Here is a 60,948-nt window from a genome sequence, read left to right as displayed (position 1 = left end):
TAACCACAATTGACGTTACACCGACATTACGCCCGCATAGGCTGTTTTTCCAAACCAGTTTACAGACCTGGCGTGGCTCTGTGGTAGAATACCTCATTGCCACGCAGAATGCTTGGGTTCGATTCCTGCTGGGATCCTAATTCTTATTCTTACCATTCGTCTCGTCAACGCTGCCGATGTCGGTTTTTGTTGACGCTCTCTCATTTATATTACAAATGTCTGTTCTCGCCGATCTTGGGTAGATATAAACTGTCAATCACATGTGGCGCATACCCGTACACCGCGGCCCGTGGTAAACGGGTATGTGCCACACGTGTCTGGAGGAAAGGTTTGCAGACGTGCGCAACAGGGGTTTTCACGTTATTCAAGTCACAACCCGACAGTCATATTCGTCAAATCCTCTTACCGTCCCATGCCAAGTTTGGTCTACACAAAGTTAAGGAGGCGATCATGAGAGCACCCAGGCGTAAGATAGATAGATAGATAGATAGATAGATAGATAGATAAAGGCTCAAGTGCCACAGGTTCGCTTAGAAAAAACATTTATTTTACGACATGAAAGCTGCTGGACTATAACACTATAGCTTCACGTATCTGCGAATAAGAATATTCGAGAGACGATCAAATAACGTCAAGGAGCAACGCATATAGGGCGCAATCATCTTTTTTCTTTATCGCGATTTCTAATTTACAAACAATCAATAGCGTCATTAATAAGGCGCAGTCAGCGGGTGACGTAGGACTTGACCACCAAGTTCTGCGAAGGTCCCGTTGTCTGGAGAGGAAAGAAGAGACGATAGTGCGTTGTTCAAAAATAAGAATAGGAAGAACTGATTATGAAAGCGCACTAAGTTACCGTAAGTAGCATGGCGTGGAAAGTATGCAGCATTCATCGTCACATTATGGGTTCAAGTCATCCCGGATTTCTTAAATGGTTAAGGGCCATGCCTCCCCCCACTAGTGCGCCCCCTGTGCGCATGTTTATATCACTAACTATTAAAAAGGTTCCATTTATGTATCCCCCCGCACATCACTCAATAAGCAGCACGCGGTGGCATGGCGCCTCCTACGAACCAACATGTATCCAACACCGGTGATGTATAATCGCTATTATCCAGAACAATATTTGGTCAAATGCAAACTTTTCCAAGAAAAGGGGAGGGGGCTAAATCATATTATTTGGGCCTGCCCACAAGCGCCCCGACAGGGCCGAAAAGTTCAGTATGGGAGGCAATGGGAGATTGTGCTGCTCAACCCGACCCCTGAGGATCAACTCATGGCCGTCCAGCAGGCCGAAGACACCGCCAGATCTCAAGGGCTTCTGGCTGCCATCTAGGCTCTCTCTAGGCGCTTCTGGCTGCCATCTAGGCTGCCATCTAATCTGCTGGCAACCAAAATAAATGGTATTCCTTTTCTCCTCTCTCTCTGCACGTTTACCTAACCGTGTTTGGAGCCACTACTAAGAGATCGATATGCGTGCCGTTTACCGGGTCAGTCGAGCAGCTTGATGAGCAGCAGTACGAGCTTGAGCCTGCCCATCGGCGCGTACGGACCATCCACGTTGAACTCAGTGGCCTGATTTGCCAACGCCGGCACCGACGGGAAACATCGTTCGAAGGCCTCCAGCTCTCCGAGCGCCTCGTCCTGGTTTCGAGGAAACACCACCGCGATGGTGTTGCCGGTGGAGCCGAACTGATCGCTCAGCCGCCGCATGAAGGGGTCCAGTTGGCTGCTCGACATGGCGCCGAAGACGGCAGCAGACGTTATCTGCGAGGTAAGAGCGCAATGTGTGGCTCTTGTGTGCTTCTTTTGAAGAAGCCCAAAGCACCATGAACTTTCTAAGTTCGCCGTGACAATATCTCCAACGGTACCGCTTCTCGAAGCGAAAAAGCACGAGTTGTGCGCGTAACGATTTTTTGAAGCAGTTTCTCCCGCAGTCTTTCTAGTTGTCAGTGAACGAAAGATGGAAGGAGGGGGTGGGGGGAGTAGTATCAAGGGCTCGTTTTCTTTAACAGGCTGGCGTCATGTGCTACGTGACGCCAGCTGGCAAAAAAGAAAGGTGTTCCACACTCGCCATCATTGCTCCCAGGTTTGCATGTACATAAATACTCGATAAAGCAAACGGGAAAGCGACTGCCGCTGTAGCTCAATTGGTAGAGCATCGGGCGTGTCATCCGAAGGTTGCAGGTTCGGTCCCTACCTGCGGCAAGTTGATTTTTCCTACACTTTAATTATTTTCAAATTATGTGATAATCACTACACGACAGTTAAAACGTACAAATAATGTCCCTTGTACCTTCCTCAGCTTCATATTGTCGCAGTGCGGGAAGAGAACACGGGACCACGGCGCGACAAGATAGGGTTTGTATTCAGAGCTGTTCGCAAGAGCAGATGCTCCATCCTCGTCTTCCTAAGAGGAAAGGCATTGCTGCTCGTGTTCGCCACTTTATTGTCCTCTCTTTTCATGATGCCATTCATTTAGTCGTGACAGCGTTGTCTGCAGGTTTCGTTAAGATGTCAGTGAGCGTTGTACGATTTTGTCATCTCGTAGTCTTACGCATGCCCGTACCACATATTCCAATCTATGTGTACCTGCACGGTCCTTCTGGTGGCCTCCTCCACGAAGTACGACGTCACCGCGTTGCCCTCGATGTTGGCCTCCGTGACGCGCAGCGACTTGAATACGAGGACGCCGGGAAGCACGTTGCGGAACACGGCGCCACCCTCGCCTCCCACCACCGACGATAGACGGTGTCGGCGGGCCCACGGAAACTGAGGATGGGCCGCCGAGGTGGACGGACCGGGCAGGGCGGCTGCAACGTCCAGCGACGGCGCCGTCTGCGCGTCCTCGACACGTGGTCGCCGCCACCGCTCGCGGCTGTTCGTGCAAGATGGCAAGGACGACGGCCTGCAGTCAGTTCAAATATTCAGCAAAATTTTAAACTGCGCGAAGAAGACAGGACGAAAACAGGAACACGGGAACAGGAACATCTACGCTTCATGTGTGCGTCTGTGTTCCTGTTCTCGTCCTGCCTTCTTCGCGCAGTTAACATTTTCCCGTTTATGTGTGACCTTGTAGTAGAAGAGCTTACACTGAGATGGAATCCCCGGGATCCGCGCATACCGACCCGCCGAAAAAAATAATTCTTGTTCTCGGAAAACAGACTTTTAATGTTGCCTCAGTTTTCTTTTTTTCTGCCTCAGTTTTCTTCTTTCCGACTTTGTCTCTGATGGCAAACAAAAGGCATTCATGAGAAGGTTTATCGAAGATGTTTGCTGGCGATTTTCGCGTGGTCATACTGAAGCGTTCGATGAGTTAAACACCTCGTGATGGCCACAGTGGCAAGAGGAGTTGGCGCTAATAATCTAAACGTTTCTTGCTTGCATATACGGCATGACGGACGGACTGACGAACAAATGGATAAATGGATAGATAGGGCTGTACTCTTCGTTGGTCGGTGGCCCACGCCACCTAGCAGTAAATAGTACGCATTACATATAGTGCAGTACTAACTTATGCAGTGTAAGGCTAAATTTCATTTCTTCCTTGATTTTAGCCACCAGATAACCTCCTCTTAGTTATTTCTGCCCTCTTAAAGTCTATTTTGCCTTCGCTGTTCCTAATCCCCAATACTTTAAAAAATTCGGCTTCATTAGTTTGAGCTGAAGGGTGAAGCGCTTTACAGAAAAGTATCACCTGTCCAGCCATCTCTTCCTCCTCTCAACACGCAACTAGCTCAGCTCTCTTATTCTATCCCTTCGTACTTAGCTCGCGGCGGTACGGTGCGTGACGCGCCCTCTATACCCTATTAAAACTACTGAGCTCCTCCGGACTTTGTGACACACTAAATTTAAGAAAAACTAATTATCGCCCTACTGCACAGTTACATCTTAGTACATTGGCTCGAACAGGCTGCTATTTCGGTGCTCACGGCGTTAACCCTTTGACATGCTGTGTACACAACGGTGTGCACCACTTGTTTTTGCAATTTGTAACGACTAGGGGCTAAGAGAGAGCAAGATACATTGAGCTTTGAATGAAATGAACCTCCTGCATATTAAATGTGTCTTCATTGAACTTCATTTTGCAGTGTACTGTTGTATATGATCAGTACACTGAAGGCACTACACTGTTCGAGGAGTCGTTCGACCTGCCCCTTCCGGCGAGCCACGTCAAAAGTACAATTTTTCTTCGCTCCAAATGGACATAACCGAAAACGAATGTTCACTATATTTCTGGCGTAAGATTTCGTTCCATTAATGCAAAAACGAAGCATGAATGACTTCACAATGAAAAGATATTTCATTACAATTGAATTAGAATTAATTACATTAACACACATAAATTAAAGCATTACGACATTATTTTTGTTGCAATAGAATATCATGTGCCTTGGAATAACGTTGTGTCGACTTGGCGCATTTACAGACAGTTCTTCATAGGTGGCGTCTGAAAGGGTTAACTATAATGACCGTTAATAGCGACTCACCCGAGAACGGCACCATCCGGCGGTTGTTGGCGCATCTGTTCATCGGTCTCTGCGGGCAGTTCTTCCTCTGCTTGGAACAGAAACTCGCCGAAGATGCCCTCGTGGATGACGTCATCTGTGTCGTAGATGGTTCGGACGAGCTCGAGCTTGAAATACACGATGACGGAGTCTGGAGGCAAGAACTCGCGCAGGCGCCCCACAGCTGCGAAAAAAAGAAAAAAAGGAAATTCTGGAGGGGACCCTTATCCTTTACTGGGGTATCTGGTAGAAGCACTCGCACGTCGGCCTTCGTGTGTCCCGATGTATTTCTCGGGTTAACTGCTTCGTCGCACTGCCAAAGAGGATCTTAGAAGCCACGTTGAAAGTAGCCCGTGGTTGAGATCTGTTCCGCCAGGTGCCGCAGCGATCGCAGTTACTCATAAGAAAACCGTCTACTCCTTCAATGAACTAATTCAATTATCAGTATTTATCCTGACAGTAAATATCGATTTCGAACCAGTTTTATTGTTTACAAGAATTTTACAAGAATGACGAAGCTAAAAATTACGCAGTGACCCCGTGAGCGGCGTCTTTGCGGCGTTCGCGTCACAGAAAGATATTTATTATGTGCTGTCGGCCGCAAAAATTTGCGGGATCTGCTTAGAGTGACGAAGCGACGGAAAACTGCATTGCTGCGCCCCTAGCGTCACACGGCGTGGTATTGAGGCTATCAGCTGTGGACGCTATCAGTTCCGGCAACGGCGAGTTAGCGGAGCTAATCGCGGAGGCCACGGCCGATAGCTTCAACACCACGGCTTATGACCGTAGGTGGCGCGGCAATGCAGTTTTTCGTGAGTTACTGTATGATACCTGGTAGCAGAGTTGCGCATCTCTCTTCCAAACGCCGCTAGCAACTATGCGTTGCGGAGAAGCTGACGCTCCGGCCAAGTTTTTTTTTTATTTCTCGACGCCGCCGCTGCAGCGAACTAAATTAACACTAGTCACCGATAGTCACTGTTTATAGCCGGTCTTCGGCACGCCAGCCATGTTAATCGGCGACACAGTAAGCATGTCACCTGCAAAAACGGAGTGCGACTTCACGGCATAGTTCTGGTTGCTAGCCAGACCTCTGCGCAACTCTGCTACCTAAAGGTAGCACATACAGTAACTCTAGTTTTCCGTAAGTTTTCCATATATAGAGTTACTGTATATGCAAACGAGCCATATACAGAAACTCTGGTTTTCGCTTGGCCACGCGTTGCAGATCCCGCCAACTTTTGCGGCCGACATTACGCCAGCCCCTGCCGGCGCCGACGTACACACTTACCTCGCTTGTCTTCGTTCAGGTCGGCGTGATAGGCTAGAAACACCAACGACGGCCGCAGTCCCGCCAGGCGCGCGATGTTTCGGTAGCGAGCGAACTTGGAGCAGAAGATGTCCACGCACACGTGCGAGCTGCCCAGCGCAGAGACGGGGACGGCGCGCTCCCTGTCCTGCGCGAAGGCACCGCGCCGTCTTATAAAGCCGCTTGGTAGTGCTACGAACCCAGTTTCATCGTTCAACCTGTCGTTTGCCTACATGATACATCGTGCATTCTGACGCTCTCTTACTGAGCACAGGGGGAGAAAGACGCTCTGTACTGAGCGCAGGGAGCAAGGCGAGAGGGGGTTGAGGGGGAGGGGGGTGCTGAAACATTTACTAAGGGTGTCCAAAAAAATAGCTCCAGTGGACAGCGTGATATCGAAACCTCAAGCTCGAAGGTATTAACGGCGCATACAAGTTAAGAAAACGGGACAGAAGAATAGGCGAAGAGCTGAACTAAACGTTAACTCTTACTTAGCCCGGTTGGTACATGTCCAAAGAAAACGAGTAACAGTGCAGTGTTTAGTCCATCTCTTTCTTGTCTCGTTGTTCGCGCGGTTACTCCTTTTCCTTGGGCACAGACAAAGAGCGCTCTTTCAACGCTCTTTGCCTACGCTTGTGCTGTACTCGGTTTCCTAATCTTGTACGCGCTGTTAATACATTCCAAGTGTATCCTTACCAACTTGCCCAAGCTTCTACTCTCAAGCTTAACCATTGACCAACAACCGCAGTGATTCTAACAGAATGCACACGAGCTCGCGCGCCTCGTAAGTTACACGTTTGCCGATCAGCACTGGTTCTACGCTGTCAAGAAGTTCCTTGTGTGCCTCGTGTTTGGGCCGACATTGTTTCTCGTCCGTCATGTTCCCTAACGTCCCTTGCTGCTACCTATTAAACAGAACACTTAACCGCGACAACAAGAGCAAATAACGCCAAGAAGAGGCGCACGAACTAGTGATCAGCCACGTAGCACCGAAACTAAACGGACGCATAGGCATATGACACCTTGTCAATCATGAAATACTGCAGTACGCGCCCGTAGTTATACTGTCAGCTTTCTGATTGGCTCCGTATAGAGAAGTGGTGGCGTGCTTGAGCATTGATATCCAAGATTTTTACGCAACTAAAATATTCTAATACTGCACGGGCCCTTCCCGCCGACTGCGTGGAGGACGACCGAGATGGCTGTAGCGCGCGGTATGGTCCGAGCTCTCGTGCGCGCTGTCGGGCTGTCCGGCAGTCAAACCTGATTTCTGTTGCATGGAATGTGATTAAACTTTGGACGTTTTGGTCCCGGCGTCTGTCTTGAGGGTCGTGGAAGCGTCCTAACCCACGTTCCCACACAAGCTACATCAGGTCGGAGCCCCAACTGTCGCCGACTGCATGATGCCAGTACTTGCCTGGAGTCCGAAACGGCACAAAACTTCAGTTATTCATATCAGCAGACTGCTTCACCACCTTCCTCTAGATCAGGTGTCTCAAGCACGCGGGCGGCATGCGGGCTGTGCACCTTTTACTAAGCGGCCCAGCCCGCACATGACTGGACTGCATTCGTCCCATATTTTTCGTGAAGCACCCCACGTGTCCAACATGCTGAGACATAAATGTTCGACGAAAGCTATACTTCAGAATCGCCGCCCAGATTTTGGTGATTCTGGAGATCGGTATCGATAAGTTTCTCGAGTTCTGAGCCCCGATCCCTTTCAGAAATTACCCATATATGAGATATGGGAAGAACCTTCTTTCAAATGGCAACGTTAGCTGACATTTTACTCAATCCCCCCTCCCCCCCCCCCTTTTCCGCTTCAACTTTCTTCACTGTCCCGGCCTAGCTGGACTAAATTTCGTGAGAGCGGCCCGCTAGCTGAGGTGAGCTTGAGATCAATGCTCTATATGAATTCGTACCAGAAACTACGGCGACGCGACTCACCGGCGCGCAGCAGACGGAGACGGAGACCAGCTTTCGGCGCAGCAAGGACAGGGCGACCGACTGCCACAGCCGGTTGACCTCGGCGCATGCGAACAGCTCTTCGGTCTCCAAGTGGTCGAGGACACTCTCCACCAAGAAGTCCTTGGAGGCGAGCGGGCTCTCGTCCATGGCGGGTGCAGCAGCAGTCTGGCGTGGCGCTTCCAGGCGTTCCAGCGAAGCAGAACACGACCGCACCGCAAGAGTAGTTTTCTTCTTCTGCGAACGTGAGCACGAGGGACACTGTGCCACGCGCCCGTTCGCTCGCTTCCTCTTTCACAGTTAACCGAACATCGCACAATGACGCAGCTTGTCTTTAGTGAGAAACAATACCTTACCGAGACGAAAGCCTTAGATGTCTCAGCAAACGCGAAGAGTGACCATCGGCGCCAACGCGAGTGATGCAAAAAAAAAAAAAATCATAACGTGATGACGTCACGACATGGCGTCATCATGATGTCACACATCGACAACATTTGTGGCGCCATTATGACGCCACATAACACGACTCCACATGACGGCGTCGTCGCACGAAATCGTCCCTCGGTCAAAGGTGGACCGATCACGGAGCCAGTGAATAACCAGGTGTGGAGCAGAAAACTTGCAATGATACCGATCTTGAAGGCAGTGCAAAACCACGTTAGGTGCAGACAGCTTTAAAAGGGAAGAGGAGCGAGGGGGTGGGGGAGGGGGAAGGCGTGGATAACCACAATAACTGAAAAAAGAAAGAAAATCGCTTTCGCCTTCGAGTCGTCCTAGGAGGGTGCATAAGAGACCCTGTGTGGTTTCTGCAGGATCATTTTAGCGAATTGAATTGAACCTTTCCCTTATGGCTGTTCACTCTCTGGGAGCTTCCTCGCTAGCCCATTGTAACACGGATGTCCAATAAGCTATTGCGGAGCTTTTAAGTGAACCAAGGGCTTTTTCTTAATTTCTTCACTTTTCTGTTATTCGTTCCTTGTTTTCGTCTATACAACATTTATCAGTTGTAGATGTATTCTATGTTCACCTAAATATCTTAAATCACAATTTCTTGGCCCATCTATTTTAATAGGCGTGAGCCATCTGTAAAGTAAAAGAAATAGTCACAGTTTCACCGCAAGGGCGAAGCAGTAAGTGCGATAGCTACAAATTGTAGTGTTATAAGAAGTGAGGGTGGCAGCTACCTGTTTTGTATCCGATCTCGCGTAACTACAAAACGCTAGTGTAAGAGAATACTGCCGCTCCAGGGAGAGATGCTCTCCGCAGATAGCGCGCGTGCCAGCGATCGTGACAAAAGTTGCTGCTAGCGCGACACCCCCCCCCCCCCTCCGAGTGACGGAGGGCGCATGCGTTTTTTCATGCTCGTTAAAGATGGGCGGGGAGTTCCCTGTCTGCTTCGACAGCAGGCCTCCCGAGCGGGGTGATGTCATCCGATGCGCCCTCCGAGCGACGGAAATGGGCCGGCTCGTTTGATCTCTGCTTCGGCCGCGTTCGTCGCCCCGGCTGGCGCGCTTTTACCCGCGGTAGAACATAATTAGATGCGCGGGGGGGATCTTATCAACTTGGACTTCATACGGGAGGGACATGACGGTGACGGCAAGAACCCGTCGAGACTGTCCATATAATTGCTATCGCAATAAAAGAAAAAAGACTTCGAGGACGCTAAAGTTCCTACCTTTAGAAGCGAAACGCGCTAGCGTTAACGGGCCCTGCTCGCATCGCTTTCGCATTCGCTTGCCATATACTTCGATTGTCGCTGGACACCTACACGGCGCAGGGAACGAAGGTGTCTGCGCGTTAAATTGGCTGCTGTAAACTCTCCTGGGGCCCCTATTGCCTCCGTCCATCGCGCGCTAGTTATTTTTAAATGTTCTGTCGCGAATACCACGCACACTATCGTATTGCCCGTAAAACAGTTGGGATGTTTCCAAAGTCAAAAGAAGACTTAAAGAGCCCCTAAACTACATCTAAAAATACAAAGAACGACCTCTCCTGGCGTTTACCGTCTTTACGGCCCAATTCGCGACGCCAGCACAGTCAGTTCACGTGAAGTCATGAGGAAATAAGTTCTCGATTGGTCCATATACGAGGGATATCGGTTGTGAATTGTCTCCTGCCCTGCTCTCCCACGCACTCACATGCCTCGTTCTGCCTTTGTCTCGCATGGCTATCGTGCGAGATCAGCTGATTTCACTTCGGTTTGTGCGTTTTCAACTGCTCGAGAGGAGATAAAAGCGCGCAGCTGAAAAGCGCGAAATGCTGACATGATCAACGTTTAGTGCTGACATTGTTTACGTGTTTTATGGAGAAATAAGCGGCGAGGAGGAGACAGCGCCTCTAGGACGGGTAGTGAATGTGAGAAAGAAATCATTCTATCGTCTTTGAACTGGGAGTAGTTTAGGGGATCCTTAAATGTATATTAATTAATAATTACCGGGGTTATACGTGGATTAGCTTTGACCACCTGCGGTCATTTAACGTTGGCGTAAATTTAAGTACACGGGTGTTCTTGCATTTCGCTCCCATCGAAAAGCGGCCGCTGTGAGTGGAAATCGAACGCGCGACCTACAGTTCGGTAGCGCGACACCTCATCATGCTAATCTATCGCAATGGGTTGACTCAAATGTGTGCTCAGTGCCGATTTAGTTGCCACGCAGCAGGAACTAATAAGGTAGAGTGTTAATTAGTAAATAAACAATCATTAATGCCAGATGGAAGCGCGTAGGCTGTGCCTGAGCTTATTAATATATACTTAATAGCGCATTACTTTTTTTTTATTACTAGTAGTAGTAGGCGCAGGAGTTGAATGAGGAGGAGCATTTGTAAAGATTTCGGACAGATTATATGTTGTACTTATTGGCGTGAAGGATGGAGCAATTTTAGCGGGACGCACCTGTGCGAGCATAATTTAGGTTTGCTCGTGTCAACCTTTATGTATACTCGTGCGTGCGTTTGTATGTTTGCGTGTATAGAAACCAGGGCCGTAACTAAGGGGGTGTTGAGGGGGTTCTGACACCCCCCGAAATTTTTTCATGCTTCACGTTTTCGGGTGACACTAAAATACTTTCACGCCTTCACAGTGACCACCATTGGCCAAAGTTAGCCGTTCTGCACAGAAACACCCCCCGAAAAAAATTCCTGGGTACGGCCCTGATAGAAACGCGTGCAAAACTGAAAAGTTACAGGCGGGGTAGGGAAGAGAAGGTTGAAAATCCCCAGCCCACCCACTCCTCAGCTGCGCCGATGCGACAGTCATTGCCACCCACAAATGCAAGGAGTACGCCAGCGCTGACATCATCCCTAGAACCGCGCGCTATCAACACGTACGGGCCGCGGCGAGCGCTGCGCGCGGCTCTTATCTACACATCGTTGACTTCCGTGTAAGTGGCCTCATCCACAGAGAGTAGCTGACTCCAGCGGTGCGAGTGTGCAGGGTGTCTCAAGGCGGGTGTGGCAGCCGCGGTACCAGAACCGTGGTGACGCCCTCTCGAAGACATCGACCGCCTTTCCCGTGCGAGCGCATCCCGTCAAGCGGCGCCGGTACGTCTCTGCAGCTCACAGTTACGACTACGTATGTGCATCTATACAGCCTCGCTTTGAAACACCGCGGAATACGAAAAACATACGGAACGACCGCGAGCTTACTATGTGTGTGCTGCCATGCCATTGCTTCGTTCGGTGTATAAGTTAACTATATCTTTCAACGACACTTCACGTGTAGCAGCGTTTTTTTTTTTTTTTCAGAGCCAAACAGGCGAAGCAATAAGGAACGAGAGAGACGCGCGAGCTGCGTGCATTCTTAAGCGTGGTACCTAAGGTGCTATGACGTAGTATACATTACTCAAGGATTGAAACGCGAAAACTTAAGGCTGATACATGCACGCGCTTTTGTTTCAGGCGTCTACAGTTTGTATCACATATATAGACGTAAAAAGCCGGTTTTTTCTCCACAGCTGCCATCCAGTAAATCCTCTGTGCCTCTCTGGCTTTTCTTTTAACGCTCTTTGTTGCCTTGCTCTGAGGGGGCGACACCTGGCAGTGATTGCGAGGTCTTGCGTGGTGTACCCAAGAGCATGCGCGGCCTAAGACATGCAGACCCGCTTTGCGTGAGTTGTAACGTTGAAAAATGTAACGTTACAATAGCGAGTTTTAGTATAGCGGGAAACGCTTACGTTAGCGTTAGCGTGCGTCTCAACGCTAACGCTAAAACAGAACGCGCTGCGTGCCAACTGGTGGTCTTTTAGTACAGCGGAAGGCATTCCCGCTAACGCTAACGCAAGCACATACGGCGCCATCTAGACATAAAAACACTAAATGCACTGTAGAATCCACAAAAGCGCCACCAAGTCGAGCTGATCCAAAGTCACCACTGTTGCGTCTCCATGTTGCGTTTGCAGAAGTGTTGAGTTCTGACACACTGGTTTCTGTCGACATGCCGCGTTCGAGAACTCGTCAAGACCCCTATTACTTGGCCTTTTTAAGCTGGGACGCATCACGCGTCACATTCATGCACTGCCGCTAAAGGCATGAAGGGAAACGACGCTTGACATGTATCTGCTTGACTTGTGGCCGTATCTTGGAAAGAGGCGACTAAAGACAGCGTCGCCATCTCTGCGCTGCTACAGAAAACATGAGCGAACCTTGCAAACAAATATTGCTAAGCCTTCTGCAGCGCAAATTTACTTTGTATCTCAAAAACGGAGCTATTTTATCGGCGGTACACGGTTGGCGAAGCCTCATTACTCAAATCTAAATCAAACACGAACTTTATTAGGGAATGAATAGGTTTAATAATGCAGGACGACGGCTACAAAGATTCGAAGTGGACGGCTCTCGCTTCAACAGGCACCGCCATCTTGCCTTACGTACGGGATCTCTTGCGTGCGTTAGCGTTGAACGCTATATTCCAGAAATAGCGTTCGTACGTAAGAGCTCGGGCTACGTTTACGTTCTGCTCATGCGCGGTTAGGAGCACGCAACGCTAACGCTAACGCTAAATCCTTGCGTTTGCTGTTTTCCGCTATACTAAAACTCGCTAATGAAAAATGTAATGTAAAACACATACAGCGCTGTGTATGTGTGCTTCCTTTCATATTCTGTCCCGTCTCGGCGCGCAGCTCCACGCGATAATAGCGCCTACGCACTTCACGTGCACCGAGTAAAAACGAAACAAGTCCAAATCTCCCGAATTTTTTTCAATGTTGCATGCGTATAAAGTACACATACAAACGCACGCACGAGCATACAAAGTATGGTAGAACCCCCACCTCCCCCGTTTCGGAAAAAAATTTCTGGCTACACCCCTGAAGTTCAGCATACCCTGTAAGCCACCCTACACTAGGTAAAGTGATGGGGGAGTTTTGAAGTACAAAAGAAGTGGTATACACTAAAGACAGATATCGGAGAACGAAAGCATTTACCTGAACATTAATTAGTTCGTGCCGTGGATTTGTTGCCGAAAAGTATAGTTAGTATATATACCATTTTACAGCGAAAGCTGTTATCAGATCACAACGGTAGTCATGTAGTTGTCCGCCGTCGCCACCGGTGTCCTTAACCACTATCGCGCGAAATAAGAAAAAAATAAAAAGATGACTAGGATCGAGTGGCATTGAAACCCGGGCCCTCTGCGAGACAGTCGAGTATTCTACACAGAGCTACGCTGGTACTTGAAACTCCTTTGCAAAAAGACCCTATACAGGCGTCATGTCGGGCAAGGAATCGCGTTAACATGTGTAATAGAGCGTGGCAGAAGAGTAAAATAACAACCAGGCGTAAAACAATGCTAATTGCGCAACGAGTGTGTGGTTTAGTTTCGCGCCCACTACGATGTGATTGTAGACGTCGCGGGCGTCGTTTGCGTGATAATTTTGCGTATTCACGAGTAAACAGAAACAAAGGCACGTCTACAATACGGACTTGTATATTTTAAACAAAAACGTTGCGAGGCGAACGAGGCAGCAGCGACAAGGCAAGGTCGGTAAGGGGTCTAATCAGGTCAGCACAACGGGGATGTGCTGCGCGCTCCACGCAGGCCTGGCGTTTTTTGTTTTGTTTTTAATCATCTGAAAATACATTAGAAGCCTAAAAAACACGCACTTTTGGACATTCCCTAATAGACAATGAATTCTCCGATGGATCTAAGAAAGACAGGTGCACGATGTCGAGAACTTTTGCGTCGTTCTTATTAATACAGATCATTTCAATGCTGCTTTTTCCAAAGAGCAAATTTCTGTATGACAGGGGCGTAGCCAAGGGGGGGAGGGGTTGGGGGGGTTCAACCCCCCCCCGAAATTTTTCAGTTTTGCTTGCGTATATAGGCACGCACACATACAAACGCACGCACGAACATACATAAAGTATGGTTGAACCACCCCCGAAAAAAATTTCTGGCTACGCCCCTGCTGTATGACATTCTGCCGCTAGTGAAAACAACAAACACAAGAAAGACACGAACACGACAACATGGGCGGCACTTCCAACTGATTTATTTCGAGCGTGAAACAGGGAGTGCATATACATGTGACACCCACCCGGCGGTCTTTTGCAAAGACAAGAACTTGATAATTTTAGAAGCTGACAAGGATTCACGCTTCGTCATCCTTTCTCGGGCCACATTCTGTGATAAAGCCTCTAAGGCATTGGGAAAGAACTTTTTAGCTGTTAGGAAGTCAGACTCAAGAATTAAAGGAAGGCCATTAGATTGTGTAAAGACTTTAAACTTCCGAAGCTTTATATAGATATCACTAACGCGAAAAAGTCTACACTGAATGTGTTTTTCACTGTTAAAACACACAAGCCTGATGTGCCATTTAGAACGATAGTCAGTGATAGAGGCACGTGGCAACTACGTGTTAGCCAATACTTGTTAAAGGCACCTAATTCGTTAAACATAAATAACCCTTTTATGACGAGCAATTAGCATGAGGTCGTTCAATTCCTTCAGGACAGCCACAGCATAGGTACTGCCTTCTCTATTGATATCGAGGATCTCTTTTACTCGATACCTCACAATGAACTTTTTGCAGCTGTTACGTCATGCATTGAAAAAAACGGAACCATCCTCTTCCAAAACACAGAGGGTGTCACGGTGGATAATTTTTTGGCGCTTTTAGAGTTTTACCTAAAGAGCACTTTTATTATTTTTTACAAAGGGTTGTACCTGCAAAGACGCGGCATTTGCATCGGCTCACGTAGAGCACTGGTATTGTGTAACATTTTCCTAGCTAGTGTCGATCGCCAGCTTGCCGATGTTTTTGAGCAACACCACGGTCTCCGTATTTTAAAGGTTTTCAAATATGTGGATGATTTTTCAATAGTTTTTAACCGACTTGGTTTACCGGACCGTTACGACGATGTTTTAAACCTTTTTAGACTGCATGGAAAAGGACTTCCTTTCACCCATGAAGTACCACTCCTGAATTCATTACAGTTTTGGACTAGTGCTTATTTTTCATAATGGTCATGTTTGCTGGCAGTACTCGCCTCGTGCAAATAAGGGGTTGGTGCCGTTCGATTCGGCCACCTCAAAGTTGATAAACCGTGGTGTTGCTATGCTCTGACTGGATTCCGCGCTGAAAAAATCATGCCTTCACAAGATGCAGGCGGCCTTTGACATACAGGTAGTGATGCAGAACTATCGGAAAATTGACTATCGATAGTATCGATAGTTTCTTTGAAACTATCGATAGTGTAAACAGACTATCGATAGTGCTACTATCGACAAACTATCGATAGTGCAAGCGGTAGTATCATCGTTAATATTACTATAGCGATATTACTGCCACGCGTGTTCATTGCTTTGTTTTGTTCAAACAAAGCATTGCCATGCTTTGTTTTGACGTATTCGAGTTTCACCCACAAAGACTGTTAGCAACGTTTGACGCAGACCGCGCCGTAATCTTTGAGAAGCTTCACAATTGCTTGAGATCATTCTGTTAGGATTACGCGCCGGACAAGAATAGTCAAGTTTATTCGAGAGCTTACGCGAGCATCAGCATAACGCTGGAAGGTTTGATGACCGATGTATAAAAGACAACGCGTTCCATCGATGATCAGATTACTCAACGGCTGACGACTGCTCCCGCCGCTATCAGTGCGCAGCATGTATCGCTTGTATTTTGAGTTTTGATTTTCTGGGCACAAGCTCGCCCAAATAAAGATTTCCTTATTTCCCAGTCTTGCTGCAGCATTTTTCACCGTCACAACCACGTGACAATACTATCGATAGTGGTGTGAATAATGATGCGGTTGTTGGCCGGCTATATTGCCAAAATAGTTGCGACAGCCTACTACCAGCTTCGCATAATTTAAGAGCATTTTTTGGCAGAGAAATTATTTCAGCAGTGAAAATGGCGGAAAATATCCATCAATAAATTCGTATCCGAAAGCAACCAGTTACACTTAACAATTATCTTCATGATATTTTTCTTATTTTGAAATCCTAAAATGCAATATCAATTTGAAGCCGCGCAGTCCCACCAAATGTAACGTCTTCCTATCCGCTACAGCTGAACAGTTTGACTTTATGATCATGTGTCTGCAAAGCACTCTGGTTAAGAACACAAGCATGTCAACTTTCTTGCCCTTCAGCCTGCTCCTCCGGCTCCACTATGTGCCACGCGCGCGGGGAACCAAGTTTATTGTGCACTGAGTCCGCGCTGTTGATTTTATACTATCGGTAGTACCATCGATTTTTTTACTACCGATAGCGCTATCGATAGTATTTTTCACCATCGATAGTTCGATAGTGAGTCAGCTATCGATAGTATCGATAGTACCATCGATAGTTCTGCATCACTACATACAGGTCAGGTGCCGCCTTATTATGGCAGGCTTCCTAGGTTCGTTATTAGCGTCAATGCTGGAGACGCTCCTTCAGAAGATTAAAGGTAGCAAGAAACCGACGGTGGCAAGCACGGCTATATGAGGCCCGTAAGACCTGCGGTGGTTCCTTATATCTACAAGGTAACACACAACCTCAAAAAGGTGGCAGGCAGGTATGATGTTCCTCTGGTTTTCTCAGCCCCTGTGAAGCGGTCTCAGCTCTGCCCTCGCACCTCCGCTGAGATAACCGCAGGTTGTGGTGTAAAACACGCTACTGCCTACACCAAATGTGAGACAGGAGTGGTATATCAAATCCCACTGACGTGCGGCAAGTGTTATGTTGGACAGACTGGCCGCTGTCTAAATATACGAGCCAGGGAACATGCCCGAAATCTAAAGAAACAAAATGAACTGCGCATCTTCCTGCGCAGTGTAAGGCCTGCAAATGTGAACCTCGATTTCATGAGGTCAGGATTCTTGGTAAGAGCAAGCATCAGACGGCACGTGAATTATTAGAAACCTTTTACATTAATAAGTTAGGTGATGAATGTATCAGTGTCACGTCGATACCGCTGCGGTCGTCAGAGATTAGATTGTTTTCTGGATATGTTAGGCAATGTTGTCGGCTATTCTGCGCATGTGTGTGTCACATGTATATGTACGCCCTGTCTCATGCTTGAAATAAATCACTTGGAAGTGCCACCCATGTTGTCGTGTTCGTGTCTTTCTTGTGTGTGTTGTTTTCACTAGCGGCAGAATGTCATGCAGTAAGCAATACCAACTAGGCCAAGAAGAAGTTCTCCTCAAGCAAATTTCTAGGCACACCTCCCGGCGTTTGCTGGTTGCTATCGAGAAACTGCAGCAACTGAAAGCGCTTGGTCATGGTATTTTTAAAGCGGCACGCTAACCTCTTTGTTTGTTTCAAAGAATTGTTTCAGGCGGTTGGTATCACTGGTGGCAGCGCGAATCAGACAGAGGAACGTCGACTTATCTTTCATATGCCCTCCGTATCTATTTTGTGCTCTCACCGGCATAGAAAATATTCTCCATTGTGAAGTTATCGCAACTCTTCGTTTCCACAAATGGCCAGATAGCGAGATTTGCATGTCGGTTCCTGTTTTTTTTTTTCTATTCGAGTTGGCAGTGCGACAAGAGAGGTAGTGTACTGGAATCTGTTTCACACATCAAGTGCAACGCTGTGGAAGCTATGCAAGAAGTTCGGTCTGCAGAATATGTAGCTCCGCGCGTCTCGTATTTGGCTTTCGTCGTTGTAAACGCTCGCGCGAGCCGAGCACAATTCTACGCGCGATGCGTCGCGACGGGCTGCAAATGAAATAACAAAAAATTCGGCAGATCCCACGCACTATGGGAATCGATGTAATGCGAAGCAGCCAGCAAAGAGCTGCATACATCGTCTTTTTTGTCTTTGAGTCAAATGAAACCATTCATGCAATGGCATCTAGTCCACCATATATCGCATGTTTGCCATGCACGCATGCATGTACAATCTAGTGTACACCATGCCAATGAAACGCATATTCTGGTATATAAATGCATGACCTGTCGTTTATGTTCATCACGCACTCGTGTCATGCCATACCAATTTTGGTATATATCACGTTAACAAAACGGCCGGAAGTGCACCATGACAGTGGCATGTAAATCATACCGTACATGACATGCATAACATGATTCGCATGTTAAGACCTCTCATTTATGTTCGTCATACAGTCACATCGCGCAATACCAATTTTGGTGTATATCAAAGGAACGAAATGGCCGCGAGTGCACCATGAGTAGAGCATGTAAATCATGCCATACATGACATGAATATTATGATTTTTCATATTACCACCTGTCACTAATGTTCATCATACAGTCTCATCGCGCAATACCAGTTTTGGTGTATATCAAGCTATCGAAACGGCCGCGAATGCACCATGAGCGTGGCATGTAAGTCATGACATACACGGCATGCATGTCATAGTTTTCATGTTATCACCTGTTATTCATGTTCTTCATACAGTCACATAGCGCAATACCAATTTTGGTGCATATCAATCTAGCGAAACGGCCACGAGTGCGCCATGAGCATGGAATGTAAATCATGTCGTACATTTCATGCATATGTCATGATTATCATGTTACCACCTTTATTTACGTTCGTCATACAGTGGCGTCGCGCAATACCAATTTTGGTGTATACCAAGCTAGCGGAACGGCCGGGAATGCACAATGAGCGCGGCATGTAAATCATGGCATACATAACCTGCATGTCATGATTTCCATGTTACCACCTCTCATTTACGTTCGTCATGCAGTCGCGTCGCGCAATACCAATTTTGGTGTATGTCAAGCAAGCGAAACGGCATGAGTGCGTCATGAGCTTGACATGTAAATCATGTCGTGCATGTCATGCATGTCATGATTTTCATGTTACCACGTCTCATTTACCTTCGTCATGCAGTCGCTTCGCGCAATACCAATTTTGGTGTACATCGAGCTAGCGAAGCGGCCGCGAATGCATCATGAGCGTGGCAATTAAGTAATGATATACATGACATGCATGTCATGGTTTTCATCTTACCAACTGTCATTCATGTTCTTCATACAGTCACATCGCGCAATACCAATTTTGGTGTATATCAATCTACTGAAACTGCCGCTAGCGCATCATGAGCGTGGCATGTAAATCAGGTCGTACATGACTTGCATGTCATGATTTTCATGCTACCACGTCTCACTTACGTTCGTCATACTGTCGTGTCGCGTAACACCAATTTTGGTGTATATCACGCAAGCGAAACGGACGCGAATGCACCATGAGCGTGGCATGTAAATCATGACATAATGTCATGGATATCATGGTTTTGATGCTACCACCTGTTATTCATGTTCTTCATAAGGTCACATCGCACAGTACCAATTTTGGTGTATATCAATCTAGCGAAACGGCCGCGAGTGCGCCATGAGCGTATCATGTAAATCATGTCATACCTGACATGCATATCATGATTTTCATGTTAGCACGTGTCAGTTATGTTCGTCATACAGAAATGTCTCGTCATACCAGTTTTCGTATGTATCCCTTCATTTAAACGGCCGCGAGCGCCCCGAGACCATGTCATGTAAATCATGCTGCACATGACATGCGCGTCATGATTTGCATGTTAGGACCTGTCATTATGTTCGTCATGAACTCTTGTCACGCCGTACCAATTTTGGTATATATGAAATTAACAGAACGGTCGCAAGAGCCCAAAGGCCGTGGAATGTAAATCATGCTGTTCATGACATGCGTGTCATGATTTTCATGATTTGACCTGTCATTTATGTTCGTGATAAGGCCATGTTATGACACACCAGTTTTGGTACACATCCGATTAACGGAACGGCCAGGGAGCCCAAAGGCCGTGGAATGTAAATCATGCTGTTCATGACATGCGTGTCATGATTTTCATGATTTGACCTGTCATTTATGTTCGTGGTAAGGCCATGTTATGACACACCAGTTTTGGTACACATTCGATTAACGGAACGGCCAGGGAGCTCAAAGGCCGTGGAATGTAAATCATGCTGTTCATGACATGCGTGTCATGATTTTCATGATATGACCTATCATTTATGTTCGTAATAAGGCCATGTTATGACACACCAATTTTGGTATACATCCAATTGACGAAACGGCCAGGAGAGCACAAAGTCGTAGGCGGCTAGATAGATAGATAGATAGATAGATAGATAGATAGATAGATAGATAGATAGATAGATAGATAGATAGATAGATAGATAGATAGATAGATAGATAGATAGATAGATAGATAGATAGATAGATACGCTCAAAGTCGCAGAAGTTCGCTAAGAAATGCTTCGCATTTAAAAGCGAAAGCAGATAGACGCTAAGCGATCCAGCCTCATAATAACAGACGTATAACTGCGTTTGTTTGTTTGTTTGTTTGTTTGTTTGTTTGTTTGTTTGCTTGTAAGGCCCAAAACATCTTCAATTACGAACGCATCCACTGCAAAAAGCCTCGCTAACCTTTACAGCGTTGCACCTGACCATGAAACGGAGTATGGGCATGCTGTCTGCCCCATACGTTTACTAAGTCTGTCCCTTACGTTTATTCAGTGGGACCTGTCCCGTCATTGTTAATAAAGAGCAGGATTACTGCCACACTGGTTTTTGACCATAACTGCGGCCGAAAGCCCCCGCTATCGCATTCCAAGAACTGTTTACTTCCCATCGTTACCCCTAGAAAGCCGGGCACCAAGGTCAGGCCATTGTGATAAGCACGTCAACGCTTCATTTGAATTTTTGCTTCATCCATTGTCTCTCTTGACTCATCGACTCAACCAACCGGGAGGGGGGGGGGAGCTGCGATGATGCTTTGCCACCCCCCTCCTCCGAATGGGAAACCCTGCGCACGGCTATACGGTAGCTCCTAATATCGGCGGGGGGGGGGGGGGGGGGGTCAACGAAGCCGCTCTGCGATGCGGACGCACACAAGGCAAACTCAGGCGCGATCGCACCGTCTGCTACGTTGTCTACTCCCCGCCACGGTGATCTAGTGGTTATGGTGCTCCACTGCTGACCCGCAGGTCGCGGGATCGAATCCCGGCCGCGGCGGCCGCGTTTTAAATGGAGGCGAAAACGCTTGAGGCCCGTGCACTTAGATTTAGGTGAACGTTAAAGAACACCCAGGTGGTCGAAACTTCCGTAGTCTCTCCACTACGGCATCTCTCATAATCAAATGGTGGTTTTGGGACGTTAAACTCCAAAAATTATTATGATCATTAGCTACGCTGCCTACTTTAAAAGTTGCATAACCCTGTCAGCGTAATTCACGTGACCACACGTTTAGAAAACTTGTGCGAAGCTGATCGTCGTATCGCTGATCTCAGTGATTCTCGACGATATTAGACATCAGCGTATCGTGTACGCTCGCACGCTATTATTGAAAAGAAAAAAAATTCAACTATACACAGCGGTATAGGGTGGTGAACCACGCTACCCGCTCCTTTTGAAACGCGTTCTTCCTAGCGGTGCGCGGTATAGTAAACTGGCTCACTTTCCTTAGGCTGTTGGCCGCCACGGTGCTGTAGTGGTTACGGTGCTCGACTGCTGACCTAAAAGTCGCGGGATCGAATCGCGGCCGCGGTGGCCGCATTTCGATGGAGGAGGAATTTTAGAGGCCCGTGTACCTAGATTTAGGTGCCTGTTAAAGAAAACCAGATGGTCAAAATTTCTCGAGCCCTCCACTACGGCGTCCCTCATCACATCGTGGTTTTGGGACGTAATAACGACAACAGTCAATCTTTGGACAGTTTTTTCAGCAGCGTCTCGTTTGGCGTCTCTCAGCTGGGTGCGCCACAATATGTTTCAGAAAATAAAAAGCTTAGTTGCGTTTTTTTTTGTGTGTGTGTGTGTGTGTGTGTGTGTGTGTGTGTGTGTGTGTGTGTGTGTGTGTGTGTGTGTTGGCTCATCGTATCGCACGCTAGAACGGAGAGTACTGCCAACTCGGCCCTTTATCAGTCGGCGCGAGTAGCGAGCCACTCGGAACAACGTCGAGTGCTTTGCCGATGTGGTAACTGCGTGCGAGGCTGAGTCACTGGCGGCTAGACAGCAGAACGACTGGCATCGGGGTCGACGTGTGACGCATAGGCATCGCGAGGTCGCCACCCCTGCGTCTTTGCTCGTTAGTGCGTGCGTGCGCTGTTGGGTAACGGGTGTCTCAGCTTGCGGCTGCATCTGCGCAGAGCTGATAAACGGAGCGGACAAGGCGACGGTGAGTTAAGGCAAATTTATATACATATAAACAGAGCCGTTACATATTCGGCACTGGGGCCGACAGCTTATGGGGCTCGCACTGAGGTGCGACGACGACCCGGGATTTCTTCGCTCGCTGTTCCCCCTCCCCGTGCAGCTTGGCTCTTTTATAGCCCTGGCCGATTCATTGCATCAGCCAGTTCGAAGCCTCCAATCAGGAACCGCCGTTGGTCGCTGGCTGGAATCGGATCCGTGGATGAGAGGGATTGCCGCATGTTGCGTGAGAAATTGCCGTCGGTTGCGTCAGACGCATCGCAGGAATTGCCGGGGGTTGCATGAGACTCCCGCTTTAGTTGGCACACGTTTGCATCAGGCACGTTGGTTGCATCAGACAGTCTATCGATGTTGACACCACTTGCGTCAGACGTTCTACCAGCTTGAATGCCTTGCCAAAGCAAGGAAGTTTGGGTTGGGAGCCCTGGCATAACAGCGCGTGCGTTCACGACCAGGATATTGGGACGTGCGCACGTAGCGCCATCCCTCGTCGGTGGCAACGGCACCCTGCCGTAACTGAATGGGAAATAGGCAAGCGAAAAATCCCATCTGACGAAAAGAACTAGCTATAAAAAGGACTCCATGTTCAATTAAGGAGATACTGGGGCCCACTGGAACATTGTAGTAATATTACAGTATCGCACTTAAAAGCGCGTGGTTTCCCAGAACATTTGAAATTTTACAATGGGGTCCAATGTGTTTTTGATGGGCGGTGTTCAAATGTCGTGAGAAAACACGCGATTCGTATAGTGCGATACTGTAATTTTATATACTAGAATGCACCAGTGGGTCTATGCTGCATAGAACCGGGAGTCCTTCTTGATAGCTTTTTGTGATGTCCGATATGATCTCTCTCTTTTTTCACCTATTTCCCATTCAATTACAGCAGGTCACCGTTTCCGCCGCTGGGAGATGAGGCCACGTACAGTCGTCTTCAAATCCTTGTAATGTGTGGATGTGTACGCACTTCATCAAGTGAAATGACAAAGATATTGCCCCGCCACGGTGGTCTAGTGGTTATGGCACTCGGCTGCTGACCCGAAGGTCGCGGGATCGAATCCCGGCCGCGGCGGCTGCATTTTCGATGGAGGCGAAAATCTCTGAGGCCCGTGTGCTTAGATTTGGATGCACGTGAAAGAACCCCAGATGGTCGAAATTTCCGGTGCCCTCCCCTACGGCCTCTCTCATAATCATATCGTGGTTTTGGGACGTTAAACCCCAGATATTATTATTATTAATGACAAAGATATCGAACTCAATAGCGCGATATTAGGCGCGCTGTCAAAGACACACGTCCCTGAGAGTGTTTCTTGTGTAGTCGTTTTGTGTATCACGACTCATTGCCGTTCATACGTTCATTTTCGACCATACAACACAAATAATTAGAACCAAGAGACAAGCAAGCGAAGGAAAGTATAGGGGGTGTTATTCGTAGTTTTATGATGTAAATATGAAGAAAGTAAAGTGGACGAATAGATAACTTTCCACCGGCAGGGACCGAGCCTGCGACCTTCGAATAACGCGTTCCGATGCTTTACCACTGAGATACGGCGGCGGTGATCCTCCCGTCTACATTATGGGGTATATATGTGCATTTAAACCTAGGAGTGTTAATCAGCGCCGCTGGTAGCCGTTGCGGCGAGGATGACTACCAGTACCCTCACGGCTACCAGCGGCAGTGACTAAAACTCCTAGGTTTAAATGCACATATACCGAGTGTCCCAGATATCTTTAGCCAAGGGTTAAAAAATAAAATATTAGAGGCAGGCGAGTGAAATCAGTAGCAAATTACTGACAGTCACCTTGCGCACTACAGACAATTCTTTGTTTGGTAAATAACTAATATGTTAATTAGGATTTTTTAACTATATTGTTAAATATTGACTTTAGGCAAGACAAGCGACTTGCAAAGTTCGAGAGCGTCTTGGGAAACCCCAATTGTATTATTTGCGATAAAGAAAGTCTCACGTATACCATTTTCTCCAAGCTGCAACGAAAGCCCGCGAAATACAAAAAGAACCACATGACTAGCGCACTCGCGCGCAGCTAAAATGCTGCCCTCAGCCGTGGCTTGAGCGAACGAAATCAGCTGCGGTCGGGACTTGCCGGCTCCGTTGCAGCGGTAGGCCGATAAGTGGGCGGTCGTTTGGCTTGGCCCAGTTCCATTCACCACGGGCACCTTGCCCGACGTTAACGCGTCCTTGCAAGTGGAGCCCACCATGAATTCACTGTAGTTGCTGTTGCTCGTCGCGAACTCTTGTTGGAGCACGCCACGCGGGTTCCTCGCGCGTCTGCAGAATCTTGTTCCCCGACGCCATCATGTGATTGCTGAGAGAGTGTAAGGGGGAGAGGCCACAGCGTCTTACCCAGCCCCTTACACAGGCCCGAACGCGCTAGCGTGTGCCAGCACACGTGGTTTTGTCTGCGTTACGCCAAGCTAGGACAGCATACGGCAGCCCGGGCCCCTAAAGTGCTCTGCACGTATCATCATCGAGGCGGTCGAAGAACAAGAGGAAGAAGACTTCTCGCGCGCTCAGATGGCTATGCTAAGTGGTAGAAAGCGGACGGTCGCCAATGGAACTACGGACACAGCCCAGCGCAAAAGCTGCTTCGCATCTAAAAAGCATATGTTAGAAGTCAGCGCTGTGACCGCGTCGTTTTTCGTCCTTGTTCGCTTGTGCGCTAAAGAAGTGAAACATCAAAAGGGTGCCACGCAGTTCCTGCTGACTAATTCCTCGATAGGGTGCGTTTCCGCTTAGTGCTCACATCACTGCTTAACCCCCTTATTTCGTTGTTTCGCGCTATGTGGCCATATTGTTATGGTCAGTAAGACAGTGTGAGCCCAACAAGTACTTCTGATATTCAAATATGTATTAACAAATGCCAGATGGATAACAGGGATGTAATAAGCGGTTTACCGGGCAAAGATATCTGCGGACGATCTTCGTGTGTAGGATATGTTAATCAATCATTCTCTTCGTCTGTCATTTCAGAGCCTGACCCACTGACCATCACAAAGACCAATCCGAAACGTGACCACGTGTCGAGGTGACCACGTATATAGGTTGTATAGGGCAGGTCGACCCGCCAGGCCACACTGCTAAAGACCAAGCGGACAGGACCGAGAGCTGCGACGCCATTCGGCCAAGTCGTGATGGAGCCACTGCACGGTGCGACCGCCTTCGAGGACAGCATGCTCAGCCTGTTCGAATGCCCCGTGTGTTCAGACAGCGTGCTGCCGCCCGTTGTGCAGTGCAGCAACGGCCACGTGGTGTGTTCCATCTGCAGGGAGACCGTGGATACGTGCCCCCTCTGTCGGGAACAGTTTGGTGAGTGGACTTCATAGGCTGTGTTTTCGGACAACAGTCAACGCGCCTCTGTATGCAGTCTTTAAAAAAACCTCACTCTAAATTCTGCGCTTAATGCCGCTCCATTACCGTGAAACCTGAGGAATTGCATAGCACGGGCAGCCCAGTGATTCCCTTGGCAGTAGCGCGCTTGCCGCCGCCTCGGCTAGCCTCGGCAAGCGCCACCACCTCGGCCGAGGCGGTGGCGCCCTCTCTTTGAGGTGCGGATATGAGCCGTTTGTTTCAGAAGCGTTTTTCGCGATTTTAGATAAATTATTGCGATTAATTTTCGGTGATTTATGTAGTCTATATAATTTCAGACCTTGTTTATTTTGCACTGGTTTTGAGCATCGTTAGCCATGTTCTGGGCCTGTATTGCCCAGTGCGTGACCATGCGACATGAGAGAGAGGCTGGGCAGGGCCCTAAAGTGCTACGCACTTAAAAAGCCGGCGTTTAGAAATCCGTCCTAAGAGACTTCAAAGCGAACGCCTTTTCGCCTTCCTTGATCCTTAAAGGGCCCTGCAACACTTCTTGAGCATGGTCAGAAAACGCTGCCGATCGGTAGTCGATGCTCCTGAGAACACGCGAGCCGAACATTGTAACGCAGCACGCGGCCTCGAATTTACAATTAACTATCAAGGTCAGCTAGAAATCGTTCCTTCTTCTCTCGACAAATGATGCCATAAACCAAAATGACCGTGCCATAAACCTAAAGTGCACGGCCATTGCCTGGTTTGAGCTTCGTGCGCTGCTTAGTTACCGTGGCCGCCGCGGGATGCCGCCACGTAACCGCGCGCGCGCGCGCGATCACACTGCAAATAAGTCGCGCGTTCGAAGAAAAAAAGCAATGAAAGTGCTCAAGGTCGTGATGCGCGTTGCCGAAAAGACGCATATTCTTGCCCCCTTGTCATCCCCCTCCGTGCGTAGCTTTCAGCGCGCTCGCTAGTACGAAAGGAGAGGGAAAGCGCTTGAGGCGTGGGACAAATCCTTGCAACTCCGCTCGTTCTTGACGGATTCTAAAACGTTTTGCGGCAATCGATTCGTGAGACAAGAAGCTCTTTTAATGAAGCCATTAGACGATTACTTGGAAAAGCGTTTCAGGGCCCCTTTAAGGTGTAAGCCTAAGCGCCTCGTCAGACGCTGACCTTGAAAAGCGCCAAGCGTGGCTCAAAAAGACGCGTGACCTCTTAGATGTCAGATAACAATCTGGGTTCCAGCCGGGATCAAACCCAGGTGTTCTGCGTGGCACTCAAGTAGGCTGCCAAAGGGCCACGCCAGTGCTTGAAACAACTTCGGATAAAAAGAAACAACTTCGTCATGTCGGGCAAGGAGTAACTTTAGCAGATGTAATACCGTGTGGCAGAAGCGTAGGATCGCACCGGTCGTCACACCATGCGAATTGCGTAACGAGTGAGTGGTTGAAAGCTTCTAACCGCGCAGTCAAAAGGGGAATAGCAGTGAAGTGCCTTCGAGCCGCCCTGCAGAAAACCTGTGAGCACCAGGTGGCCTGGAATGTTACGCACCAGGTTAGTAGACTGCGAAACGCGGGGTTCCCTGACGGCACCTCAATGTCTGTAGCGGAAAGCCTCATTTTCGAGGTGAAGCATTCTCGACCAAGCACGGGGCTCAGTGAGCAGTGCAGTCAGGTGCGTCATGTACCGGTGCCGTACATGCACAAAGTGTCGCACCGTCTCAAAAAGGCAGCACTGAAGTGCGGCATTTCAGTAGTTTTTACTACGCCGAAAAAAACTATCCAGGATGTGCCGCATGGTGAATGCCGCGGAGGGTGTTCGCGCCTCTGTAAAAAAGCATGCCACGCAGTTCGTCGAATGCTCCGTTGCAGTGGTTTACCTTATTCCAGTGTCATGCGGTAAGCCCTACAGGGTGTTTCAGATAAAAAGCACCATGTATTAAAAAATTAAGCATAGGCGGTACGCGTCTCCAACTAGCGCAGTATTGTTCTGAGCCATATAGAGCACGTCAGGATATTTTTTCTAATCCTCAAAGCTTGGCAATTAACAAACATTGCTTAATGAACTTTTTAAATAGTAACTCTAGAGAAAAATCTTCAATACAAAAGTTGTAGCGCTTTTTCAGAAACGTCGAATTTTTCAATCTATGGTTAATTCTTTCCATCCTTCTTTAAAGCGCGCGAATTAAAAAAAAAAAGTACCTCGTGACTGCCGTCTAACGCGTGGCGCTTCTGGTGCCCTCAAATGTAAGGTAAACGAATTATCAAAGACTTTCGCGCACGAAGGTCGATTGAGCAGGCTGTCGGTTACTGCGATGGACGCTAAATGATGGTAGGCGCGTACCGTTTGAAAAAAAAAAGAAAGTCTACGAAAGAGCGGCCACCATGTGTGAATGAATCCTTTATCTCAATCCTTTACATCCATCCTTCATCACGCTTTCACCCTCGCCCCTTCCAATGTGTTTCTTCATTGGTGCGAAAAGAAAAGAACGCTGCATCAAATGCTGCCTATGGTCTCATGTGGAATTTGCTACCGCTTTTTGGTTGAAGAACTTTTTTGTTGTTGAAATCGTATGGTCTTGCTGTCGCTTAAGTCCATCGCAAAGCCTGTTGGCGGCAGTCACGTGGTATTTTTTAAATTCGCGCGCTTTAAAGAAAGGCCGGAAAAAAATTAAGCAGGGTAGTTTTCTTACCATAGATTGAAAAATTTGATCTTTCTCAACAAGCGCTACAAGTTTTGTATTGAAGACTTTTCTCTATACTTGTAATTTAAAAAGTTCATTAAGCAATTTTGTTAATTGCCGAGCTTTGCGGATTGAAAAAAATATTCTGACATGCTCTATATTGATCAGAACAATACTGCGCTAATTGGAGACGCACTGCGCTTATGCTTAATGTTTTATTACTTCGTGCTTTTTATCTGAAACACCCTGTATATTGGTCAGACGGGTTGTTGCTTAAACGACCGTTTGAGGGAACACCGTGCAGCTGTCACTGCTGTCGCAGCTGCAGGACATCTCGCGGACCATTGCCGAAGATGTACGTGTATAGCGCAGTTTATCTGCACCTGTGTGCTCAGGCGGTTGAGAGGGCAAGCAGACAGAGAAATTTTCGAGGCTTTTTGCATAAGAAAAGCGGGTGATCGTTGTGTGAGTGCACCGTCACTGGCTCTCAGCAATAAAGAATGCATATACTTAGAAAGAAATCACCGCACGGAACCGTTTGGCTAGGTGTGGCACGTGTGGGTTGCGTAAGCATGGGAAGTGTTAAAGTTGGTGACGTTTTGGGGGGCGTATTTGAACCTCCTGCGCAGCTTGTGCTTTCGTGTTTTTCTGCGAATAAATGCTCAGTTGAAGTTTGCGCTCCGTCCTGTCTGTCGTCTCTATCTTGTCTGTGGTTTTTTGCGCTATTCAGTCATGTTTGCAGTTACGCCCCAACTAGCCCAACTCAGGTCTCTAATTATGCTCCTCGCGCTCACGCGAGGAGACGGGGGGAGAGTTGGCGCATGCGCAGTGGGGAGGGGACGCGTGAGGGAAGGACGGACACAGCCCCGAGCAAAAGCTGCTTCGCATCTAAAACATGGCCCCCCACTTGCGGTATTCAGTTCTACCCCACTCGCCCTCTGGCAGCTCATACACGGTTTCTCTGCGCAGGCTGTATACGAAACCTCACCCTGGAAAAAATTGCCGAGAAGGTCAAGTTTCCCTGCAAATTCAAGTCAGCGGGTTGCACATTGACGCTGTTGGCGGCCGACAAGCTCTGGCATCAGAGCGTATGCCTCTTCAGGTCAGTATTTCGTTTTCAAGCGAAGCGTTTGCTGCCTCGCAAGTAGCTGTGGCGTTGAAGGTGCGAAGAAATGTGGCCCTCGCAGGTGTGCCGGTCACACATGTACTTGTAAGCATAGAGTTTCCGACAATACTTACTAGAGGGAACTCTGGCGCTAGTGTCTATGAGAGCTGCAACGCATGGCGTTTCAGCCAGCATGGGAATGATGCGTAGTACACGGATTTGTATAAACTTCGTACTTTCGGCTCCGTTTGGCTCGGCGTCGCTTGCATCCGCTTTGTCGTAGGATGAAGTTCAGCAAACGTTCAGCAGTTCCACTTCACCGCTTAACTTTTTTAGCCTCACCAACTCAAATCTGGTCACGAAGTTCACAACGATCCATTCTTTTATCCGAAATAAAACCAAAACACAGCAATAAAAAAGCCACAAGTGCGTTCGAAGCCCGCAAGTACGAAGACTAGGTAAATCCGTGTACTACCCATCATTCCCATGGTGGCTGAACGATCGCAACGCCAGAGTCCCCTCTAGTTAATTTTAGGAAACTCTGTGCTTGTAAGCGCCGTCTTCCAATAACTGATGCTGTCTCGATTGCAGGCTTGTCGGCGATCGGCCGTTTCTGACGCGGCATTCTGATCTTTTATCCAGGTTATCGAGCTGACTTGTCATTTCACGTTCTTGCATTTCATTGTTCCCTGGCTATGAATTCGCATGACGTCGCTGTTGCCTGTAACAACTGAAGCGTTGCGCTGCTAAGCACGTGGATGGCGGATGCCATTCCCGGCATGGAGGAAAGAAGCAGTTATACTCGGCGACAACTTATTTTGACAGTGGAGGCGAGGCTTCCGTACATTCGTGACCCAAAAGGGCTCTGGGGCTTGCGCGCGGAACGAGTACTGAACTCCTCAACAAGTTAGGTCTTCATAACACTATAGATGAGCTCATTGAGGCGCATTCGATGTCACAAATTCCCCGACTATCCAACACTAAGGCAGGGCTTAAAATTCTAGATGAAGTCCGAATACTGCCTCGACGGGGAGACGTCGCTAAGTTTAAACTACCCAAGGAGGTGGAGAGAATTATTTGTGGACCCCATACCAGGGCTGGGCAGTACAGCGATACAATAGTATTGCGATAGTATCTTAGAGATACTTCTGAGTATCTTTATTTCTCTATCGAGATACATTTGAATAATGTATTTGTATCTCAGTAGTCATACGCGTGCGCAGGGTTCCCCTTCAGGGAGGGGGGGAGGCGAAGGTTCGTCGGAGCTCCCCCCCTCCCAATTATGTCAATGTATGGCGCTGACATTGCGCCCCCCCCGAGTCGCAGCGCCCCCCTTCTTAGATGAATAGGGGGGGGGGCGGCCGCCCCCCCTGCCCCCCTCCGTGCGCACGCCTATGTCAGTAGTGAAATACCTTTAAGATGTATCGATTATATCGCGATACTGTGCAGGACACGGGTATCTCGTTAATTTTCTTGTCAGAAATGCACTGACCTATTTCTAAGGGGGAAATGAAGACTTTTTCTGCTAAACCAAGCAAAGGCACGCCGCCGGTCGCCTTCACAGTGGGAGCGGCGAAGCGTTCCCCACATGCACAGAATGGCCCATGTGGTTAAGCGCCCGCCGCCGTGACAGACGAATTCAAAAGGCTGTATTGTCATGTTCTGCGGACGAAAGTCGCGGTCTTTCAAGGCAGGCGCCACACCCCAAATTTTTTTCTAGCGGCAAGCCATTTCGCGACTCTTGCGTTGAGACCGCACTGACGTTGCCTAAATGACAGCCTGTTTGAGAAGCTGCTGTTGCTTAAGTGCAGTTAACGCAACAAACAATACAGATCTTGTGTCTACGATTAATGTATACTTTTTCTTAATTCAGTGGTGTTCATTAGTGATTCGAGCAATATGCTTGACTTGCAAGTCTCAATGAGGTGAAACATTAAAGGGACACGAAAAAGCAAAACGATTTTTCTCGCATTAGTAAAGTAGTCTTCCGCGATACCAAAAACACCACGCTTTCTGCGCGAAGACGCTTAATAAGCGAGAAAACGCGCAAAAAAAAAAAAATACAGGTGGCGACGCCACCTTGGAATTCCTGCACCATTTGCCGTGACGTCACATATTTTTGACGGCGCCTGCTTGGGCCTACGTAGTTTCTAATCGGTTAAATCGAAGTACATTGTCCTCTGAGGGGGCCAGAGACTTGACATAACGAGTTTGCTGAAATTTCGTCGAGCCAGTGGCGCCAAAATACGTTAAATGCCCTTCGAAGTCTTTTACGTCACGAATTACACGTTCGGCGCGAAATTTAAAAATGAAACTTTGAACTTGGTTTTCTCCTTTAATAATAAACCTATGGTCGTGAAATAAACTACACAAGAGTTCTCCGAGCACACTTTATCAATCTAAACTAATTCATTGTTTCTCTTTAGTGTCCATTTAATGACAATATTGTCCTGCGCCAAATGAATGCCTTTGCGGCGCATCAGCATTCCCGAAACCAAAAAAAAAAAGTATTCTAGTATTTGTATTCTTGTATCTGTATTCCTGTATCTGTATTCCGGAATACCTTTTTCCTCTTTTTGCAAAAGTATTTCCGAAATATCCCGTTATGTCAAAGTCAAATGTTATGTCAAAGTCATTATCTGTATTTTGGGCTGCCCGCGCACGTATTTCGATATCTGTATTCCGGAATACATTTCTGTGTATCTCTGCCCAGCCCTGCCCCATACCTAGAAATATTCATCCTGTCCACAACAAAGGCGGAAGAGACGCCAGGGCCAAATGCATTCTGGGTAAACTGCACCTACAACAAAACTTAGCTATTTTTGTCAATGCAACCAGTTATGGATCGGGCAACCGCTACGTTATTGCCGTGGTCAATGAGAGGGGCAAGTTTATAAGCGCGGCATCACTAAGAACGAGCTCAATTCATGCTGCCGTAGAAGCAAGCATAGCACTGGCAATTACAATGAGGAGAAGCTCCACGATTTTCTCCGATTCCCGAACAGCCATTAGGAATTACTCAGCCGGCTCCGTATCAATGGAAGCACACAAGCTACTCATAAACAGTCTCAGTACTCATCACAGCGAGAACCTGGATAGCACACACATTAAAATCTGGTTTTCGGCTCATCAGGGCCACTCGGTCAGCCCCAATGGCTGCGATCCTAACGAGCAAACTCACTCTGCTGTGCGAGATCACACGCCGCGCACCAGACCAAGAATTGCTCCAGGATGACTGCGGCTCCTACAAAGACCCTCTTAGCACTTTTCATGAGATCACCTCACACTATAGGGATGGTAGAAGATTCTTTCCTCCTCCCTGCATCAGAAGCTTACTTGAGCTCAGGCAGTCACATTAAGATTGATCCAAACCAAATCCTATCACACACCCTTTGTGCTTAACAAAATTGACAGGGATTTTCCCGCCGAATGTAAACGTTGGGGGCACACTCCGTGTCTATTTGATCATATTTTCTGGCTGTGCCCAAACCAAAGGGCCTCGGATCTCAACAGTGAGGAGGACTGGAGTGTGCGTATAACCAGTGGAGTCCTCCAAGATCCTCTCCTGGCCGTCTGGAGAGCTCACGCCATCGGGAAAGCCTTTGGCCTACCGGTGCCTAAGTGGGCGGAACCATCGACTTAGCCTGGGGGCTTTGCCCTCGGGCCGTGGTTTATCTGGACCATAATAAAGTTCTTGTCATGCCATGCCATGGTGCTCCGCAAGCAGCACGGCTGCTTGCGGCTGATTTCGGTTTTGCTCGCTCGCATCGTTTAACGCGTTTAGAAAATTGTATACACGAAAAATGTGAATGGGAGAAACATTTCCATTGTTAAGTGCACAATGTAGTGTCATATTACGACTATATTTTTCTTGGAGAACTAAACAGCGCGTTTGCGGCCGCACACTGACCCACTACGTCATGGACGCCATGTTTACTTTGGAAAACGGGCGTAAACGGGCTGAAAAGGTATGGTGCTGTCTAAGCAGTGGAAAGAAAAGAAAGTGATTCTTCCAAACTGAACAATAACTTTATTTTACCTACGACTTCACGCAACTGTTTGAATCTCATAATAAATGAAGGACTATTTATTTCATCAAGTCAAATGAATTATCAGTAAACTTAAGTACTATCTTTCGGCGCGGTAGCAGGCATGCGTTTCGTTTCTGTAACTTCCACGGTGCTCTCAAGAAAGGTTGTCGCCGAGTATAGACCTCTTCACAGACGGCTCCCTGGGCACCGCCATAATCCTCTCTGAGCTGCGCTAAATAGGAGTGACCCCCCAAAAATGCACTGCCGAGGCTGTGACGTCAGCCTTTGTACTCCCGCGCGCAGCCCAGAATGGCGGCAAGCGCTCCCGACTTTCTATCCCTTGTTTACAAATTTATGTGGGCCCATCGGATGATCGGGACACGTATAACAGACCGCGAATAGGTCGGAAGGTAACTTGCAACCGTCCGCAGCTCGCTTCTTAAACCATATATGGCGCGGCCAATGACTTACTCTACTTGTAGACTAACCACTCCCAAAATTTGTTATTACTGTTTTTTTCAGGTCCATTAAATGTCCACACCCAGGCGGCGAGTGCGAGTGGCAAGGAACTGCGGACGAAATAAAACAGCACCTCGTCAGTTCGCACCCGTTCGTGATGACGTGCGAAGGTAATATGCAGGGTGTTTCACCCGCCGCGGTGGTCTAGTGGTTACGGTGCACGACTGCTGACCTTAAGGTCGCGGGATCGAATCCCGGTCGCGGTGGCCGCATTTCGATGGAGGCGAAATGCTAGAGACCCGTTTACTTAGATTTAGGAGCACGCTAACGAACCCCTTGTGGTCGAAATTTCCTGAGCCCTCCCATACGGCGTCCCTCGTAGATCATATCCTGGTTTTGGGACGTAAAACCACAGGAATTATTGTTATTATTACAGGGTCTTTCAAGAAATGTGTCCGAAAATCCTCAAAAAATAAGAGAAATGCGATATTTGCTCACTACCTTCATAATTACTTATTCTGCGGCGGCCAACATACTAAGATTACTAATTGTTGTCCTTAACTCCAGTGTACTAACTGTGAATTAAATTTAAGTGAGTTGAAGCCGACGAAAAACCACTCTTTTTTTTCGTCCACTTCAGTCAATTTCAATTTACGTCACTCTTGGTACACTACCGTTAAAGACAATGGTTAACGTCATCTATGCTTTTGTGGCCTAATTGTCTGTTCGATTCATTTAGTTGTATCTTTCAACATGTGCCAAATGAGTTTCGATACAATAATTAAAAATTTCCAGCCCCCCCCCCCCCTACCGTCAATAGGGTCGCCCGTTAGGCGTGCACCCCCTTTGCGCCAGTGGGGAGCAAGCACGGCCTTGAGCCAGCGAGCGCTCATTTCCCTACTCCGGAGGGAGGGAGCGCTTGTGATTGGTTGGGAGAGTGGCGCCATGCGGCGCGCCACTCGCGAGAGCGGAGGGTTTCCGGCCACCAGATGCGAGTGAGGAGGAGAACCTGTCGCCTCTGGCCGAGGCTGGGATTTTTCGTACGACGCCGGCTTCACCCGACCTCCCAAGCCAGCCAGTACAGGCTTCGCATGGACATACAGTCGACTGTGGAAAAATGCTTTTTAAGCCTACATATTGTGAGCTTAGCCAGATAAGAAAACTCACCGGGTCCCTTATGCATTCGCCTGAGACGACTCGAAGGCGTAAGCCACCTTTCTTCGTCTTTCTCTTCTCAGTCGATGTCTTGATCCTTCCACGACCCTCCCTCCCCCCCCCCCCCCCCTCCGAAAGCTTTCTGCCCCTAACGTTGTATTGCACTTGTTCCAAGATCGGAGGCTTTGCAAATTCTCTACATCTCACCTGATTTTATCCTCCCACCGTGATCACCCCACCTTTGACCAAGCGAGGATCTTGTGTGTTGACGTCGTCACGTGACAATTTTTTGCATCACACGTGTTGACGCCGCCGACGCGGGATGCCGACAGCGAATTTTCGCGTATGATGAGGCAGCTCAGACTTCCGCCTTAATATAACAATATGACTGAATCGTCTTTCAGTAGTTGTTTTCCAACATGGGTATCTTAATAACCTTCTCAGGCCAGGAGATGATGCTGTGCGGGCAAGCCTACGGCGCGGAGGACGCCATCTTCTACTGGATGCAGCTGCAGCTCTGTTTCGGGCGTGAGTTTCTGCTGGTCCTGCGTCGACGTCCAATAGACGACGAGAGGTGGCGTTACTGCGCCGTCGTTCAGATGATCGACCCGGACGACAACGCGGCGAACGGGTTCGCCTACCACTTGGAGTTCCACGGCCTCGACGGTCAGCACGCCCGCGAGGGAATGCCGCTCGGCATCGAGGACAACGTCAACGTCGCCCTGGACAACAGCGACTGCCTCGAGTTCGACATCAGCAACGATCAGATTGAGCTGTGTGGCGGAGTGGTGCGCATCAAGTCGACCATTGAGGACCTCTCGTGAAAGCGTTGGTCGTATTTCGATCGCGGCGCGCTCCCGGTGCCTATCGCGGAGGCCGCGGTTTCGCATGACCATATACGCGACCGGTATTCTGTTGCACGCCTACGTACGAGACAGTAAATAGACAAGACCTGCAAGCTCCCAGGGCACAACGATGTTGTCTTGCGGTGTATAGATTGAAGCTCTTTCTAAGTGCGTAGCACTTCAGGGGCCCGGCTCGTCGTCCACACATAGACCTCGTGTGTCGTGGTCACGCTCAAAATCGACTAGTCGATAAAAGTCTAAAGCAAAGCTAGCACAGCTCAAAACCGGGTTAAAAGAAAAGGAACGAGGTCTAAAATAATATAATTAACTGAAATAACCATGAAGTAGTCGCAATAATTATTAATATCGCCAAAAACCTTTCGGAAACATGCGGTGCGCCCGCGTGAGCAAGTGCGCACAGCCGAGTGGGTCGAAAGAAACAAACAGCGATTGTCATACTAAACACATGTCCAAGTTTGTTGACTGCGATGTAGGAATCGTGTATCGTATCCCGTTCTGGTGCGGTAGATCTTAGATAGGACAGAGTGGGAGGTGCCTTAATGTTGGTTTGGGTGAACACAAGCGCTCATTAACGCCAGGGATGCATTATTATCTAGCAGATCATTGCCGGGAGTGCGGGTGTACCCCGCACTTTACAGATACCATGGTTCTTTCCAGGCACAAAAAGCAGCTGGCCCGAGAAATTATCGAGGCCTTCCACATTAGAAGAAGCTACGAAAGATGCGTTAGCCAGCCATCGATAAAGCTATGGGATAGGGAATACCAGTTTTTGGTCAGCACGTGCGGCAATGTGACTTAAAATTCGTTGTGCGCATGCTCTGTCAAGGGGCAACGGCCAGGGATGTTCTTTTCGTTTTTCCTCTGGAGTACAAGCCACGTGACTCGATTATTTCTTCTTGTTTTCTTTTTTTGTGTGTTTTTCGGAATAAAAATTCGGGTGAGAGTCAGCGCTTGTCGTGTGCATTTCTTTTGTCCCTTGTCCCTTTTTGTGCGCGCTGCACAGTCTTAAGTATGAATCAATCAATTCGCTCATTTTTCCATTCTGAGTTTGGCAGAAGACTTCATTTCCAAGTAATGAAGAAAGTCTAATGAAATAATCTTTTGTTTTAAGGAAGAAACGCGCCCTCATTCATTTCTGTTGCCACTTCGCCGCAATGCACGTGGTCGCCCTTGCACCTGACACTCGCCACAGGAGGCGTCAAGATGAGAGATGTATGTCAGCGGCTCGTGAGCGCCCAAAAGTCTTGTCGCCTTGATGTCAAGGCTACGAGTTATCAATTCGCTTTACACTGGGAGCTCGTTTGGCGGTCCCAATAGGAAGTATGTACTCTTCAAAATTGGCTAGCGCGAAAATCGACGAGGACTAAGAAGGAACACTGATGTACAGGACAGGCGCTACTCGCAACTAAGCTTTATTCAGAAACGTCTTCCTACATATATACACAGCCGAGTGGCGCGCGCAGGCGCAATGCACATGACAGTCGACAATGCTAATCAGGATCGGGATACCAAAACATATTCGCATCATAACCAAGTTTCTAAGAACAGTCTTTCCTTACTGCGCAGAACAACAGAAGTGTCACTGATACATTCACGGTCTTTAATGTGATAAGCCTCCATTAGTTCGTTCTCTCGTGTACATCAGTGTTCCTTCTTAGTCCTTCTCGATTTTCGCGCTAGCCAATTTTGAAGATTATGAACCAACTAGCCCAACAACGTATACTATTAAGGAAGTATGTACGCAGATTACGGTATCATTGGCACATTGTGCTACAGGGTCCTCTGCAGAACCAGTATGCACGAGAAAAAGTGTGTACAATGTGCGTTATTTCTTTCGTTATGCGCATACTAGTTGTGCAGACGACACTGTACATCCAGCGGTACGATGACACCTATTTCGTTCTTTGTTTTTTTTTTTTTTTGCTGATGCCCCATCAGCCGAATGATTGCGATTAAATCAATATTTAAAAAATTGGAGAGCTATAGTTCCTCTGCACAAAGCACTACTGCCAAAAAAAAAAAAAAAGTTCATTCCAGAGCTTGTCAATGGGTTCCACAGTGCTATACAGTTGACCTGCCGAGGGGGGGCCAAACCCCTCCTTAAAAATTAGAAGACCCCTCCCCCTTGGGCCTCCCATGGTTTTAAGCCCTGCTTGGAGGCCATAACCAGCTGAGAACAAGTGAGACAGAAGGCAAGTTAAGACGTTTGTGCCAAAATACCTATAAATGCCTATTTTCAAAATCGGCGCCGATATATGAACGCTATTTAGCCTCAAGTTTCTCTTTCGGGTGAAGTTTGAGACCGTTGTTCATGTTACCGGGCCACAATGGCTGTTCGGAACTCTATGGTTTCAGCCTAATCTTGTAGTTCAACCAACAACTGGAAAACAACCGCTAGCAGCAGTGAAGTGGGAGGCGCCGGACAGCATCCGCCGACGCGCTGACATGGCGCGAGCGGTTGGCGAATGCGAAACCGCGGAGAGCCGTCAGGGGAAAGGAGAGTGAAGAGCAGAAGAAGAAATAAAAATGTGATGCGCACGCGGCTTTTGTTTTGTTTGTAATTAACATTTTAAAGTGTTCACCGCCAGTAGAGAAATTGTCTCAACGTGATTCGACCTGGCCGGTAGGAGGAGACTGCCTTTAACAGTCGGGCTATATGCTCTTGCTCTGCCCTTCTCAGTAATGCCGATAAGCAAAACATTGAGGAGTAATAATATCTGGGGTTTAACGTCCCAAAACCACGATATGATCATGAGGGACGCCGTAGCGGAGGGCTCCGGAAATTTCGGCCACTTGGGGTTCTTTAACGCGCACCTAAATCTAAGTACACGGGCCTGAAACATTTTCGCCTCCATAGAAAATGCAGCCGCCGCGGCCGGGATTCGGTCCCGAAACCTTCGGGTCAGCAGTCGAGCGCCATAACCACTAGACCACCGTGGCGGGGCAGCGCTCAACGCGACGATATGAGACTCAAGTTACTGTATATGTAGGGCTCCGTGTTTTCAGTTTCATCCGAAAAAAATCTGATAAACATTCGCCGGTAAAATTTCTGACAATTCGGATTTATCCGATAAACTCCGATTTGAAGGGCCAATATGACCTGGTTCCGCTCTTTACCGAAAGGGCAAGTTTTAAGTGCTCATTGATACATCTTCTGTTTTGACCGATTTAAAGTTTACCGCGCGTAGCTTTATTAGGCGACGTAGCTGCATTGTGATCCGACTCAGCTTCCTACATGCAGAAGCTTCACAAGGACTTGCAACCCTCCAAACCCGAATTCAAGGCGCTTCACTTCAAAGATCCGTGCCACCTACTCAACAACGCTCTGGAGGATGGAATCAGGACGAGCTCGTTTAACGTAGTTCACGACTTTGTTGTGCACTTTCCTGCCCTGTTGAAGTCGTCGCGGGAGCTGCGCCGTAAGTTTGGTCTTGTGTGCTTGGCCATGGACATGTCCGTGAAGTCGCTGAAAACCCTATGTCCGTCGAGGTGGTTCTCTTTTTATGAATCTCTAGAAGATATTTTCGACTACTGGCGCGCCATTTTTCTTTCTTGAGAAGCGACTAAGCCAAGGCAACGAAGTGTAAGACGCTCAACAGTTATTAAATCGCCTGAAGCTGTGCACGACTTGCTCGTTAAGATGAGGTTTCTGAAGACCAATTCGTGTGCCGTGTTCTCACCCATTAAGGAACTTGAGGCAGAGAGCACACTGGTGCACCAAGTTTATCCTATACTGGGGGTTTCTTTGCACGCACTCATCAGTCAATGGCGTGGTCCAAGCGAGGTCTTCGTATCAGATGTCGCAAGTCTGTTGGTCCTCCTTCACGAGAATGACCACTTAGCGACTATCGCAGGCATTCACGGATACTACGCTGCTGACGCCATAAAGTGAAGACAGACAACTGAGAGGAACCTGTGCGATCAACTCCAGTACACCAAGTAATCGTTTTGGTACTGTGTTCTAATTGTGAATCCAAATGTGAAGCATGAGCTGCCCTGCGCGTTCCAAACTTATGCACCTATTTTTCAATTAGTGCTTCTTGAAACTGACGACATGAGCCAGCTCCTGAGTGATTTTGCGAACTGTCAGTGCTATGAAATATGTAACATTGTTGAACCCCTGTCGTTTTGGAGACTTCACAATGTCCAGTGGCCAGTGCTTTCTCGCTGTGCGCTGCGCCTTCTGGCGCTTCCTGTTTCTTGCGCTAACGTTGAAAGGGCATTTTCAAAGCTGAGAGTCGCCAATCGAAAGGAGCGCGCTTTGATCACTGACAGCAACCTCGCAAAGTATGCTTGCGTGTTTTACAATAACCTTTAAGCTAAGGTTGTTATACGAACAAATACAGGTGTTTTGTGTTCAAGTATTTCGCTTGTGCATATATGTTTTTGTGCATTCAAACCTTCCAGAAAAAATAAAATGTGCTTCGTGTGTTTTGATGTTTTAGTATTAAGATACGAATTGATCAAAAAATTTCGGGGTTTTGAGAATAACGCGAAACTCCGAAATTCGGAGAATTGGGAATCTACGAGAAATAAACTCCGATAAACGCCGAATTTCCGCCGAAAATATAAACTCCGATAAGCACCCGCCGATTTTCAAGAAATGTAAACACCGAAAATACGGAGCCCTATGTATATGCCACCTAAAGGTAGCATATACAGGGGCTTTAAACAAAGGGCTCCCCCATCATACGTCGGCAAAAAATGTGGAGCTCACTGAGACCCACTCATTAAGTGCATTTTGCCCTTATAGAGCTCACTCGGACTCAGACTCACCAAAACTTTCCTCAAGTGGACTCACTCGGACTCACACTCACCAATATATTACTAACTCGGACTCACTCAGACTCACGGCTCGATCTGAGTCTGAGTGAGTCGACTCTTGCGTGAGCTTGCCGACATATGTCCACCATACGAAGAAGATCGCTCATTTATTCTTCCAATGAAAGCTTTTCTCGCTCCCTTCACATCGCTTATGGTACTTTTCACTGAAATATGCGGAATTTCTTAACATGTCATCGCTATAAACCAATAATAAAAATACTTACTCAAATTCCCCTCGCGGGTTTCAGCCGCAGGGACGGCTACGAAGATCTGTATGGATTTATTCGAAGAACGAAAGCTATGGAATTAAAATTATCAGCCTTATAAATATTGTTCTCGCAGTGATCGTAACTATTATTGCATTAAATCCTAGTATCTCATTCCAGTTCGCGAAAAAAAACTATCGTGAACCTCAATGCAAGCCCACAATGCAAAGGAACAAAGCATGACCTTTGAGATTAAATAAGCCAGGTGCGGTTGTCTTGCAGGTCATAACCAACTGTGAACAGCTGTTGTGCAGTCACGGAAGACGGCAGCACTCCCCAGGGAAACGACGTGTCATAGGTTTCGTTTGTTACGTACGCGTTGTCTGTCAAGGGAGTGACACAATGCAGCATTTTTATCGTGCATAGAAACTTCGTATGTAGGAAAACCAAACCATTCTGAATCACAACGAATACCTACAACGCAAAGCAGTAGAGCGGGGCCTCTATGGAATTAAACAAGCTCGGTTTGTTTGTCCTGGAGGTCATAAAACAATGAGAAGAGCTGCTGCGCAGTTACGAAAGATGACAGCACCACCCGAAAGATTAGGGAACCGTTTACTTCCCATATTTAGACCTGGAAGGCGGGGACCAAAGGCAGGCCGTTGTAAGAAGCACTTCATCGCTTCATTTTCTCCATTTTTTGCATTCATTGCGAAGCGTGTTTTCTTTGGGACTCGGCCAAGCAAAGGCAAGGGAAGGGGACGCTGCGGTGAAACTTGCGCCCCCCCCCCCTAATGGCGGACCCTGCGCGCGCCTATGGCTCGTAGGCATGTACTACACTTCTACTACTACAAGTAACGCTAATTCTGCCGTTGCTACTACTGATCTTGCTGCTACCACTACTGATACGTTACTACAGCAACATAAACAAGAGCAACTACAACTGCAGCAGTGCTGCTTTTGCTCCCTGACAAGGCGGCAGTCGCTGCCACCTATTACGCAAGGAGTAGGCCGGCGCTTACGTCATCCGTACGACTGCGCGCTATCAAAACGTGCAGGCCGCGGGGAGCGCTGCGCATGGCTCTTATCTACATAACGTTCACATCCGTGTAAGTGGCTTCGTCGAAAGGAAAGTGCGAAAGTGAAGGCGCGTGTGCGGGGTGGTGTAGTGTGTTGTGTGCAGTGTCCGCGATCGTTGGGTGTCCCTCGGAGGGCGTAGCAGTGTAGAAGACGCGGCACCAGACGTTTGCAACTTGGAGCAGCAAGCTGCAAACGCGTCAACCGCGGTGACGCCCTCTCGAAGACCCGTGCACCTCACCAACCGACGCCGGTAGGTTTCTGCTGGTTCACAGTCACGCCCGCCGCTTCGAGTGTGCATACGTAGCATCGGTTTGAAAACACCGCGAAGCACGAAACACACACAAAACGGCAGCAAGATTACTCTGTTATCTTCAAAATTAGGCGCTACTCGGTACTCCCTTATTCGCCGTACGCAAGTACTCGCGACCACGTCCCACAAACAGCGCTCAAGGTTTTCAAGATGACATATTACCCACTAGCCATTCAGCAGGGCCAGTGTACTGTGTGATACTGCTACGTTCGGTATATATGTTTACTAGCTTCCTACAACGATCTGCGTATAGCTGTATATTTTCCAGAACGGAACAGGCGAAGACAAAAAAAAAAAGCGAACCGGAAAGACGCCAGCTGTGCTGGTTGCACCTTCAAGTGGAGTGTGACAGACTACACGTGTATGTACTGTACACCCTGAGAGACTACGATGTAGTACACCCTTGCGATTTCTTTTATAATATCGCGCGGTAGTTGACCCCAGAGTATGGTAGCGTTTAACATCGGCGAGAAGCAAAGAGATCACCGATACGACGTCGTATCGGTATCGTACGCTCCTGTACCCTTCGCTCCTGTTTCCTGAAACACATGGTCGCGCAGATACCCGTGACAGCTTCTATCCATCTTTAAGTAAACAGTGTAGCAGATAGCGTCAGTACATAAGTGTGCCTCTTGCACTCGCGTTTCTGTAGTACACCTCGTTACTTCCCACCGGTATTAGACGTGTTTATGTCCTCGGTTTAATGCTAGCGCGCGCGTGAGAGAGAGAATATGCATGTATTTACAGAGTGGCTGGTTACTAAAGGTGGGAGGGTCCCTTATTCCATTAACCCACGGTCCTGGACCGGGCGATGAATTGGCGCTAATTATTAAATTGCAAGAGTGTACGATATAGACTTTTCTCTCTTTAACGCAAGTTTGATCGAGTGTGAAGCACCAGCAAGGGAGAATATAATAATATTATTTATTTATTTATTTATTTATTTATTCATTCATTTATTTATTTATTTACTTACTTATTTATTTATTCACATGTACCTTACACGCCTCGCAGAGGCATTGTGTAAGGGGGGGGGGGGGGGGCGATACAAAGTAAGAACAAATTGGGTTAACATCAAAGCCAGTAAGAACAATGCAGAACAACATTAACAACAGCAGCAAAAAAAATGTCCAAATACAAAAACTAGTCATATGTATGTCACATGAATAGGCAAGTTTGAAACACATAAAAGAAATTCAACAGCGTATTGGACAGATCGAATGATGCGTAGTGAAGCAGACTACGCAGTTTACCGGTACTAGTTGGGATAACAAACAAAACTTAATGCAGCAGCATCACTTTGATGATGAAAAAAAAAAGAGAAAGAGGGGATGCATGGATCATGGGAGCAAATGGACCAGCTAAGCATTATCAGTGAAATGGTTGATGAGCTGCTCGCGAAATTTATTGCGATTACGCTGAAGGGCGATGCTGTTTGGAAGATCATCCCAGAGTCGTATGGCACGCGGGAGTGACGAGTAGTTAAAGGCATTAGTGGTGCCGTAGACACGGGTGTAGCTGAAGTCATTGTGTAATCTGTGCGATAAATGAGAGGAACGTTGTAGTTGTGCTAGCGGTGATCGAGTGGCAGTGGCATATTTGAGACAAAAGCGCAGCGTCACGATGTATTGTTAACGGATTTAGTGAACGTTCGAGCTTTAGCTGGGTTACACTGGACAAGTTGTAATAATTCCACGTGATAAAGTGACAAGCCCTGTTCTGAATAGCTTCTAACTTCTGTCTTAAATATTTTTGATGAGGTGACCAAATGGATGATGCGTACTCTAACTGGGGTCGGACAAATGTTTGGTAGTCCTGTTTACGCACGTGAGGAGTAGTGGATTCTAGGTTGCGACGAAGATACCCCAATGATCTAGAAGCATTAGCAGAAATGATAGTTATATGGTCGACCCAGGAAAGATTTTTTGTGAGGTGAACGCCTAGATATTTTCACCATATAGTTCTAGCCAATGTGTTATTATTGATGTTGTAAGGAAAGAGCGAACGAATTGACTTAAGGGTAAATGAGATAATTTTACATTTTGAAATGTTAAGTCATTAGCCCTGTTTTACACCAGTTGTTAATGCGATCCACGTCACTTTGGAGGGATTGGTGATCATCAGCACTTTTTATGGAACGATAAACAATGCAGTCGTCAGCAAATATACGTATACAAGATATGTTATTTGGCAGGTCATTAATGTAGATTGAGAATATTAAAGGACCAAGGACGCTACCTTGCGGCACCCCGGATGTGACATCGGAAGGAGGAGAGAAGTAATTATTGACAACGGTGAACTGCTGACGGTTAGAAAGAAATTTAGGGAGCCATGACAGGGGTTAGTGAATCTAATTTAAGCGCAGAAAGTTTTGATATTAGTCGGCAATGTGCTACGCGATAGAGTGCTTTAGAAAAGTCTAGGAAGATGCAATCTATTTGTAAGTTATCGTTCATGTTGTAATGAAGGTCAGTGGTGAATTCAAATAACTGTGACTCACAGGAGAAGCCTTTTCGAAATCCATGCTGATTTCGGAAGAAGAAATGATTTGATTCTAGGTGATCGTAGATATGCGATGCGATGCGATAATGTGTTCGAGCATCTTTCAGCAAATGCATGTTAGTGAGATGGGGCGATAATTTTCGTGCGAATGTTTATTGCCACTTTTGAAAACGGGTACTACCTTTCCTATTTTCCAATCAGTGGGCAGTTCGCTTGTTTATAATGACTGTTTGTGTGAAGTAAGATGACGCTGGAAACTGAAATGGTATTTTTTAGTATTTTTGAATTTATTTCGTCGACACCGGGGGACGAGGACACTTTAAGGTTATTGATCAGATGTACAATGCCATTAAGTGTAATGTCAACAGGTGCCATGTAGTGGTGATCAAAATCATGGACGTAAGGGATGCTAGAATGGTCTTCTTTTATAAAAACATATGCAAAAAACGTGACAAAACCATGGTATGATTATGAGGCACGCCGTAGTGGAGGGCTCCAGGAATTTCAACCCTCCGGTGTTCTTTAACGTGCACTGACTTCGCACAGTGCACGGGACTATAGCATTTCGCCTCCATCGAAATGCGACCACCGCGGCCGGGATCGAGCCCGCGACCTCCGGGTCAGCATGCTGCATTAGTGTATCCAGGGGCTGGTGGGTGGGGGGCGAACACCCTGAAATTTTTCGTTTTGCACGTGTGTATATAGACGCACACATACAAACGCACGCACGAGCATGCATAAAGTATGGCTGAAACCACAAACCTTCCCCCACCCCTCGAAAAAATTTCTGGCTATGCCCCTGAAGTTCAGCACAACCGGTACGCTACCCTACGCTAAGGAGAGATTGAGTTGTTTGGAAGCACAAAAAAAAAGTAATACTATAAGCTAAGACAGATCGAAGAGATGAAGTACACTTACCTGAACATTAATTAGTTCGCAGCGTAAATTTGTGGTCAGAAAGTATAGTATATAACCCTTTGTATCATTTGAAAATGCACTAGAAGCCTAAAAAACAGATGCTCTTCGTTCGTACCGTAAAAGAGAACGAATTCTCCATTGAATCTAAACTAGAAAGGTGCACGATGTCGAAAGCATTTGCGTCGACAAATCATTTCAGTCCTGCCTTTCCCAAAGCGCAAATCCCCAGACACACCTCTCAAAGTGTATTTCTCTTTCTTTTATGCGTATTTAAAGAATGTATAAAGTGTTTTCTAAAACTGTAACGACGGAAAGCGCTTGGTCATGGTATTTTTAGTGGTACTTCAATATTTTGTGTGTCTCAAACAATCCTTTCAGTATCGCCTTAGGCGGTTGGTATCGCTGTTGCCAGCGCGAAACAGATAGAGAAACGTCAACTTATCTTTGGCACCGTCCATTTCGATTTCATAATTCCGGTTGTGAAATTCTTTATCGCATCATTTTGTTTCACGAATGGCCAGACAGCGAGATCGCAAGGCCTGCCCCATGCGTTTACTCAGTGTGTTCCTGTCCCGTCATTGTTTTAAGGTGCAGGGTTACGGCCAAGCTGTTTTTTTACATTAGCGGCGGCCGAAAGCCCCTGATGTTTACCGTATTTACTCGATGCGACGAAACTTTGACCCCCCCCCCCCCCGCCCCCGTTATGGGGAACCCCGCAACGCGTATAGTAGCTTCTAATATCGGCGGGAAGCAACGACATCTGCTCTAAGAGGCGGAAGCTCACAACGAGCAGTCAGGTGTGATCTGACCTTCTGATACGCTGTTTGCATAACACTGCCAGCGTCATCTTGGCGGTCATGTGTACAGAAAACAGGTTCGAAGCTGATCGACGTGTCGCTGGTCTCGTTGCTTCTCGGCGATATTAGACACTATCGTGTCCTGTGATCGGTAGTCGCGGGATATTGTAGAAAAAAAAATTGCTAGGGTGTACACGCAGCGGGTAGGATTGTGAACTGCCCTGCCCGCCCCCTTCCTGACGCGTCTTTTTTAGGGGCGAAGCTCCTTAAAGCGACACCCGTTCGTCCCTCGTAGTCGTAGTGCGTAACCAGTCGTAACGCTAGTACCAGATCTTGACCTCCGAGGTGGTGCCGGTGGGAGATTTTTCCTGTGCGTTGTTGAACAATAAAAAATTCGCAGCGTGCGCGTTAACTAAAAGCCGAATTCTTCTGTCTCTCATTCCCCATTAGCAGTCATTGGCATGTTCCAGTAGGAAACGTTAGTAGAAGTAGAAGTGTAAGTGTTAGCTAAAAGCCGACTTCTTCTGTCTCTCATTCCCATAGGCAGCCATTGTTTACCTCCAAGGTAGTGCCTGGTGAGATTTCTCCTGTGCGTGATTAAACAATAAAAATATTGTTCAAAACGCCGTTGATTGATAAAATAAACCAACGAAAAACGCCAGATGTTTCCTAAAAGCAAAACGAAAGAACGCCAGATGTTTCTAAAGCAAAACGAAAAGACGCCAGCTGCTTAACGAAAGACGCCAGATGTTTTCTAAAGCAATGGTTTTCTAAACAACGAAAATTCACAGCGTACATGTAAAATTAAAGTGAGATGCAAGTCGTCATAACTCTCATCGAACCTTTAGTATAAACGCGCCCGATCTGACGTCGGTGATGATGTACTGGGCAGAATTCACGGAAGATTCACGGTTTACCGATGAACCTCCGCAGCTTCGCCCACTCATCATCATTCACTCCGTGGATATGCTGTGATTTTTTTAGCGGTAAACGGTAACGTAAACTGGCTCACTTTCTTTGACCGGTTACCAGCCACGGTAGTCCAGGGGTTATGGTGCTCGACTGCTGACCTGAAGGTCGCGGGATCGAATCCCGGGCGCGGTGGCCGCATTTCCATGGAGGCGAAATGCCTGTGTACTTATATTTAGCTAGGTGCACGTTAAAGAGCCCCATGTGGTCGAAGTTTGCGGTGCCCTCCCTTACGGCGTCTCTCATAATCATATCGTGCTTTCGGGACGTAAAACCTCAAAAATAAACAATATTGAACGGTCACCGTTCAATATTGTTTATTTTTGAGGTGTTTATTTTTGAGGAGGCGCAGGCAAGAACAAAGTTTGCGTCTCCTTTAGCTTATCTCCGCTGTCCAGGCCACTATATCAAAAAAAAACTTAGCTGCGGTTTCTGGTGTTTGCTCATTTTATCACAACTTTTCGCACGCTAGAACGGATCGTTCTGCAAACTTGGCCCGTCGGCACGAGTAGCGAGCCCCTCAGAATAACGTCGAGGGTATTGTGAAGCGATAACCGCGTGCGAAACTGAATCACCACTGGTGGCTGAACAGAAGAGAAGCTCTCCTAGCATCAGCGTCGGCGGGTGACTCACATAGGTGTTGCCAGTTTACCGCCCCTGCGGTCGTACGTAGTCCACTTTTCTTTGTTCGTTAGTGCGGACGTACGCGTGTGTTGTGTATGTGTGAGCGCTTATCAACGGCAATGTCAAAGAGATCGAACTAAGCAACACGATATGAGGCGCGCTGTCACAGCCGCGCAACCCTGAGAGCGTTTCTTATATATAGTTGTTTTGTGTGTCATGCTTTGCCGAGTATGCGATCCTTCCCCGCGATCGAAGCGTGTCGCACAATTGCTTACGACGTTGAAAATACCGTTTAAACTCGAGCAAGGGGCGAACTTGTGTAACACCGGTTTGAAAATAAATAACTTTGTGTTACCTTTTATGGCGCACAAGAAGAGCAAGCACTGAAAGGGACGACGCGGGCAACATTATGCCACGTGCCTCGTTCCAAAAATTTGGCAGTATCTCACAGTATGCTACTAGTTAGTATTTAATGAAGCCCCATAGTTCAATGAAGCCAGTATTTAATGAAGTACCTTATTGAAGCGCTTCTTCTTGACGGCCCGTTTGTAACCGCGGACTCACTAGGTGCCACGCATTTCCTTCGGACTGTAATCTCTCGATAGGGTACGTTTCTGGTTAGCGCTCACCTTATTCCTTCAACCCCTTTATTTCACTGTTCCGCGCAATGCAGCCATAGTCTTATGGTCAGTAAGACAGTATGAGTCGACCAGCCCATTAATTACTACTGAGAGCCAAGTATGCATTAACGAATGTATGTGGAGAACCGGGATGTAAGAACCTGTTTGCAGAGCAGTGACATCTGCGAAAGATATCTTCGTCTGTACGATGTTACAGTGCGCCTGCCAACCATTACGTTCGTCTGCCATCTCAGAACCTCACGCACTGACCATCACAAGGACCAATCCGAAACGTGACCACGTGTCGAGGTGACCACTTGTCGAGGTGACCACGTGTCGAGGTGAACCTGTGTCCAGCACCCGTGAGTCAAGGTTGTAAGGGGAGGTCTACCCGCCAGGCCACACTGCTAGAGACCAAACGGGCGGGACCGAGAGCTGCGACGGCGTTCGGGCAACTCGTGATGGAGCCACTGCACAATGTCTCCGAGGACAGCATGCTCAGCCTGTTCGAGTGCCCCGTGTGTTCGGACAGCGTGCTGCCGCCCATTGTGCAGTGTCGCAACGGCCACCTGGTGTGTTCCAGCTGCAGGGAGAACGTGGACACGTGTCCCGTCTGTAGGGAACAGTTGGGTGAGTGGACTTCATAGGCTGTGTTAATCGACTACAGTGAACGCGCCTCTGTGGGCAGTCTTTAAAAAAAAAAAGGTACTCGCAGGGTCCATTACTACTCAAAGACGAAATCCATCGCTTTTTTTGTTCTTCTCAGTCGATGTATTCATCTTCCCCCGCCCCCCTCCGAAAGCTTTCTGCGCCTAATGTGGTTATGCACTACCTCCACGATCGGAGGCATTGCAAGCTTTCTGCATCTCACATGGTTTTGCACTGCCTCCGTGATCGGCCCACCTTTGACCAAGCGACGATGACATTTCACGAAGCGTTATGTGACGTCATTATGACGTCATCGCGAAGCGATTTTTTGCATCACTCGTGTTGACGCCGCTGACGCGGCACGCCGACGTCGGTTAATTTTCCCATGTTATGGTGCATGTAACGTCTTAAATGCCGGGGTCTTTAAATCCTTCCTCAGAGGCATCAAGGCGAAAGCCTTTTCGACTTCCTTGACCCTTAATTGAACCCTTTCTGAAATTCTTTCCTTGCATCCTTCCTCGAACACCCTCTTGCATCCTTCCTCGAATCTTTCCCTGCACCTCCACTGAAGCCTTCCTTGAATATTTTATTGCCCTTCATTCCGCAATTACAGTTGCGAAGTACCCACTGCGTGTCTGTAAAGGAATACGCGCACCGACGTGGCTGCACACTTTCTTAGCGCTGTGGCTCGTGATGATGATGATGCTTAATTATAGGTCAGCTTTTAAATGCGAAGCATTTCTTAGCGAACTTCTGCGACTTTGAGCGTATCTATCTATCTATCTATCTATCTATCTATCTATCTATCTATCTATCTATCTATCTATCTATCTATCTATCTATCTATCTATCTATCTATCTATCTATCTATCTATCTATCTATCTATCTATCTATCTATCTATCTATCTATCTAGCCGCCTACGACTTTGTGCTCTCCTGGTCGCTTGGTTCATCGAATGTGCACCAAAATTGGTATGGCGTAACATGACTGTAGGACGAACATAAATGACAAGTCATAACATGAAAATCATGACACACGTCATGTACAGCTTGATTTACATGCTACGCTCATGGTGCGCTGGCGGCCGTTTCGCTAGTTTGATATGCACCAAAATTGGTATCTTGCGACGTGACTGTGTGACGAACATAACACGAGTTAACATGAAAATCATGACACGCATGTCATGCACAGCATGACTTACGTGGCACGCTCATGCGGCGCTGGCGGCAGTTTCGCTAGCTTGATATACACCAAAATTGGTATCTTGTGACGTGACTGTGTAATGAACATAAATAACACGAGTTAACATGAAAATCATGACACGCATGTCATGTACAGCATGACTTACGTGGCACGCTCATGCGGCGCTGGCGGCAGTTTCGCTAGCTTGATATACACCAAAATTGGTATCTTGTGACGTGACTGTGTAATGAACATAAATAACACGAGTTAACATGAAAATCATGACACGCATGTCATGTACAGCATGACTTCCGTGCCACGCTCATGGAGCGCTGGCGGCCGTTTCGCTAGCTTGATCTACCACGAAATTGGTATTGCGCGACGTGACTGTGTGACGAACATAAAAACACGAGTTAATATGACAATCATGACACGCATGTCATGTACAGCATGACTTACGTGCCACGCTCATGGGGCGCTGGCGGCGGTTTCGCTAGCTTGATCTACCCCGAAATTGGTATTGCGCGACGTGACTGTGTAACGAACATAAATAACACGAGTTAACATGAAAATCATGACACGCATGTCATGTACAGCATGACTTACGTGCCACGCTCATGGGGCGCTGGCGGCGGTTTCGCTAGATTTATATACACGAAAATTGGTATCTTGTGACGTGACTGTGTAACGAACATAAATAACACGAGTTAACATGAAAATCATGACACGCATGTCATGTACAGCATGACTTACGTGCCACGCTCATGGAGCGCTGGCGGCCATTTCGCTAGCTTGCTCTACCCCGAAATTGGTATTGCGCGACGTGACTGTGTGACGAACATAAAAACACGAGTTAACATGAAAAGCATGACACGCATGTCACGTACAGCATGACTTACGTGCCACGCTCATGGGGCACTGGCGGCCGTTTCGCTAGCTTGATCTACCCCGAAATTGGTATTGCGCGGCGTGACTGTGTGACGAACATAAAAACACGAGTTAACATGAAAATCATGACACGCATGTCATGTACAGCATGACTTACGTGTCACGCTCATGGGGCGCTGGCTGCCGTTTCTCTAGCTTGATCGACCCCGAAGTTGGTATTGCGCGACGTTACTGTGTCACGAACATAAATAATAATAAACATGAAAACCATGACACGCATTTTCCTCAATGACATACAAGACGATGTATGCAGCTATTTGCTGGCTGCTTCGCATTACATCGATTCCCACAATGCATGGGATCTGCCGGCTTTTTTGTAATGGCCGGGTTAGAAGCTTTCATTCGCTCATCGTTACGCAATTCGTATGGTGTGACGCCTGGTGCGAACCTACGCTTCTGCCACGCACGTGTGCTTCGGCAGAGCGATGCGAAAGGGGCACTTGCCCTCCCTCCACCCCAAGCCACACCAGCACGGAATTTCTGCGAAATGAACTCTTTACCGTCATCGCGTTAAAACGTAGCGCGAAACGACACACGCACAGACAGGTACATAGTACTGGCGATACCGTTACTTCGTTAAAATATGTCCTTTAACTGTGCCTTACAATCATCATTTAGTTAGTGCAGTGCTACCTCCAGCTCACCAACTAGCTCAGTTGGTGAACTGGAGGCCGTAGCCAGATTTTTTTTTTTTTGAGGGGGGGAGGGGGGCAGGCAAAGGGGGTTCGATTCCCCTTTATGTACCTTTTTACGTGTGCTTGTACGTGTGCGTACGCACATTCAATATGTAAGAACATGACCCGTCTACCTCACTCCCCCTCTGGCAGGTGTTATAATACACGGTTTTTCTGCGCAGACGATATCCGAAACCTCGCCCTAGAAAGAATTGCCGAGAAGGTCAAGTTTCCCTGCAAGTTCGTGTCATCGGGTTGTACGTTCATGCTCTCGGCGGCTGACAAGCTCAGGCATCAGGCGATATGCCGCTTTAGGTGAGTAGTTCCTAATCCAACGGTGCCTATTATTGCCTCACAAGTATGCAACATGAAAACCCGGCGCCCGCAAACCTAACGCAATGCGGGCCCCAAAGGTGCGCCAGTCACCTGCGTACTCGTATGCGCAGTTTTCCAATAACTGATGCTTCCTCCATCTTAGACTTGTCGGCAGTCAGCCGTTCCTGAACGGCAATCTGATCTTTTATCCAGGTTATCGGAATGACTTGCCATTTCACGTCACCGCGTTTCATTGTTACCTGGATATATAAGCGCATGAACGTCGTCATTGCCTGTAGCAAGTGAAGCGTTGGGCTGCTAAGCACGTGGGAAAACGTTAGGAGGCAGCATTCTGCAGTGCGACAGAAAGAAAGAAAGAAAGAAAGAAAGAAAGAAAGAAAGAAAGAAAGAAAGAAAGAAAGAAAGAAAGAAAGAAAGAAAGAAAGAAAGAAAGAAAGAAAGAAAGAAAGAAAGAAAGAAAAGTATTACGTCAGGCACGCTTCGCTTGCCCCCATTTTCCCGATAAGGCTAAGGTTCCTGAATTTTAACGCGATAGCGTTAGAGAGCTCGTGTCGCAGAAATTCCGCCGCCGGTGTCGGGACCGTTGGTTGTGAGCGAAAAATCATCCGTGAGCGAAAAATCGAGAAAGGAAATGGACAACTATGTCCATCTAGCGGAAAACATATCAAGCCAATGCCGCATTTCCAAAGAAGGCGTTGATCAAGCAAACAGCAAACGCTAGATAATGTGCTGCCATCTGTGAGGCATTGTGAGACTCTTCATCGCCTCTGAGATGGCAAGCGCGCGGCGTATGTCTTGGAGGCCATGCGACTCTTGCTTTAGATCAAAAAACCTGTATGTACCAATCTCGCGCGCGCGCGTGTGTGTGTCTGTGTGCGTGTGTGTGTAACAATACACATTAATAAGTATGCACTTAGTGGTTGAAGTGCGCACCAGGGGCCGGATTTCGCTATTGCGTTCAACTCTTAAAGGCGAAGCTTAAGGGTCCCCCAATTTTTTCTTTCTTTATTGTTTAAAAATTTATGTGGGCCCATCGGAGGATCGTAGCGCTTACACCAGACCGCGGATGCATAGAAGGGTAACTTGCAACCATCCACAGCTCCCTTCTTAAACTATGTCGCCATTGATTTACTCTAGTTGTAGTCTAACCATTCACTTAATTTGTTATTAATGTTTTTTGCAGGTCCTTTAGATGTCCATACCCAAGCGGCAAGTGCCAGTGGCAAGGAAGTGCGAACGAAGTGAAACATCACCTCGTCAATTCGCACCCATTCGTTAAGACGTTCACAGGTAATATACAGGGTGTTTCTCCCGCCGCGATGGTCTGTAGTGGTTACGGTGCTAACCTGCAGGTCGCGGGATCGAATCCCGGCCGTGGTGGCCGCATTTCGATGGAGGCGAAATGCTAGAGGCCCGTGTACTTACATTCAAGTACACGTAAAAGAACCACAAGTGGTCGAAATTTCCGGAGCCCTCCCCTACGGCGTCCTTCATAATCATATCATATGGTTTTGGGACGTAAAACCCCAACAATTCTTACTATTAGGGCGTTATAAGAAATGTGTCCGACAATTATCAAAAATAAGGAAAATGCGATATTTGCTCGCTGCCTTCACAATTACCTTTTCTGTTGTAGCCGACATCCTAAGATTACTGTAAACATCAATTACAACAGTAATTAATAAGTCTAAATTAATTCTAATTAGTGGAGAGAGGCGGTCGGGTGAAACGGGAAAATTGGAGCCCTTCTTGCGAAGTACCCATTGCCTCTTATATATTTCCAAAAAGTGACCGCTGGTAATTTTAGTAGAGTGATGAAATCTGACGAATTACGGCGGCGAAACCAAACTCGGAAGAGCGCTACAGGCTACAGCTATAATCTTCCGAGACGTCCAGAATGAGCGACCGTCGCGATCGATCTTGTTTCTTGGGTGTGCGGGCTTACGCTTGCGATTATGGGACGATGGGACGCATGGAGCGCGTACGTTAACGAATGCAGAACAGCACTGCACATTGTGGCAGAACACCGCAAAAAACGGGACGATGACCGCACAGGACACAGCGCTGTGTCCTGTGTGCTCGTCGTGCCGTTTTCTGCGATGTCCCGCCGCAATGTTCATGAACCAAATAGCCACCTAAGAACCCCTGTACACCACCGCAGTCGTTGAAATGAACAGTAACGTCATTCTGGTCATCTGCTAGTTGCGCTCATTCGCGCTTCGGTTTCGCCGGTGAATTTGGTCAAATTTGATTTGTACTCTTTCTCTCGCCCATCCGAGTTCTTGCATCCCACGCCGGGAAAATCGGCGCCGCAGCGGGAAAGCGCGTGCGGGCGCACATGTCCGGAGAGCGAAGCAGAAGATGAAGAGGAGGACTAAGAGAGCCTTAACTCGGCCGGCGCGGCAGAGTTATTGCGCTACACGCGCTAGAAACATAGATGCCATTCATTACGATTCGTTTATGCGAAGGCGTAACGGCTTAAGGAAATGCATAACAGATCCGCTGTAAAAGAACAAATAAGGTTTCCTATGCTTTCATTGGCCTAGTTTGTCTGTTCGGTTCCGTTGGTATTGCGTGTGTAAGGCGATGCCGTCTTATGTGTCGTGCGTAAGACGGCATCGTGTCGTTATGGGTTATGTCGTGCAGTTCCTGTAATTTTATGTGACGTCCGTAATATCCACGGTAATGTCGATAATTTGAGAGAATTCAATTTAACTCGAGCAGAAGCCTTCATTACCTAGATACCACACTTACTCGCACATCACTAACACAAGTTAATACTGGCTATGTGATGGCTAGCGTTGGCTATATGTCTGTTAATGCCGGCTATTCGTTGCACAACAGCAGCGTTGCCATCCTTCAAGCTCAATTAATGCAATGAAACTTTGGTTTGGGCCACATGGCTCATACTTCATGGAATAAGAAGATGCAATACCTCAAGGAAAGGACAAGCGATATGAAAGAGCGTCAGTCTATTCTTGAACTCTATTGTTGAAAGAACATCGCAATATGCAGGGTGCCCGAGCTAACTCTAGCAAGAGCATAAGAATATGCAGACGCACTGTATGATAGCGCGACCAAATGCATGTTGCTGACCAATGCATGGAGTACGTCGCAGTATTTTCACAGCGAAAGCTGTTATGAGATCACAAGGGCCGTTTTTGGCGCCGTAGTTGTGCGCCGCCGCCGCCGCCGGTGTTCGTAACCGCTATCGTGCGAAATAAGAGGAAAAAACGAAATAAGAACAAATATCCAGGATGGAACGGGGTTGGCACCTGGGCCCTCTGCGTTGGAGCCCAGTGTTCTACCTCAGAGCCATGCCGGTGCTTGAAACTGCTTTGCAGAAAGACCCGATACAGGCCTCAGGTCGGGAAAGAACCGCATGAACATATGTAATGTAGCGTGGTAGAAGAGTAAAATAACAACCAGGCATCACACAACGCCAATTCTGTAACCAGGTGTCACACAATGCGAATTGCGCAACGAGTGGGTTGTTGAATGCTTCCAACCCATTACAAAGGGCTCTGTCATAATTGTTCACCATCAGCCACAGCATCACAAAAGTGCACATAATGCCTCACAGGTGTTTAGTGGGTACCACGGTTCTCCATAGAGTGACGAAAAATTGCATAGTGGCTGCTTCCCTACTGCACAAAAATTGATTTATAGCGTAGTGCGTTCCTCGAAAGTGCGCTTCTATTGGTTGCCAAGGAAGCCCGTAAGGCCCCCATGATCCATTTCCTCGGGGTCTCAATAAATTATTTCGCTGTCTCTCTTCCTCACCTTAACGTATGTTATATAGCGTGGTGGCAGACTGAAATAATGACCGGGCGTCACACAATGGGAATTAAGTAACTAGTGGGTCGTTTAAAACTTCCAACCCATTACAAAGGGCTCAGCCATAATTCTTTATAGTCATCAGTCGTCGCATCAACAAAGTGCACGTGTACAGACATTATTCTTAATCGAAAGTTCATGTTCCCTCGCTCTATCGTTAACACATCGGCCGGTTTGGCCGATGTAAACCGTTCCACAGGTGAGCGTCTTCTTAATTTCATGAGCCGTGCACCAACTAGCCTAAGGACAAGTTTTACGGACATGATTCCTACTTTAAAGGGGTCATGAAGCACCCCTTGGGCTTGTTGAAGAAACACATCCTGCGGAAAGCTGACACGGCTATGAACTGCTCTGCCAAATATTACAGTCGTGCGCGCCGCCTAAAGGCCACAATCGGAGCGCGAAGTTGCCGTTTCCTCAGGCGCCCGCTTTTCAAACAGAGGCCGGTTCTCACTCTCGTCGGTAAGCGGGGCGTCTGCACGTTGACGACGCGGATCTGCCTGTTTACGTCGCAATAGACATAGCGTGCTTATTGGCCGATAGCCGGATGAGATGCGCTTCTTGCCACGAGGTGCCGCCACTTGCCCGCGCCGCACTCCTCAGTCTGCTAACTTTACACGGTAGCCGCACTCGCGCATGCGAATCACAGCGGGAGGGCGATCGCGTTTCATGACGCGCGCTGACTTACCTTCTTACCCCCGTGCCATCCCTCCCTGTCTAGCTTCCAGTGCGCTCGTAGGCACGAGAAAAGAGAGAAAGCGCTGAGAGCGTGCGCCAAACCCCCGTAACTCCCCTCATTCTTGACAGATTCGAGAAATTTTTGCGGCAATCGATTCCGGAGACAGTAAACTCCGATACCGAGTTCATTAGATCATTACTTGGAAAAGTGGTTCATGACCCCTTTAACTTTTCCGGAGCAGTGCGAGCACAGAGGACGGGCGCAGACAGCCAACTATATTTCGTAAAGCCAATACAAACGCTATAAATGCCCATCTTTCAACACCTGCCACATGAGTTTCGATACGATTATCAAATATTATCAGCGCCGCCCCCCCCCCCCCTACCAGGAACAGCGTGCACCCCTGTCCAGCAGAGAGAAACAAGTGCGGCCTACCCATAGTGCCCATAGCGCGGCGCGCGCTGAGCCAGCGGACCCTCCTTTGCCTTCTCTGGAGGGAGGAAGCGCTTATTATTGGCTGGGAGAGTGGCGTGATGCGGCGCGCCACTTTCGAGAGCGGAGTGTTTCCGGCCGCCAGCTGCGAGTGAGGAGGAGAATCTGACGCCTTTGAGCGAGTCTGGGTTTTTTCATACGACGCCAGCTTCACCCGACCTCGCAAGTCAGCCAATGCAAGCTTCGCTTGAATATACAGTCGACTGCGAGAAATGATTTTTGAAGCGCATATTTCGTGAGCTTAGCTAGGATAAAAGAAAACTCACAGGCTCCCCTATGTATTCGCCTAAGACGACTCGAAGGCGAAAGCCACCATTCTTCTTTCTCTTCTCAGTCGATCCGCTGCTGCTTCCACGCCTCCCTCCAAAAGCTTTCTGCACCTAACGTGGTTCAGCACTTCCTCCAAGATCGAAGGCATTGAAAACTTTCTGCACCTCACCTGGTGCCTCCGTGATTGGCCCACCTGTGACCAAGCGACGATGTCATGTAATGACGTCATCATGTGACGTCATGATGTAAAAATTTTGGCTAACTTGACGCCGTCATCATGTCATATGGTGATGTCATCAAGTGGTGATAATTTTTTGCATCATTCATGTTCACTGGCGGCGACGCGGGACGCCGATGGTCAATTTTCGCGTTTGATGAGGCATCTAATGCTTTCGCCTTAATATAACATGACTGAGTCGTCTTTCAGTTGTTTTTTTTCCAACATGGGTATCTTAATGACCTTCTCAGGCAAGGAGATGATGCTGTGCGTGCAAGCCAACGGCGCGGACGCCATCTCCTACTGGATGCAGCTGCAGCAATGTTTCGGTCGCGATTTCCTGGTAGTCCTTCGTCGACGTCCAATAGACGACGAGAGGTGGCGTTACTGCGCCGTCGTTCAGATGATCGACCCGGACGACAAGGCGGCTAACACGTTCGCCTACCACGTGGAGTTCCACGGTCTCGACGGCGAGCACGCGCACCAGGGCATGCCGCTCGGCATCGAGGACAGCGTCACGGTTGCCCTGGACAACGGCGACTGCCTCGAGTTCGTCATCAGCAACGATCAGATTGAGCTGTGTGGCGGAGTGGTGCGCATCAAGTCGACCGTTGTGCACCTCTCGTGACATCGTTGGCCGTACGTCGATCGAAGCTCAAGCCACGGGGTTCGCCACTCCCGATCACACCATTGACTTCTTCACTGGCGTGACCAATCGTTCTGGTGTGTTAACCGTGCTGTGAAGTGTAGTGTTTACAGCGCGAGTGCTGCGGAGAAGGTACAGGTGTGAGCCGTTCGCGATTGGGCGAACACCCTCGTGGCCACATGACTGACTGATTGGTGTGACGCGGTATGGTGTTGTATTGTGTGATGTGGTGTGGTGTTTCAATAGCGAGCGAGTGCTACGGAGTACGTTCCTATTTGCGCCTGTGATGTTTGGCGAACACCTTTCTGGTTGCATGATTGATGACTTCGTTGTGATGTACTGGTTTTTTCTGTTAGATAACGAGCGGTGCAGTGTAATGTTTAAAGAGTGAGCGCTACGGAGATGTGATTTGCCACCTCTGGCGATAGAACACTTCTGAGCACATGATTTGCTTCCTTGACTTGCCCTGCCATTGTTACGCTTCAGGGTGATGCAATGAATAGTCCTCCTGTGAAAGTGCTCCGCAGAACGTTGCATTTTGCACCCCTGCAGATGAAGAATGTTCGAAGTGTGAACCTGTCAATCAATGCTTGTGATGCCGTGAGGTGGTGCTTCAGATTGCATGCCGGCACAAGAGAACACTCTGGCTCCCTGTTGACACAAGTGACGCAGATGCGTCGCGATACGGTGGTCAGTGAGATCGAACATTTCGCATAAGTGACGCTAAAAAAAAAGATAGTGTGATAATGCAAATGTGCAGTGCAACAAGTGATGTGAGAAAGCGTGAATGACGCCACGCTGACGAGATCGTTCTTAGCGACGAGTTTTGGAAAGCAAGCAACGGACGCAACGGTGCGATGTAGTGCTTCTAATGGTGTTTTGCCGTTATTTTATTCTTTTTCCTAAAGTGTTTAGTGTTTTATTGTGTTCTACAAACCAAAAATAAAGTGCCTGCAGTTGGTGAATGGTGTACCTGCACGGTCCTTCCGGGGTCCTCCTGCGCACGCCCATCACGAAACCTAAAGGCGACAGATCTTTTCTCCTTTCTAGGAACTTTAAAGTAACCTTCCTTAACGAAAGACTCGTGAAATTTATGGTGCGCTATAATTTCTGCCTGGAGAAAGAACCGTGAAAAGAAATTTAAATTTAAAAAGAAATTTAAAGAAAAAGAAATTTAAAAAGAGGAACGGCGTTGCGCGAAGCAAACCTACTGCATATTGTTCATAGTGCACTGGAGTAGCCACTGCTATTTTTTTTTTCGTTAAAAAGGTTTAATTATTTAGTCATAATTATATTTTTAACTCGACAAGTACTCACCTAATTGTCAAAATGTCAATGAGGCGTATGTAGGCATGTTCAAATGGCATCTAACTGCGCCACTTTCAACAACGTGCTAATTGCGCGCTCATTTTTTCCGGTTGATCAAGAAAACCCGCGAAATATGAAAAGTGACACGTGACTAGACTGTTGCGCGCGTCGGAAACCAGCGCCCTCAAACAGGCTCCCTAGGAGGTAGACAGTATCAAGAAAAAAATGAAGAAAGAAAAAAATGCATCGCCGTATCTGCCACTCCCTGGCCTAAGAAACGCACCGCTTGGTTTTACAGAGTCAGGCCGTAATCAGAACACCTGCCGTGTTATCAATGAGAACAGTCGGCCGTGAGATATGGATAATGATCGTGGCGTACTATCGAACGGATTGAATCCCAGCGAAATTGCACGCATATCGCCGGCGCCCGACCTGTACCCTTGCCAAAATGCGGAACGCTGTCTCTGGCAACGGACAACAGGCAAAGCGGGTGTTTGCAGTAAGCTTATTTGGGGGCGCTGGTTTCCTTTGCGGGTGGGAGCGTAGTCACGTGTTATCTTTCATATTTCGCGGGCTTTCTTTGTCAGCCGGAAAAAATGAGCACGTAATTAGCACGTCGTTAAAAATTGCGCAGTTAGGTGTCATTTGAACATGCCTACATACGCCTCTTTGAAATTTTGACAATTAGGTGAGTACTTGTCGAGATACAGATATAGTTATGACTAATTAATTAAACCTCATTAACGAATCAAATAGCAGCGGATACTCCAGTGTGCAAGGAACAATATGCAGTACGTTTGCTTCGCGTAACGCC

The 60,948-nt window shown here is 47.7% G+C and overlaps 3 protein-coding genes across 3 annotated transcripts; 2 read left to right on the top strand and 1 right to left on the bottom strand.

Moving 5' to 3' along the window:
• Positions 1 to 1,491: 1,491 nt before the first annotated feature.
• On the bottom strand, positions 1,492 to 7,938 carry LOC119405472 (uncharacterized). The gene is made up of 5 exons (XM_037672305.2): positions 7,762 to 7,938; positions 5,797 to 5,962; positions 4,491 to 4,692; positions 2,593 to 2,878; positions 1,492 to 1,767 (listed from the first exon to the last, which is right to left on the bottom strand). Exons 1-5 carry the CDS (start codon positions 7,927 to 7,929, stop codon positions 1,492 to 1,494), a joined length of 1,098 nt encoding a protein of 365 aa, XP_037528233.2. The 5' UTR covers positions 7,930 to 7,938.
• A 17,487-nt stretch (positions 7,939 to 25,425) lies between these two features.
• LOC119405049 (E3 ubiquitin-protein ligase Siah1) lies at positions 25,426 to 36,979 on the top strand. Its single transcript, XM_037671808.2, has 4 exons — positions 25,426 to 25,755; positions 29,399 to 29,531; positions 34,088 to 34,194; positions 35,624 to 36,979. Exons 1-4 carry the CDS (start codon positions 25,581 to 25,583, stop codon positions 36,001 to 36,003), a joined length of 795 nt encoding a protein of 264 aa, XP_037527736.1. The 5' UTR covers positions 25,426 to 25,580; the 3' UTR covers positions 36,004 to 36,979.
• A 12,206-nt stretch (positions 36,980 to 49,185) lies between these two features.
• On the top strand, positions 49,186 to 59,783 carry LOC119405050 (E3 ubiquitin-protein ligase Siah1-like). The gene is made up of 4 exons (XM_049419192.1): positions 49,186 to 49,525; positions 52,532 to 52,664; positions 53,869 to 53,975; positions 58,432 to 59,783. The coding sequence occupies exons 1-4, from the start codon at positions 49,357 to 49,359 to the stop codon at positions 58,806 to 58,808; spliced, it is 786 nt and encodes a 261-aa protein (XP_049275149.1). The 5' UTR covers positions 49,186 to 49,356; the 3' UTR covers positions 58,809 to 59,783.
• Positions 59,784 to 60,948: the final 1,165 nt, after the last annotated feature.

The sequence above is a fragment of the Rhipicephalus sanguineus genome, chromosome 9, assembly GCF_013339695.2.
Source record: "Rhipicephalus sanguineus isolate Rsan-2018 chromosome 9, BIME_Rsan_1.4, whole genome shotgun sequence".
Lineage (NCBI taxonomy): Eukaryota > Metazoa > Arthropoda > Arachnida > Ixodida > Ixodidae > Rhipicephalus > Rhipicephalus sanguineus.
This window is presented reverse-complemented; position numbering and strand designations above follow the sequence as displayed.

Coding starts and splice junctions, on each gene's coding strand:
- LOC119405472 (XM_037672305.2), bottom strand. CDS start 7,929: ATGGACGAGAGCCCGCTCGCCTCCAAGGACTTCTTGGTGGAGAGTGTC. Junction 2,879..4,490: donor CCGGATGGTGCCGTTCTCGG/GTGAGTCGCTAT, acceptor TTGCACGAACAG/CCGCGAGCGGTGGCGGCGAC. Junction 1,768..2,592: donor CCACCAGAAGGACCGTGCAG/GTACACATAGAT, acceptor CTTACCTCGCAG/ATAACGTCTGCTGCCGTCTT.
- LOC119405050 (XM_049419192.1), top strand. CDS start 49,357: ATGGAGCCACTGCACAATGTCTCCGAGGACAGCATGCTCAGCCTGTTC. Junction 49,526..52,531: donor CGTCTGTAGGGAACAGTTGG/GTGAGTGGACTT, acceptor TTTTCTGCGCAG/ACGATATCCGAAACCTCGCC. Junction 52,665..53,868: donor CAGGCGATATGCCGCTTTAG/GTGAGTAGTTCC, acceptor TGTTTTTTGCAG/GTCCTTTAGATGTCCATACC.
- LOC119405049 (XM_037671808.2), top strand. CDS start 25,581: ATGGAGCCACTGCACGGTGCGACCGCCTTCGAGGACAGCATGCTCAGC. Junction 29,532..34,087: donor CAGAGCGTATGCCTCTTCAG/GTCAGTATTTCG, acceptor TGTTTTTTTCAG/GTCCATTAAATGTCCACACC. Junction 34,195..35,623: donor GTTCGTGATGACGTGCGAAG/GTAATATGCAGG, acceptor TAACCTTCTCAG/GCCAGGAGATGATGCTGTGC.